The following is a 72089-nucleotide window of genomic DNA, read 5'->3' as shown; positions in this document are numbered from 1 at the left end:
CCTTTTGATTTATACTTTTTGGCTCTTCTTTAAGAAATCCTTTTGGACTCCAAAGCCATAAAATATTTTTCTATGTGTTTTTCTAAACGTTTTATTATTTGCCCTTTTCAGTTAGACCTTCGATCTATTCGGAATTTATTTTAGCACATGGTGGGAGGTAGGGGTCTAGCGTCATGAATTTAAATTGTATTAACACTTTGTTTTTAAAGTCCATTCTTTCTTCAACTGATCTGCAAAGCAAGCCTGTTACAAATCAATTTTCCATTTAGGCAGGGTTCTGGTTGGGTGTTCTATTCTGTTCCGTTGGTCATTTTTTCTACCCCTGAACCAGCATCACCTTTCCTTAATTACTACATATTTTAATAAGGTAACCTGTAGGGCAATTCTCCCCATCTTGTTCTTCTTCACAAGTGTATTTTTGGCTCTTACGTATCAATTATGGATACAGCTTGACAAGTCACACACATACAAACACACACACAAATTTCATTTGGATTTTGACTGAAATTGCATTGAATCTATAGATCAATTTGGGAAGAAATTATTTTAAAAATAATATTGAGTCTTATACTCAATAAACATGATACATCTCCTTACTTCCTTACATTGGGCCACAGTGTGGCAAAGTTCCAGGGGTATCTCTCATCCTGAGATCCATTTAGATCTTCTCTCCTTTATGCTACCGGCCTTGTTCCTGAGCTTAAAGAGAATGCTTTCAACATGACCAATTAAGAATAATGTTAGCTGCAGTATTTGGTAGGTAACTTTTATCTGGTTAGAAAGGTCCTTTTTATTCCTTGTTTGTTAAGAAGCATTTTTAAAAAATCGTGTGTTGAATTTTATCATACATGCTTTGCTTCTAATATTAAACTAGTCCTGGATTTGTGAAATATACCCGTCCTGGTGATGATGTGTTATCACTTTTACATACGTCAGATTCCATTTCCTAACTGAACTTATTTAAGACTTCCACTATTAAGATTTTCACTCTGGTCAGAACAGGTCCTTTACTGTCTTAGGTTACACTGACATATTGATATCAAAGTTATACCAATTTTATAAACAGAATTGGGGAGTTCATCTCTTTTTCTATTCTCCGATATAGTTTATATAATATTGGAACTGTTTGTTACTTGACTGGTAGAACTCTGGGTCTGAAGTTTGCTCTGCAGGAAGATTTTAATTGACTGACAATGTATTTCATGGCTATAGAACTACTTTTCAGAGATTCACTTTCTTCTTGAGATAGCTGGAGGAAGTTATATTTTCTAAGACTATCAATTTTCATCTAATTTTCGAAGTTGCTAGCATAAACTTGTTAATATCTTATCTTTTTAATGTTGGAAGCATTTCTAAGCCTCCTTTTTCATTCCTATTATTGTTTACTTATGCATTCTCTTTTTTTCTTGATGAATCTTGCTAGAAGTTTGCTGTTGTTATGACTCTTACATTGGCCTTGTATAAATTTGTTTACTATGTTATTACTTTCCTCTCTTATTATATTACTGTCTCCTTCCATACATTTTGTTTATTCTGCTGTTTCTTTTCTAATTTCCTAAGTTTTATGCTTTGAGCGTTAATTTCCAGCCTTTCTTCAATTCGAACAGAAGGAGTTAAGACAATAAATTTCCCCTGAAGCTCTGTTTAGCTGTCATTTTTCACTTTTAGAATTTCCACTTAGTTCTGTTTTTCTAGTTTCCATTTCTCTACTGAGATTCCCCATCTGTTCACTCACACTTTTCAAGGAAAATTTCATCTTTTGCTTTTAACCCTTGAACATATTTATAACAGCCGCTTTAAAATCCGTGTCTACTTATTCCATCATCCAGAGTCACTTATGTTTCTATTGACTATCTTGTCTCTTGATTAAGGGTCACATTCCCCTGCTTCTTGAGTTACGTTTCTAAGAGTTTCTTCCTGTATGTGGAACAATTTTGGCTGCCACACCGTGAGGAACTGTATGATACTGTCTTTCTTTAAAGTGTGTTGAGTTTTTTTTCTGGCAGGTTGTTGATTACACTGATTCACCTTGATCCTACGCCGGTTTTGTCCTTAATATAGGGCATGGACCTTACTGGAGTTTCAGTTGAATGTTCAAGGTATTCAGTAAGATCCCTCCAGTCTGAATGGATTGGATTCCACACTCTTTCAGCAGTGGTATTTCTGTTAACGTTCTTAGTCCCCTAACAGTCACTACTGGCAGGCCTCTCATGGTCTTGACTTGCATAGGGGCAGCCCACCACGTAGCCATAGTCCTGAAGATGACCTCCTGTGAGATTACCCTCTTCACAGCTCTGTCATTTTGGGTATACTGACCCACAAATTACAGCCACCTCGGCAGCCCAAATCTGACCTCTGCCTCTTCTACTCAGCAAGGCTGCTGCTCTGCACTTGGGCCCACCTCCCTGTACCACACATCAAAGAGCGCTCCCAGGGCTTCCCTGGTGGCGCAGTGGTTGAGAGTCCGCCTGCCGATGCAGGGGACACAGGTTCGTGTCCCGGTCCGGGAAGATCCCACGTGCCGCGGAGCAGCTGGGCCCGTGAGCCATGGCCGCTGAGCCTGCGCGTCTGGAGCCTGTGCTCCGCAGCGGGAGAGGCCGCAACAGTGAGAGGCCAGCGTACAGCCAAAAAAAAGCGCTCCCGTTCAGAAAGGCAAGGCAAACATGCAGGTCACCTCACATGTTTCCCTTATGTTAAGGATCATTGCCCTGTGCTGCTGTCCACTGCCTGAGAACACTTGCTTTGTATATTTTGCTACTTTCATAGTTGTTTGTGGCACAAAGCTAAGCCCAATATTAGTTACTCTAGCAGGTCTAGAAGCAGCAATCCCCATCATTTTTTAATATGCAATATTTTTATCATTCAGTTTAAAGATTTCCAAATTACCATTATTTTCTTAGTGGTTCATAAGTATGTTTCTTAGTCTCCAAACATGAACTTTTTATATTTTTTCAGTGCATATTTCTTTTTTAATCCCGATGTGCTCAAAGAAAGCAATATATATGATAGCATTCTCTGGAAATTTGTGCAGACTTCCAATATATGGTCACAAATATTCTGCTTGAAAAACATGTATTCTGCAATTTTGGGGTGGAATGTTCTATATGTGTCCATTGAATCAAGTATATTCATTGTTTTGTTCAAATTTTCTATATTCTTGTTGATTTTTTTTTTTGTCTGCTTGATCTTTCATTAAGAAATGGGTGTTAAAATCCTTCATTATGATTGTGGGATTTGTCTCCGATTCCTTATTGTTCCTGGTGATTCTTTTATCATATCTAGCAACTTCTTTATTTTTAGTAATGCTCTTTGCTTTAAATTCTTACTTTTTTCTGATATTAATAGATTTATACTAGCTTTTCTATTTGCTTGATATATCTTTTCCATGCTTTTGTTTTCAACCTTTCCATATTCTTACTTTTAGCTATAGCTTTTGTGAAGATTTGTAGACATTCAGTTCAATCCTGTTTCATTGCTGTGAAATAGGTGTCCCCCAGCAACATTTGGCAATAATAGTTTGTCATAAAGATATGCTTCTTCCTTCATAATAGTTTTCTCATTTTTTGTTCAGTTTTGGAAATTGGTAAAACATAGGGAAGATGAGCAGCTGGAGGGTAGAAAGTGACTGAGTATATTAGAATGCCACGGAGGAAAAAAAAGTATAATAAATGAAGAAAATTCAAACTGTGGGAGTGATCTTCAGATGAAATCAGACATCATGAGAGAATTAAGGATAAGAGAAAACAAGCAATTATGGTTTTAGAATCTGTAAGAAAGGGTAGGCTTTACATAGTGCAATTTCAAGCTAAAGCCAGTACAACACCCAATGCCTGGACTAAAAGGATGTGAAATGCCCACGAACAGGACTGTAAAAGACCACTAAAAGGATATAAATATCCAAAACTTATAAAGCAAGACTTGGAGATCAAGTAATAAGCATAATTTTGATGAGAATCTGTATTTGCATACCTATATGTAATCTGCACCTGAGATTTTTGTATTCTAAATGGCTTATTGTATATGCTATGTGCTGGTCAACTATGATTCACGACTCTCCTTCCCAAACCTTCTCTTCTTCCAGTATTCCTTATTTAAATAAATGACATCCCCCTGTTTGGTTAACCCAGAAGTCTGGAAGTAGCCTTGATTCATCTTTTCCTAGCAATAAAAGCCTATTGATTCTGTCTCTTAAGTATCTCTTGAATCAGTCCACTTTTTCCTCCTCTTCTCTTCCAACTTCCTAACTCATTTCCTCTAACTGCCTAACTGGTTTCTCCACATATCTTTGTACAGCATCCTCTCCTCCATTCTGTACATAGTGCCTAGAATGATCTTTTAAAAATGCAAGTGACTATGTCACTTCCCTGCTTAAACATATAAAACAAAAAAATAAACAAACAGAAAACTTCAATGGCTTCCCTCCTATTACTCTCAGAATAGAGACCAAACCTACAATAAGGCCTCAGAGATCTGGCTTCTGTCTCTCTCACTGCAGCCCTGCTGGCTTTCCTTTCAGTACTTCAAAATCAGTTCAGTGCTGTTTCCTCTGCCTAAACCACTTTCCCCTCTATTCTTCGCCCAGCCCACTCCTCCTCATTTTTTCTTGCTTTGGCTTTGATATCTCTAAAATCCATTCTGACCTCCCAAATAGGTTACATAATCCCCTGTTGAAAGCTCCCACAGGGAGTTTTCTGCTACTGCACAATCTCAGTGCACTTATAGATACTTGTATAATGTTGGTGTCCCTTGCTCTCTTAACAGTTCCATGAGGGCTGGACCTCGTCTATCTCATTCCTCTTTGGATCACCAGTCCTTAACATTACTTGGCACATGGTAGGATCTTAATATTTAGCAAATGATCAAAACACGAAAAGAAAGAAAGAAAGAATGATCATTGAATAGAGAATTTGTGATATGGTGAAGGAGTATAAAGCAAAGTTCTAGTCCTCAGGTAGAAATCTAAGGAAATTCTCCCTTCAGAGAAGGATTAGTAATTAACATAGGGAACAATCGTTTGGAGGGCCACAGGAATGGTTCTTTTATGATTCTTTATTTTTCCCTTTGTTCGGGTTTCTGCCTGGAAGAACCAGGCTCAGGATTTTGGTATACTCAAACCATACCAGTAAAATGCAGAAGGAAGGTAATCTGTATCCCTAGTTTTCAGATGAGGCAATTAAGTTCAGAGATCAAAATTACTGTTCATGGTCTCAAAGAAATTTTGTGACCTTTGAACTAAGATGATGCTATATGTTTTCTGCGTTTGACATTGAGGTATGGCCATTATTCTAAAACTGTTTTTATTATTAAATAAGGCCTGTGAGTAGACAGTCTGATACTGAAAAATTAATCATTCCAAATCCTAAAAATGTTTCCAACTGAATGTCAGTATAATGCAGTAATCCTTCCTTCCTGAGGTAACAACATTGTTCTCAAAACAGAGATCTTGCCTCACAAAATACATCATGACTAGGGTGAACTGAATAATGAAAACAAAACTTTTTATGCATCAGACTTCCAAGTTATCTGTGTCACCGAAGTGCAATTCTCTCTAAATTTGTAATTCTCTTTTCTTTGGCCCAGCTCTTCCAAAATAGCTTCCTAGCAGCGTCATGCATTTTCCTTTAAACATGATGTTCTGGTTGGATGACTAACACTGACCAAATTTGCCCTGACGAGAGTCTTCCTCACTGCTTGACCAAGCCTGTCATCAGTTCCCTTAAATGCAGGGGTGTTCAGTGATCTCTCAGACACTCCTCCTTGGGGTCTGGGTGTGGCCTCACATCTAGCCAAGTAAGTATGAGAGAGTCCAGTAAACTCTTTGGGCTGATTTCATTTTTTTGCGTCAATCATTATCATCTAATTGTTGAGACACTTGGTCATTTTAAGGAAAAACTGACAGAATTTACTCAAAATGTTTGTGCAATGTAGCCTAGTTCCATGGCAACGGAAAGTAAATCACTGGAAGAACAGAATTTTTAGTGGAAGAATCATGATAAGAATGTGACTAAGAAAAGTCTCTCTTCAAACTATACCTCACATCGGCCAATTACTTGAAAAAAGTACCTAAAGTATTTTTGAGCCAGCTCTCTAATCCTCAAAACTCTTAAATTGCTTGTGGATGTACTATTTTGTGTAGCTTACTTTTTTCTTTCTTTTACATTCTCAACACAGCAACATGCTGTAAGAATGATGAGGGACTGATGTTGTATTTAACAAGGTCATCACTAAGTTCTATTTCTCAAGCTATAATTTTCATAGAGAATGTATAATATGTCTAATCACATTAAAGGAATGATAGAAAGGGAGATAAAAAGGTCATGATTAAGAGTTTAACAAATAATAAGAAAAATAAGTCTAACATACACAAGTATGCAGGGGTAAACAGCAATATGTAATCAAATGCTAGATTGTTTAGTACCCAGATTTAGTGAGGACGCAGAGAAATAAACAAGTTAAAACATTGTTTCTGAGAAAGTAAATTGATAAAATCTTTCTTTTTTAATTGAGAAGGTCTATTAAATTTTCTGTCATGATTTTGTTTTTCCAAAATGCAGGTATAAAATTTGGATGTGGGTTTTACAACCAGGGCTACTTTTTCATTTTTAACTTTTATTCATGGAAAATTTTAAACACATACGAAAATAGAAAAATGCATTTTCACGTACACATCACCAAACCACACTAATCATTTTATATTCTTGAAACACTCATCCTCTAGAAATAATCACAAGGCTGACTTCTTCATGCCTTTCAGAATTTAAATCAAATCACCTCAAAGAGGCCTTCCATGATCATTCTATTTAAAAGTGTATCCTCAGAACACCCTCTACATTTCCCCTATTTCACACCATAATATTTATTACTTTCTAACATATTGTACTTTAAAAATATTATATTTCCTATCTGTTTGCAATGCAGTAAACTATATGAAAGTAGGGATTATCAAATGTTTTCTTCATTGGTATATCCCGTACCTAGAACAATGTCTGACACGTGGAAGGGCTTAATAATGAATGAATGAATGAATGAATGAATGAATATGTATTGATATGGAGAGATGTCCATGATAAGTTTAAAGAAACTGAAAAATTGCAACACAGTTTGAATAATATTATACCATGCTGAAGGGAAAGAAGTAGATTGTGACAGAGGTAGTAGCATTCACCAGATATTCTTCACTCCACATTTCCCAGTTTACTTACAGCTATGACCAATAAATTGTAACTGGATGTGGAGAATTATGGGCTGAGGCAGTAAAAAGTCCATGTGAGATTTTACAGTCTATTTTTACTGCTATGGTGACTCAAGGGGCCTTGTATTCCAGCGTGTGACCACAACATGGCAGAATCTCCCTACCCTGGGTCCCTGAGTGACTGCATGGAGAAACCACCCTGCCAATCTGTGTAAGACATGCAGCATTGGCAGGAAATAAACTTTTGTTGTGTTAAATCACTGAGACTTTGGGGGTTGTTTGTTATTGCAACATAATCTAGCCTATCGGGATGAACACATGTACAAAAAATTGTATTCATTGAGCACTTAATGAATAGTTAAGCAGGAACCATTACCTTACATATCATCTTATTAAACCCTCACAACCCCCTCACAAAGCCCTGTAAGCCAGTACTATTACAATGAGGAAATTGAGGCAGCATGAGGACAACTAACTGGTCCAAGGCTGCCAGCTAAATGAAAAAGCTGGAAATGGAACCCAGGCAGTTTGGAGTAAGAGCTACCAAGCTGTTAACAGTAGCTATCCCTTACAAAACGAAACAGACTCTCAGACATACAGAACAGACTTGTGGTTGCCAAGAGGGAGGGGGCAGGGGGTGGGATGGACTAGGAGTTTGAGATTAGCAGATGTAAACTATTATATCCAGGATAGATAAACAACAAGGTCCTACTCTATAGCACAGGGAAGTACATTCAAGATCCTGGGATAAACCATAATGGAAAAGAATATGAAAAAAAGAATGTGTGTATGTGCATAACTGAGTCACTCTGCTGTACAGCAGGGATTAGCACAACACTGTAAATCAACTACACGTCAATAAAAAACAAATAAACAACCAAAAAAATCCCAGTAGTTATCTCTGACGGCAGGGTTATGGGGACTTATCACTCTTTGTTCTTCATTTCTGCAATGTTGCAAATTTTTAATCATTCATTACCTTTGCAGTAGGCAATAAACAAATAGATAAATTATGTTTAGATACTTCAAGATTATGAATTCAGAGATGGAAGTCAAGTGACCACTGGAGCTTGGCATAATTAAGAAATGTCTAAAAATGGCCCTCTACCATCTACAGGCATACCTGGTTTTATAGGTGAATTTCAGCAAATAAAGTGAATCATATAATACTTCACAATAAAATTGGATTCGTTTTGCAGGAGAGAAATACCCCTATATATTTTAACTTTTGGGAAGGAAGGAATTAATAAAATGGCCACGCCCATAGCAGGATGAATGTTGTAGTTTTGGGGACGTTGTGTGGTTTTTCCCGTATTGCTGTCTGTCCCTCAGTACCTGCAGGGGATTGGTTCGAGCATCCCTTATGGACACCAAAATCTGCAGATGCCCAAGTCCCTTATATAAAATGGTATATTATTTGCATATAACCTATGCACATCCTCCCCATATACTTTAAATGATCTCTAGATTACTTATAATAAGTAATAAAATGCAAATGCTATGTAAACCGTTGCCAATGTATGGCAAATTCAAGTTTGGCTTTCTTGGAACTTTCTGGATTTTTTTTTTTAAGTTTTTGATCCACAGTTGGTTGAATCCATGGATGCAGAACCTGTAGATACGGAGGGCTAACTGTACTTAAGAGGGCTCTTTAAAAGAAGAGCAATAATAAAAAAATAATTCCTTATAGTTAAACATGGCTTTATGAAGTGTGTATTTTAAATGTTCTATTCAGCCGTATTTAAACAAAATATATATGGCATAATATACAATAATCCAGTATACATGTAGTTTTGCTGGCTGCCCAGGCTCTGAATCTCCATTTGGAGAATTGAACAACATATGACTTTTGACAGGAGGAAACTGAAAGGCCAAAATACTGGTCCTCCCAGACTCTGGGCAGCTAACCGGGTTCTTGGGTACCTGGACTCTCTTGGCCTCTATCATTGTCTGAGCCTGGTTTACGCCAGCCTTCGTACCGAATCCGTAAACTAACAACTCTTCCAGAATTGGTTTCTTTTGCATGGAAGCAAGAACCTGACTACCAACCAGGCAGTAGCTACTGACAGCTATAAAATCTGAAGGCACAGTATTAGGAGAAAATGAGCCACCTTTGAAGGATTCAAGAACAAGACAGAAATCTATAATATGATAATAAACGCCATAAAAGCACTTTGACCAGATTTGAGATACTTTCGTATCACCACATTTCTCCCAGGCTTGATCCTTTGCTTCCTGTCCAGGAATTTCTATCGTATCTGAGTATTCCCTGGCTCCACACATAAAACCCCGATACTTAACTCCCATCTTCCGTCTTCCATTTATAATATCCCAGTTTCAAAAAGGTGTCATTATGGATCATGATCTACTCAACAGTAAAAATGCTTTAAATTTGTGGTTGAATGTTACAGAAAACAAATCACTGAACTGTTTTTTTAGGTTAGGTTCAAGAGTATAAAATAAGACACCACCTCACCTATAAGAAAATGAAAATTACCTGAGTTTCATTTGTCTTATCTCACAGTATTCATAGGAGGATCAAATGAAACAATTTATGATCATTTTTAGAGAATTATTATTTTAAGATATGAACCACATTTCATTAAATCTTAAGATACACCTATTGTAAGATACACTGTTAGTTTATTATATACCACTAAGAAAGAAAAATATGGCCAATTAAAAACTGTAACACATACTTCCTTATCACTTGAACATTACCACTTAGTAAAAGAGCCCCTTATACTTAACTAGACACAGGTTGTAATATTTAGTTCTTGCGCACACACTGAGCGAAAAATATGAATGAAATAAATTGGTTAAGGTAGTCTTAAAACTTCTCATTGAGTCCAACATTCCTGAATCATTTCTCAATTCAATCACTGATATTCATGTGTTCCCACATAATAGCAATACCTATTCCATCAAGAATGCTGGCGATGCAGCATTTCTTGTAAGAATCTGTACAATGTTTTTCTGGTTCAAAATGGCAACACAGGAGAATCCTGAACTCACCTCTCACAGACACACTGAATCTACACTTACACACAGAACAACTTCCTTTGAAAGATATCCAGAAACTAGCTGAACAGCTCTTACACATTAGAGGAACCAAAAAACCCACATCAAGATGGGTAGGCGAGACGCCATCTCACCATAAACCTCACCCCCATGCAGTGACATAAAACCGGGAGAGAACTCAAAACTTTCAGCTTCTCCCTGAGGAGCGAAAGGCTTGGACCCCACAACTGGTGCTACAACTTTTAAGACTTCCACCTCAGAAATGGACCCCAAAACATCTAGCTCTGAAAGCCAACAGAGCTTGCATTCATGAGACCCACAAGGCTACAGTGAACTAATCGAATAGACAGTTCTTAGAGTGCGTGGATTCTCGGTGGCTAATCCTCCAGGGCCCAGTGCAGAGGCAGTAGACTGAAATGCACCCAGTCTTTCCATGAAAGAGGCTAGTCGCTTACCTGAAAAGGCTGAGGGACAGCCTTCTAATTTAAAACACTTCTAGGGGGCGACTGTAACGCTCTCCAGAAACCACAGAGGCTGGTGGGTGCCTCTTTCCGCTCTCCCTCTGCCTCGCTCCAGGTCACCAGTATCTCCCAGAAAGGAGCTCATGTACATCGCTGATGCCCCAATTTTAGTGGCTGCTACCCAGAAGATGCCACTTGATCTCCTGGCTCTGGTGGCCACTGACGCTTCTGTTCAAGGGTACCACAGGACTGTAACAAATAGAGCAACAGGTCTTCACCAGTTAGCCCTCCTTGGGCCCAGTGCAGAGGCAGCAGGCTGAAACGCCCAGTCTCTCCAGGAGAGAGGAATATCAGCTTGTTAATAGGTGCGGCCTGAGGGGCTGGCTGCACTCCTCTCCAGAGACCAGGGAGGCCCATGGGGGCCACCTTCATGCTCTCTCTCTGCCCCGCTCCAGACTGCTGGTGCCTGTGACAAAGGAGCTTATGCACACTTCTGCCACCCGGGGTTCTGGGACTGCAGCGGAGAGGACACACCTCCTGCTAGCCTGGCACTGGTGACCAGCGGGCCTTGTGTTCATGGGTTCAATGGGATGATAGCAAATAAAGAAACAGTTTTAAACGGGATATCCCTCCCAGGGCTCAGCGCAGAGGGCGCAGACAGATACATCTCCTAGACTTTCCCCGAAGAGGTATATTTACACCTTTAAAAGGTGCTGCCTCAGGGTCTGGCTTCCATTCGGTCTGCATCCAGGTGCTGACTGAGATCCTCCCCTTTGGGACGCTGACAGAGCTTGGCACACCCTCAGCTACCGGGAGCCTATAAGAACACGGAAGGCTGCCTGGATAACCACAAAGGTTTAAGAGAAAAGCATGATCTAGGGCAGGGCTGAATGCTAAAGTGCATCTCCTAAATGAGACCACTCCTTCAAGACTGAGAGAGGTGGCATTAGAGCCAACATAGAGAGTCAAAGAAAATGGAAGACACAGAGAAATACGTTCCAAACGAAGGAACAAGATAAACTCCCAGAAAAAGACCTTAATGAAATGCAGTTAAATTCAGAATAATCTAATGTTGTAATGGTGGTAGGTTAATCACTTATAAACCTAGAGAATAACTACAGCTACTATAATTTGTTAATGTGTACACAAGATAAAAAGATGTAAATTGTGAAATCAAAAATATAAAATGTGGGTGGGGGTAAAAATGTAGAGCTTTACAATGTGTTCAAACTTAAGTTATTATCAACTTAAAATAGACTTAAAATCAACTTAAAATAAACTTATATTTCATGTAAGCCTCATGATAATCACAAAACAAAAACCTATAGTAGCTACACAAAAGATAAAGACATTTAAGGTTACCACTATAGAAAATCATCCACTCACACAGAAGAGAGCAAGAGAAGAAGAAAGGAACAAAGGAATTACAGAACATCCAGAAAACAATCAACAAAATGGTAATAAGTTCATACCTATTGATAATTACTTTATATGTAAATGGACTTCAGAAAATTCTCCAATTGAAAGATATAGAATGGCTGATGGATTAAAAACAACAACAATGAAAAATAAGACCCAAATATATGCTGCCTACAAGAGACTCCCATCAGCTTTAAGGACACACACAGACAGAATGTGAAGATATGGGGAAAAAATAGGCTATGCAAACAGAAACCAAGAGAAAGCTGTGGTAGCTATACTTACATCAGACAAAACAGACTTAAATACAAACCTGTAATAGGAGATGAAGAAGTTCTTTATATAATGATAAAGGGGTCAATCCAACAAGAGGATATAGCATTTGTAGATTTACATGCACCCAACATAAGAACACCTAAATATATAAAGCAAATATTAATAGACTTAAAGGGAGAAACAGATAGTAATACAATAATAGTAGGGCACTTCAATACTCACTTTCATCAATGGATAGATCAACTAGACAGAAAATCAATACGGAAACATTGGACTTCAACAACACATTAGACCAGATGAACTTAACGCACATTTATAGAACATTCCATCCAAAAGTAGCAAAATACACATTTTTCTCAAGCACACCTAAAACATTCTCCAGGATAGATCATATGTTAGGTCACAAAACAAGTCTCAATAGATCTAAGAAGACTGAAATCATACCGAGCATTTTTCTCAACCATGGTATGAAACTAGAAGTCAATTACAAGAAGAAAACTGGAAAATCCACAAATACATGCAGATTAAACAACATGCTACCAAACAATCAATGTGCCAAAGAAGAAATAAAAAGAGAACTCAAAAAATATCTTGAGACAAATGAAAATGGATATACAACATACAAAAATTTATGGGCTATAGCAAAAGCAGTTCTAAGAGGGAAGTTCTTAGTGATAAATGCCTACGTCAAGAAAAAAGAATGATCTCAAATAAACAACCTAACTTTACATCTTAAGGAACTACATAAAGAAGAACAAACTAAGCCCTTAGTTAGTAGAAGGAAGGAAATAATAAAGATCAGAGTGGAAATGAATGAAATAGAGACTAAAAAGACAACAGAAAAGATTGATGAAACTAAGCTGGTTCTTTGAGAGGATAAACTAAATCAACAGCTTTAGCTAGACTAACCAAGAAAAAAAGGGGAGAGGGCTCAAATAAGGTCAGAAATGAAAGAGGAGAAATTATAACTGATACCACAGAAACACAAAGGTTTATAGGAGAATATGATGAACAATTATATGCCAACAAATTGGACAACCTAGAAGAAATGGACAAATTCCTAGAAACATACAATCTATTAAGATTGAATCATGAAGAAACAGAAAACCTGACTAGACCAATTACTAGTAAGGAGATTGAATCAGTAATCAAAAACCTCCCAACAACGAAAGTCCAGGACCAAGATGGCTTCACTGGTGAATTTTTCCAAATTCAACAATTTAATACCTATACTTCTCAAATGCTTCCAAAAAATTGAAGAAGATGGAATGCTTCCAAACAAATTTTACAAGGCCAGCATTACCATGATACCAAAACCAGACAAAGGACACCACAAAAAAAGAAAATTATAGGCCAATATCCTTGATAAATATAGACACAAAAATCCTCAACAAAATATTAATAAACTGAATTCAACAATACATTAAAAGGATCATACACCATGATCCAGTGGGATTCATTTCAGGATGCAAGTATGGTTCAAAATCTACAAGTCAATCAACTTGATACACAACATTAACAAAATTAAGGATAAGAATCATATGATCATCTAAGATGCAGAAAAAGCATTTGACAAAATTCAACATCCATTCTTGATAAAAACGCTCAACAAAGTGGGTATAGAGGGAACATACCTCAACATAAGAAAGGCCATATATGACAAGCCCACAGCAAACATCATTGTCAATGGTGAAAAACTGAAAGCTTTTCCTCTAAGATCAGGAACAAGACAAGGATGCCCACTCTTGTCATTTTTATTTAACATAGTCCTGGGAGTCCTAGCCAGAGCAATTAGGCAAGAAAAATAAAGGGTACCCAAATCAGAAAGGAAGAGTAAAACTGTCTTTATTTTCAAATGACATGGTATTATACATAGGAAATCCTAAAGTTTAAAGACTTCACAAAAAAAAACTGTTAGAACCAATAAATTCAGTAAAGTTCAGGATACAAAATCAATGTACAAGAATCAGTTGTGTTTTTCTACACTAACAACAAACTACAAGAGAAATTTTAAAAAGTCTTATTTACAATTGCATCAAAAGAACAAAATGCCTACAAATATATATATATATATATATATATATATATATATATATATATATATATCTCCAAGGATGTGAAAGACCTGTACACTGAATACTACAAGACACTGATGAAAGAAACTGAAGAAGTCACAAATAAATAGAAAGATATTCTGTGTTCATGGATCAGAAGAATTAATATTGCTAAAATGTTCATACTAACCAAAGCAATCTACAGATTAAATGCAATCCCTATCAAAATTCCAATGGCATTTTTCACAGACATAGAACAAATAATTCTAAAATCTGACCCTTAATAGACAAAGCAATGCTGAGAAAGAAGAACAAAGTTTCAGGCATCACACTTCCTGATTTCAAAATATATTACAAAGCAGTAGTATCAAAACAATATGGTAGTGACTTCCCTGGTGGCACAGTGGTTAGGAATCTGCCTGCCAACTCAGGAGACAGGGGTTTGATCCCTGGTCTGGGAAGATCCCATATGCTGTGGAGCGACTAAGCCCATGTGCTACAACTACTGAGCCTGTGCTCTAGAACCCACGAGCCACAACTACTGAGCCTGTGTGCCACAACTACTGAATCCTACATGCTCTAGGGCCCATGTGTGACAACTACTGAGCCCGCATGCTGCAACTACTGAAGCCCGCGTGCCTAGAGCCTGTGTTCCGCAACAAAAGAAGCCACCGCAATGAGAAGCCCACACACTGCAACGAAGAGTAGCCCCCGGGGCTTCCCTGGTGGCGCAGTGGTTGAGGGTCCGCCTGCCGATGTAGGGGACACGGGTTTGTGCCCTGGTCTGGGAAGATCCCACATGCCGTGGAGCGGCTGGGCCCGTAAGCCATGGCCGCTGAGCCTGCGCATCTGGAGCCTGTGCTCCGCAGGGGGGGAGGCCAAAAAAAGAGAGGGCCCCACGCCCCCCAAAAAAAAAAAAAAAAAAAGAGTAGCCTCCGCTCACTGCAACTAGAGAAAGCCCGCACGCAGCAACGAAGATCCAAGGCCACCACAAATAAATAAATAAATAAATTTATTAAAAAAACAGTACGGTATTGGCATTTAAAACAGACACATAGATCAATGGAACAAAGCAAAGTACCCAGAAATAAACCCATACATGTATGACAAATTAATTTACAACAAACAAACAAGAATATGCAATGGGTAAAGGATAGTCTCTTCAATAAACAGTGTTAGAAAAAGCGACAACTACATGCAAAAGAACGAAACTGGACCCCTATCTTACATCCTACACAAATATCAAATCAAACTGGAGTAAATACTCAAACATAAGACATGAAACCAGAAAACTCCTAGACGCAAACATGGGGTAAGCTCCCTGACATCAGTCTTGGCAGTGCTTGTTTAGATTTGATACCAAAAGCAAAACTAAACAAGTGGGACTACATCAAACTAAGAAGCTTCTGTACAGCAAAGGAAACCATAAACAAAATGAAAAGGCAACCTACCAAATGGCAGAAAACATTTGCAAACTATACATCTGACAAGAGGTTAATATCCAAAATATATAAAGAACTCATACAACTCAATAGCAATCCCCCCAAAAAAAACAAAACCCCAATTTGATTAAAAAATAGGCAGAGGAGCTGAATAGACAGCTTCCAGTGCAGACATATGTAAGGCCAACAGGTGTATGAAAAGGTGTTCAATTGTCACTAATTGTTAGGGAAATGCAAATCAACACCATAACGAGCTATCACCTCACACCTGTTAGAAGGGCATCATCAAAAAGACAGATAACAAGCATTGGCAAGGGTTTGGAGAAAGGGGAACCCTTGTGTTCTACAGGTGAGAATGTAAATTGGTGCAGCCACTATGGAAAACAGTATGGAGGTTCCTCAAAATATTAAAAATAGAACTACCATATGATCCAGCAATCCCACTGTGGGTACTTATCCGAAGGAAACAAAATCTCTATCTTATACATCAAAAGATATATGCACCCTCATGTTCATAGCAGCGTTACTGACAATAGCCAAGACATAGAAACAACCTGTGCATCCACTGACAGGTGAGTAGATAAAGAAGTTTAGGCATGCACGCACGTGGTGGAATATTACTCAGCAATAAAAAAGAAGAAAATCTTGCCATTTGTGAAAACATGGATGGACCCTGAAAGCATTATGCTAAGTGAAAAAATCAGACAGAGAAAGACAAATACTATATAATTTCATTTATATGTAGAATCTAAACAAAAGACTAATTCATACATACAGAGAACAAATTGGTGGTTGCCAGAGTAGGGGGATGGGGGGTGAAATGAGAGCAAGGTGTCAAAAGATACAAACTTCCACTTATAAGATAAATAAGGCCCAGGGATATAATGTGATATATGGTGACTATAGTTAACAGTAGTGTACTATATATCTGAAAGTTGCTAAGAGAATAAATCCTAAAAGTTCTCATCACAAGAAAAAAATCTGTAACTATATGTGGTGATAGATGTTAGCTAAACTGATTGTGGTGATCATTTCCCAATATATACATATATCAAATCATTGTGTTGTACACCTAAACCTAATATAATGTTATATGCCAATTATATCTCTATTAAAAAAAAGAATCCATAAAATAAATAAAAATCACCAGAGGACACACCAACGGTTCTATTAAACTAGAAGGTGACGTTGTCACCTGGCTACCTTGGGCTGCTCATTGCAACAGTCAAAGAAAAAGGGTCACTGTCTGGTCAGAGTGACTGACTTTGCTGAAGAGGAATTGGGTTCCTATGGCACAATGAGGGTAAGGAGTAGTATGTCTCAAATGCAGATCTTTGGGGGTACCTCTTAGAACTCCTGTGGTCTCTGATACATTTTATAATTAATTGTTTCACTCTGATAAATGATAAAATGTACAGGGTTCTTTTGCTCAGGAGGAGCTCATTGTAAACACAGGGCCAGAAGTCTGAAAGAAAACAAGGCTATATGTTTAAGATTAGTGGTGTTTATTTTTGTTTATGTCTTAATTCTTTTGTATGTTTAAGGGTAAAAACAAGGATAGATACAGAGATATTTGAAGTTATGAGAATATATCAATCAGCAAAAGTTATCTGAAATTTAAGTCTCACAAATAAGCAGAAAATATTATTTCTGGCAGACTATATATGGTGTTAATTCTTTGAACCGTATTAAGAACAATTTCAATCAGCTGAAATTTATGGTACAAGGCAAGGAATGGGAGCTACTAGCTACGTAACTTCGGCAAATTACTTAACATCTCTGAAACTCTTTCCCAATCTGTAAAATGAGGGCACGTGCTAGTTAGGTAAGACGCTTTGTAAGTGGGAGTTCAGAGAAAAGTCAGTTTTCTTCTCCTAACCCAGAGTTTCTCAACTTCAGCAATACTGACATTTCAGGCCAGGTAATTCTTTATTGTGGGGAGCTGTCCTTTGTATTGTAAAACATGTCGCAGCATGCCTGATCTCTACCCATATCTACCCTCTATCATCTGGAGAGATGCCAGTAACACCTCTCTCCCAGACTTGAGGTTGAAAATGACCACACATTGCCAACTGCCTCCTGGAAGGCAAAATCGCCGCAGCTGAGAATCATTGTCCTAACCCCCGTGTTCATCCAAAAAGGATCTGAGCGAGAAATAAAACGTAGTCTCAGAGTAGAATGCAGGGGTCCCACCTCACAGAGGCAGGATGTGTGACGCAGAAAACTGGGGATGAGGAGATTCGAGCCTCCAGCGAGTAGCTGAAGTCCTAATCAGTGAAAGAACTGACTACGAAGGGAAGGTGCAACGAGGGGCAAACGAAGAGGGAAGAGGCCGAGACTCTGGTCTCTGGGAACCAAAGATGCACACACTAGTCACCACTTACAGTGCTTAGCTGACTCCGAGGCAGAATTATGTCCAGTTAAACCGAGACGCTGAGGCCGTGGCGGAAGCCTTAGGGAGCGAGGAGCGGGTGCCGCGCGGTGCCAGGACTCATTGCCGGCACGCCTGCCTGGTGGAGTCCCTACGACGTCTCCGCCGCCGCCTCACGTGCGGACGCCGGCCGCAGGCCCCGCCCCCGCCCGGCCCCCAGGCTCTCGACCCCGCCTCCGCCCGCAGTTGCCTCCTCCGCCTGCAAGCGGCCTACGTAAGCAGGCAGGGGCGGGCTGGAGGTGTCGGTTCTGCCACGTCCTCGCGGCGGCTCGCGGAGCGGCGGCCTTGCGGGAGACTGTAGAGCCGGAGGTGGAGGACGTGGGGCTGCCGCTGAAGCCGGATGTGGATCTAGGGCTGTGTACCCGGGTGGGTGAGAATCCGACGGTCCTGGAGAGGAGCGCCGACTGCAGGTCTCTACGGGTGAGGGGGACCGGGGGTCGGGGAGAGAGAGCGGGGCCCGGCCGGATGCCCTGGGTGCCGGCTGGGGCCTGCCCTTCAGGTTTATCAAACAGGTGTGACTGCTACCCCCCGGGCGAGGCGGGCTAGGCCCGGTCCGGGGCGGGGGGAGGTTCCGTTCGGGGAGCCGGGCATTTATCTTCGCCAGCTGGGTGCGTATGAGGGCGTAGAGGGCAGTTTGGAGCAAGTTGAGCGGACACACGTGTGGAGCAGAGGTTAGGGATGATGGCCAGTGGTCCAGCCGTGCAGGAGGTGGCCCTAGCAGGCAGGAACAGAGACTGAGGTCGAAACTAATTTTTCGTTCGTCAGGCTTTAGCGTGGGGGATTGGACAGTTGTTCACAGTCTCTGCCGCCATCGGTTTTGAAACGGGCACGAACGCCTCTGGCCCTGTTTTCCACCGTTCCTTTCCGCGTAGCACCCCACGGCGGTCAGGAGCCACTTGAGGACATGATTCTGCTCCGAAGATCACCTGCACTGACTAAATCGGGGTTTTCACCACAGGAAAGACGGACATCCTTTGTCTCTTCCGGGGGCTTCTACCCCTAGAAACACTGAGTACTGTGATTTCTCTTATAGGAGCTGTTTATGTAAATCGAACTCTTAAAATTTCATAAAAAATTGAAGGGCGACTATAGTTTTGTTAGGATATACACTCGTGAATAAATCCTAGAATGGACCTCAAGAAATCATTTAGGTCAGTTTCATTAGGCAGGATTCACTGACATTTTTTAGAATAGGGGAGACACCTCCCTGTCTGGCACGATGATGTAAATATTGGCTTCTATTGAGTATGGTACTGTAGAGCTCAAGACGGGAGAACAACATCGGAGGATTTAGTCCCAATTCACTCATTGGCTGTGTTACCTTGGGGTCAAGTACTGAAAGCTCCACGTGCTCCAGCTTGCTCAGGGGTAGACTGGGAATAATGCCTAAATCACAGGGATCAAATAAACTATCAGGAAATTTAAAAATTCTCAACTGAAGTGTAATTGAATAATTTAATAAATATAGCTAGGCCTATTAAAATCATCACCGAATGAAGTGTTCTTTAGATTCACAATTCAGTCAAATTACTATTGAAATAGTTATAAAATGTATGTAGACGAACCCCAAAGTCTCAAACAGCACACGGGCCCCCTTCCTGCTTTAACCATGTACTGAAGTCATACAGTAATGCCCTGAAAGCTCTTGAGATATGTAAAGTCCATTTAGATTTGAACTTAGATTGTTTTTTTTAATTTTTATATCAACTTTTGAAATCTTCATTCCCAGTATCTTATTACTTGTTGCTCTCAGTTGCTTGATTCTAGCAGCAGCTCCTCCCCATGTATATTCTAGTGCACTATAGATGCTGAGAAACCTGTTGAAACTGTGTCCAAAGAATGGTCAACCGACTGAAAACCTGATGTGATCTTAGTAAAAATGAATTTGGTGTATGGTTTTTGTGATATCACTTGTAGCAGTTTGTTAATCTTTTTTTCTTCTAGATATTCTGAAATGTGATCTCCAGATAAGTCTTATACCATTCGTTATTCATTCACTAGGCATTTATTGGGCTAAGGTTAGGCATATATGGGCCTTTAAATGCTTGTTAACTTAGTAGTTAAACAGAAAAGGTACTTGAGAAATACTTAAGAAGGGTTAGGGTTTACTTTTTAAAATTAATCTAAAATCTTCAAAATAAGACCCCAATGAGGGAATTCCCTGGCGGTCCAGTGGTTAAGACTCGGCACTTTCACTGCTGTAGGCCCAGGTTAGATCCCTGGTTGGGGAACTAAGATCCCACAAGCAGCATGGCCAAAAAAAGCAAAACCAAAAGAAACAAAACAAAATAAGACCCCAATGATAATGGTGAAATTCAGCTTCAAACAACTGTGCGTTTCTGTTTACTGAAATTTCCTATATTGTGGTACCTGCGGGCACTTTAAGATGCTGAAAATTATTTCTTTTGTAAACCAAATAAATTTACCTGTTTTGCTCTTTTATAAATGCTTTTGAAATTTAGTATCAAGTCACATCTTACTTTAACTTGCCCAGCATATTAATTGGGCACCAGCAGAATTTACTGTATGGGGACAGAATAAGATAAAAGAAGGTAACCTTAAGTATGGCTCTGTTTTGTAAAATAGCTCATATAAACGTTTTGATATTAATTTTTTTAAAGATTTTTTTGATGTGGACCATTTTTAAAGTCTTTATTGAATTTGTTACAATATTGCTTCTGTTCTATGTTCTGGTTTTTTGGCCACGAGGCATGTGGGATCTTAGCTCCCCAACCAGGGATCAAACCTGCACCCCCTGCGATGGGAGGCTAAGTCTTAACCGCTGGACTGCCAGGGAAGTCCATTGATGTTAATTTTTGATTGCCATAAGAATATGGATTCTTATTTCTATCCAGAATGCATTAAGTACTTTAACTAGCCTGAAATTCTTACTTTCCAAATATAAGTGCTGCTTTGACTAAATTTTAAACTCTTGTGCAATAAAGTAGAGAATTCACCTTCACTAGTGCCTCTTCCGTACTACAGAGTATAGAGTCTGGAGTCATGCAGGAATCGTTGCATAATTTGTGGCAACATTAACAATTTTGACAGTGGCAGCAGAGAATTAAGTGTGGGGCCCTGTGTCCTTGAAGCTGGCCCTGCTACCTGGTTGCAAATCCTCACTGTTCCTTATTTGCTCTGTTACCTTGAGCTAGTTACTGTGCCTGCTTTCTAGTCTGATAGATTTTTCATTGTATTTTCATTTGTATATAAAGTACTCAATAAATATTAGCCAGTATCATTTATTTTTATCATTCATGGCATAAGACCATCGATTAAAGAAAAGCACAGGAAAATATTAGTATTTACTGTTTAAAATTCTTTAAAGGCTTCATAATCCTAATTCTTCTCCTGTGTACCTCTCCCCTCTCTCTCAGAAATTATTAACCCTATTTTGCGAGTTTTCTAGGCACATTTCATTGTAAACTCAGGCAACTTTATAGGAAGAAGAAATCTAGTTAACTTTAAATTATCTTAATGTCCATCCACATTTCCTTTTGAGCTTTCTTTAAACTTCATGCTTACAACTGTATGTTAAATAGCATGAACATCAAAATGTTTAAATGGTATGTTGTCTTGAAGAACTTAAATTTGTAATACTTTCTGACTTCTGCACTTAATGTACACATTTTACTTTATTGATAAATAGTTAGCCTGTTTATCTGTATACCTGAAAAACAATTTTGTTATCCATCTTTCAGATTAGAGTACTCTCAAAAGCCTCAGGGGTCAATTATCAGGGACAAATACTAAAGTGCATGCACTAAAATTAATCTACAAAAAAATCTGTTTCAAGTGGACCATAAGCTTGTTAAATTTTATGAATGATTGTTTTAATCATCACAATTTCCTTTCATTACTATTCTTAGATCCAGGCATAGTTTTTACAGCATAACATGATCTGAGTCCTTTTTGAGGGAAAGAAAACAAACCTCTCAGTATTCTACATAGTAACTATTATTTTTAAAGTTCTTTCCTTTCTAAGAATGCTAACTTTCAGTTTAACATAAACATAATAGATCATCTTTTTGTAGCTCCTGTACCCAGCACAGTGCCTGACTCACGAATTAATTTAAAGGTGAACAAAGTTAACAAGAACGTATAAAAATAAATTTTAAATTAGTTGCTAACTGAAGTATCAATGTATCTTGTTGAACACTTGCCCTGTGCCAGGCACTGCTAGGTACTTGTATACAGTAATTCATTTCTTCTAACAATTTCATCTCCATTTTACAAATGAGGAAACATTCTCAGTTTAACTTCCTTAGCCATCATCACACAGTTGATGTTTGAACACCAGGTCTGACTCCAGAGCTCATGCTCTTTCCATGTCTAGGTTTCAATTTCAGCTTTGCTAATTCTGTGACCTTGGGCAAGTTACTTAACTTGTCTACACCTGCATTTCCTCAGCTGTTGAAATGGAGATAATAATCATCCCTACCCTGTAGGATTGTTATAGTAAGTGAATTAGTAATGTGTAAAGTTCTTTGAACAATGCTGGCACATAAGTGCTGAACAAATGATAACTTCTATTATTACATCACAGTACCTTCCCAAAGCCTCTGCTATACTGCAGCAGAGTATATATATATATTACCTATATATAATAGTTACATAGGGTTATACAGTTCAGTCGACCTTTAAGGAAAACTTAAGAATAGTTGCCCTTAAGCATATTGTGACTTATGAAATAGGGAACATCTGGGAGTTGGGTTATTGGGGAAATTGATCTGTTATTAAATGGACTTTAATTTTTCTGGCATTGCTTTTTTGTTTTATGGTAGTATGTTATGGATATATATCTTTAAATTCTTTGTTTCAAAGAAGTACAGGCAGGTATCAAATAGAATACAGTTGACCCTTAACAACACGGGTTTGAACTGCAAGGATCCACTTACATACACATTTTTTTCAACAGTAAATATTACAGTACTACACATTCCAAGGTTGGTTAAATCCACGGATATGGAACTGCAGATACAGAGGGCTGACTATAAGTTATACATGATTTTTCGACTGCGCATTTTTGACTGTGTGGAGGATTGGCACCCTAAACCCATGTTGTTCAAGGGTCAACTATGGTTTCTTTAGCTGGGCATGGGCTTACAAATCAAAGTTCAGGGTTGCCTTACAATCTCCTAATAATTGTTAGAAAGACTTTCCTCCAGCAGCTCTGTTCCACAGAAGTGTGCCCCACCAGCCTTTTTTTTCTCTTTTTGGCTGCGTTGGGTCTTCATTGCTGCGTGCGGTCTTTCTCTAGTTGCGGCGAGCGTGGGCTACTCTTTGTTGTGGTGTGCAGGCTTCTCACTGCAGTGGCTTCTCTTGTTGCGGAGCACGGGCTCTAGGCGCACGGGCTTCAGTAGGTGTGGCTCGCGTGCTCTAGAGCGCAGACTCAGTAGTTGTGGCACATGGGCTTAGTTGCTTCGTGGCATGTGGAATCTTCCCGGACCAGGGCTTGAACCTGTGTCCCCTGCATTGGCAGGCAGATTCTTAACCACTGCGCCACCAGGGAAGCACCGCCCCCCCCCAGCCATTTTTATGCTTCATATGTTTTTCATTCTTTCTATCATTATATCTTATTTAAGTCTCAGTTGTTTTTTTTTTTTTAATATTTATTTATTTATTTATTTTTGGCTGTGTTGGGTCTTCATTTCTGTGCGAGAGCTTTCTCTAGTTGTGGCAAGTGGGGGCCACTCTTCATCGCGGTGCACGGGCCTCTCACTATCACGGCCTCTTGTTGCGGAGCACACGCTCCAGACGCGCAGGCTCAGCAGTTGTGGCTCACGGTCCTGGTTGCTCCACGGCATGTGGGATCTTCCCGGACCGGGGCACGAACCCGTGTCCCCTGCATCGGCAGGCGGACTCTCAACCACTGCGCCACCAGGGAAGCCCAAGTCTCAGTTTTATTAGACCACACCTAATAAGAACCTGACCATTTCTGAATGTTCAAAAGAGAGGAAAATACCGTAATTGATCATTTTTCAATAGTATGAAAAACACTGGCTATTTTTTTTAACATCTTTATTGGAGTATAATTGCTTTACAGTGGTGTGTTAGTTTCTGCATTATAACAAAGTGAATCAGTTATACATATACATATATCCCCATCTCTTCCCTCTTGCATCTCCCTTCCTCCCACCCTCCCTATCCCACCGCTCTAGGTGGTCGCAAAACACCGAGTGATCTCCCTGTGCTATGCACCTGCTTCCCACTAGCTATTTTACATTTGGTAGTGTATATATGTCCATGCCACTCTCTCACTTTGTCCCAGTTTACCCTTCCCCCTCCCCGTATCCTCAAGTCCATTCTCTAGTAGGTCTGCATCTTTATTCCCGTCTTGTCCCTAGGTTCATGACCTTTTTTTTGTTTGTTTTTTAGATTCCATATATATGTGTTAGCATACAGTATTTTTCTCTTTCTGACTTACCTCACTCTGTATGACAGACTCTAGGTCCATCCACCTCACTACAAATAACTCAATTTCGTTTCTTTTTATGGCTGAGTAATATTCCATTGTATGCATGTGCCACATCTTCTCTATCCATTTATCTGTTGATGGGCACTTAGTTTGCTTTCATGTATTGGCTATTGTAAATAGAGCTGCAGTGAACATTGTGGTACACGACTCTTTCTGAATTATGGTTTTAGCAGGGTATATGCCCCGTAGTAGGATTGCTGGGTCGTATGGTAGTTCTATTTTTAGTTTTTTAAGGAACCTCCATACTGTTCTCCATAGTGGCTGTATCAATTCACATTCCCACCAGCAGTGCAAGAGGGTTCCCTTTTCTCCACACCCTCTCCAGCATTTATTGTTTCTAGATTTTTTGATGATGGCCATTCTGACCAGTGTGAGATATCTCATTGTAGTTTTGATTTGCATTTCTCTAATGATTAATGATGTTGAGCATTCTTTCATGTGTTTGTTGGCAATCTGTATATCTATTTAGGGCTTCTGCCCATTTTTGGATTGGGTTATTTTTTTGATATTGAGCTGCATGAGCTGCTTGTAAATTTTGGAGATTAATCCTTTGTCAGTTGCTTCATTTGCAAGTATTTTCTCCCATTATGAGGGTTGTCTTTTCATCTTGTTTCTGGTTTCCTTTGCCGTGCAAAAGGTTTTAAGTTTCATTAGGTCCCATTTGTTTATTTTTGTTTTTATTTCCATTTCTCTTGGAGGTGGGTCAAAAAGGATCTTGCTGTGATTTATGTCAGAGTGTTCTGCCTGTGTTTTCCTCTAAGAGTTTGATAGCATCTGGCCTTACATTTAGGTCTTTAATCCATTTTGAGTTTATTTTTGTGTATGGTGTTAGGGAGTGTTCTAATTTCATTCTTTTACATGTAGCTCTCCAGTTTTCCCAGCACCACTTATTGAAGAGGCTATCTTTTCTCCATTGTATATTCTTGCCTCCTTTATCAAAGATAAGGTGACCATATGTGTGTGGGTTTATCTCTGGGCTTTCTATCCTGTTCCATTGATCTATATTTCTGTTTTTGTGACACTGGCTATTCTTAAGCTGCTTAGATGTAGCTGAGAAACTTACAGATTTTTAGAAAGACTGCTGTGAAAACAAAATCCAGTAGATAGTCTTGGTGTGAATCCGTCATAGCTGAGACCAAATATTCCAGTGAATGCAGAGAATTTTCTGTTCATGGTTAATAATTTTTAAAAAAAGTTACACGCCCAGTAAGTCTTCTTTAGTGTCAGGTAAAAAACTGATGAGTTACTCCTTAGCCCAATAATAAAATTAAATAATGTAAAAAAAAAAAAAAAACGAGCTCCTGAAAAGTCAGCTATTCACAGTGCTACACTAGTAGCACTGACCCAGAGGAAAAAATGCTTTAAAGGTCCTATTAGAAAATGGAGTTTTCAAGTGTAAAACTTCTAAATTTAGTTACTTGTTTACTGTCTGATAGAATCTGTGAGTTTTCTATAGAGCTCTAGCTGTGGCATTTGATGTTAGAGTCAGGATAGGCTAAAATAAAATATCTTGCATACCTGTTAAAGAATTTTTCTAATTGCATTAATTTTTATTAAGAAATTGACATTCTTGGGCTTCCCTGGTGGCGCAGTGGTTGAGAGTCCGCCTGCTGATGCAGGGGACACGGGTTCGTGCCCTGGTCCGGGAGGATCCCACGTGCTGCAGAGCGGCTGGGCCCGTGAGCCATGGCCGCTGGGTGCGCGTCCGGAGCCTGTGCTCCGCAACGGGAGAGGCCACAGGGGTGAGAGGCCCGCGTACCGCAAAAAAAAAAAAAAAAGAAAGAAATTGACATTCTTGACAATCAACAATCTTCTATTAAACAAAATGGCTTAACATTTAAAATTTTATTTTAGACCTCACTGCAAAGATGAAACCTGATGAAACGCCTATGTTTGACCCAAGTCTACTCAAAGAAGTGGACTGGAGTCAGAATACAGCTACATTTTCTCCAGCCATTTCCCCAACACATCCTGGAGAAGGTTTGGTTTTGAGGCCTCTTTGTACTGCTGATTTAAATAGAGGTATGGACTCAGTTTACAAATTCCGGTTAGACTTATAGTTAGCATTCTGTGTTCTCCACAAACACGATGATGATGCCTATAATTTTTAAAAATACTATTGGACTTTTATATTATTCTTTGTGCTTAAATTTCAAAGTGACTGAGAACTCAATTCCAATGTGTACAGACCAGATGTTACTGTATTACAGTACTGTATTACAGTATTTCAAATGACTTAAGTACAACAGTGTTCCTTCCTAATTAAGCAGCCAAAAAGGGGAAATTATCTTGTATAATGACACGTAAGGAAGAATCTTCTCTAAGAAGCTGGATGGGGAATGAGGATAAAGATAATTTGCCTTGGATAAGTTGCAAAAGGTTTTGTCTACATGTATTCCTTTTTTTAACATCTAAATTCTCCAAAATGATTTCCTTAAATTTCAGTAATCAAAAATCAACTTTTTACAGTTTTCTTCTTGGTAGGAAATCTTAAGAAACTATTATATTTTGGTCATATTAATTATTGGGTGTATAGAAGTTAAGATTCTCAACATTCTATGCTATTCACATTAATTTAAAGTAACATTAATGAAATTAATCAGGAATCTTTAAAAACTGTAGTCTCAACAATGTTATTTATATTTTATTTTATAAATAGTATCATATTTGGTCATAATGAGAATCTTGCATTTTTAAGTAAAACCAAAGCACATATTTGGGAAAATTCGGCATCCCTTGTGTTGAATGTAATGCAAATTACATTGAAAACTGTACATGCTGGTTCTGTAAATATTGAGTATTAAGGTCAGCACTATTCCAAAAATGTTATGCAGGCAAAAACATTGGTAAAACCTACTACTATTTGTTTTACGTAGTGATAATAGAAAGAATAATGGGTTTCAGTTTAATATTTTAAAATAGTTCATTACATAAAGTTTTGAAAAAATAATTGCTCACCAGCTTGACACATTACTTCTTTTGATATATATTTCATTTGCTGTTCTCATGACTTGAAATCTGTTTTTCAAAACTAGGTTTTTTTAAGGTACTAGGTCAGCTGACAGAGACTGGAGTTGTCAACCCGGAACAATTTATGAGTAAGTCCTACAGTCTCTTTTTCCTGAAGGAAAAGAAATAAAGGGAAACAAGATTTTATTTTTGTTTAGAGCTCTATTCAGTGTCTACTTGTGGTTTTGTTCAAATAGCTCAAAATTATTCAAATAACAAATTAGCTGTTTTCTTATTTAAATGTTTAATGTAGCTGAACTGTTTTAGAATCCAATTGTAGCAACTACCATGTTTTACAAAATACCTGGCTACTTTTAGATCATTACTGTAGCACAGAGCCTGTGTGGCAACCTTAGAGAGTGTTTTTTATTGTAGTGTTTACCTTCATGTGGTTAGGTCATTTCACAGAAATTTCATCACCCAATCAAAAATGTAAGAAAATATGTTCTAAATTTATTTTTTGGTTCATTTATATTGAATTTTAAGGTTGGCAGGTATCTTTTATATTGGCAGGTTGGCAGGTTCATTTATATTGAATTTTAAGGTTGGAGGTATCATCCCTCCCCCTTTTTAATACATATGAGAGGATGGAAATTAAAAGAGAGGTCAAATGACTTCCCAAGATCACAGGAAGTTATTGGTAAGAAAAGAACTACAACCTTCCTGACTCCATCCAATGCTCTTAACAGTGTCTTCCTATTTTCTTCATTTCCTTCAATAGGTAATTTTATTTTGTACTCTATATGACCTTCCTGAGATGAAGATTATTATTTCCTGATCCTCATTGTTTCTTTTCCTTCATTGAATTTATTTCTTCCCACTCCAGACCCATTACTAGAACAAGACTGTGGAAATAAACAGTATGTTGAGACTGTTAGGCTCAGTTTTTATTCTTGAATTCTTCTTTGCAGGCATATCAGATTAGATGAAAAATCATGTTATTTCATCAATATAAGTACTAAAAGTCAATTTGAGGGGAAGATATTTATTCCACTTTTGCTCCTGTTTGCTATGTGGCTTTGGGAAAAGCTGGGAAATGAAGACTTACTTTTTTATCTACTTCACAAGGTGCTTTCAAAGCAAACAAAAATGATGACTCTATTTCTAAAACAGGTCATGTAATCATGGAACACTTGAGAGCACAAAGGGAAAATTGAAAACTACTTTGTCAAGTTATTTTAAAATCAAAAGACTAAAAATTAAAGAATGGAGACACATAAACATTCTCTTATTAAAATTTGCAAAGAGTTTTGTTCTGTGTGAATATCTGTTAAGTGAAAACGTTAATCAATTTAAAGTTAACTAGTAATGAAGATATAAAAGTTTTCATACACTAATCACAGAAATGGCAACATGTACAATTTATTTGTATTTTAAGTGCTGTTCATCTAAAATAGCTATCTTAGTCTTACCTTATTTTGCTAGAAGAGTTTTTAAATGTATGGACTATGTCCCAGTTGATATTGATTGCTGATATTTCAACTACTTGGTCATTTTTAATAATTGATATTTTCTTTAAAATTACTGTGGTAAAATAGCTATAAATATTCAATAATATTTACTGAAGTAAGCTAATTCTAGTATTTTTCTGGCACCTAATAAAGTTTAATGTCTGCCACATAACACTATTTTCCAATTTCCACAGAATCTTTTGAGCACATGAAGAAATCTGGGGATTATTATGTTACAGTTGTGGAAGATGTAACTTTAGGACAGATAGTTGCTACAGCAACTCTGATAATAGAACATAAATTCATCCATTCCTGTGCTAAGGTATGTGTTCATATTAATGCTTATGAGTAAAATGGATATGTGTTTTCTAGCAAAATCGACTTTGAGTTACCATTAGACAAGTCTGTTTTCCCACTGCTTTTTATTGTAAAATGAGAGAGCTAAATATTGGCTAGAATAAAAGTTTTGCTTCTTAGAAATCACTTAGTAACAGTCAATTTCCCATTGTCTTCTAAGAGTTATGAGGAAGAAAATGTGTTAATAATATGAATTGTTTGCTAAAAATTGTTCTGTAAGGTGTAGAATTGGTATAGACAAAGAGAAATCGAGTCAGCATCGTGGAATTTGGCAGTAATGTTTGGAATCTCTAATGCTAATTTTTATTCAAAAACAATACTTTGAATATACTACACTAACACAAATTCCCATCAGTTTCCCAGTGGTAAAGGGTTCAGAATAATATATTCCGTTCTAATTGTGGCACTTCTAATGCCTGTAGATTTCCTTCACTCCTCATGACTCACATGAAATAGTAAAGAACACAAAACCTAGGTAATCCAATGAGAATATGATAGAAAACACTTGGAATTATTCTGTGAAGTATGAATTTTGGTGTGGTTTCTGTACTAGAAATTAATAAACTGTATTTGGATGTCTGAAATAAATTGCAATTAAGCAAGGAGTAGGATGATGGATGTAGTACATTCATGACAAGATTACATTTTGGTGATGTGGATTTTGAGACTTGCTTTAAAATAATGGGGTGGGAAGGTTTAAGATACAGACAAAGCAAAATTAGGCCACAAATTGATTGATTGTATTATCTCCTCTATAATAGTAAGTTAAAAAACTTTGCATTTTGCAGAGTTCAGGTTTACAAAACATTTATCAATTCTTACAGTCACTTGTTGATTTAACTAAAACAAAACTACATGCTTAGTCCTTTAAACATTGTAAATATTTTCAGAGAGGAAGAGTAGAAGATGTTGTTGTTAGTGATGAATGCAGAGGAAAGCAGCTTGGCAAATTGTAAGTAGGCAGAAACAAGGTAACCCTGGATAAATTAGATACTCTTTGTGTTTCAGTTTACAGTTTCTTGCAAGATACTTTTTTAAAAGTGTTTTACTGTTTGAAGTTTTTTAAGCATCATTAATTATGAACTCATTCTCACTCCATAGCTTAGACTGAATTTAATGAAGAAATAAGGTATTTTTATATAATTTTTACCATAAAGTTGGAAATTGGAAGTGTACTGTTAAAACAGCAACACCTTAGTTATTAACTTTTAATAGTAGTACTTTTTTTTTTTTTTTTGCGGTACGCGGGCCTCTCACTGTTGTGGCCTCTCCCGTTGCGGAAGCACAGGCTCCGGACGCGCAGGCTCAGTGGCCATGGCTCACGGGCCCAGCCGCTCCGTGGCAGGTGGGATCTTCCCGGACTGGGGCACGAACCCATGTCCCCTGCATTGGCAGGCGGACTCTCAACCACTGCGCCACCAGGGAAGCCCCAGTAGTACTCTTATAGTAGTAGGAAACAGAAACTTTTGGTGAGCCAAGTAATTTGTCCGTTTCTCTGTCATATTTAAAAACAAAGGAAATGTTCTCAGTTACAAAGTTTTAGAAGCATGTACTGAAACAGCCTTCACAGTGTAATCCTCTATACATTTATCTAAATCTTTTAAAGTAAGTTTCATAGGTTTATTGCTTATTTATAAAATAGAACTTGCTTTTTAATATTATCCCTTCTGAGTTTTAAGGAATTCACTCAGTAAATATTAAGCACCTGCTATATGCCAGATACTATTCAAGGTCTTTGGTATACATCAGTGAATGAAAGAGACCAATTTTTAGTATTTCTAGTCCATGTAACTTAGTCATGCCTTTTATAATTGTGTAACTTCAATCAAGAGGTTCTGTCTTCAGAATAAGATTTTTCAATCTATACAACGTGAGAAAACCCTTCAGGTAAATTTTTGTAGATCTTTCCTAGTTTTTATAAAGATGTATACATTTTTGCTTTGTTTACACTTGTTATACTTGTTTACACTTGTTACAACCAATCCAGAGTTAACCTAATACATTCTTTCACAAATATTTAAGTAACTTTAAAAATGATAAAGAACAAAGCAATTATTTACCCATTTTATGTTGGCTATTCCTAAATAGTTTGAATAGATCTAGAGAAAAAGATTAATTTTGGCCATATTTTTAAAAAGGTTTCTAGTCTTTGGTGTTAATATTAATGTTAAAACCTATTTTTAAAGAGGGTTTAGGGTGAGTTCAGGGTTTAGGATAATATTTGTTCTATTTATTAATGGGCTGGAGATTACTAAAGTATATTTGAAACAAAATCAAATGCTTTGGGTGATTTAAATGTTTAACCACTTACAATTTGAATGTTTAAATGAATATAGTGGGAAGGGCCATGATCTAATAAACCTATTTGTAATAAAAACTTGAAGTTTTATGTGATATTCACTCACATTGTTACTAAAATCCATTTTTATTAACAAATGCTCTATGCCTTGCCTACCTTTTTTTTCTTTAATTTCAGGTTATTATCAACCCTTACTTTGCTAAGCAAGAAATTGAACTGTTATAAGATTACCCTCGAATGTCTACCACAAAACGCTGGTTTCTATAAAAAGTTTGGATATACAGTATCTGAAGAAAACTACATGTGTCAGAGGTTTCTAAAGTAAAACCTTTTAAGAAAGACATCTGTCAAAGGAGCTGATGCAACAAGGCTACACTCTCTTCCTAGAGTTAAAGTATTTTGTTGCCGCAACCCAGTGACCTCCAATAAATACTGGATTGAAAAAAACACTGTAATACAAGTATAATGACATTTAGAAGATTACTTTGGGCTGGTGAGACATGCTGAGTTTAGATTACAGATGAAATTGTTAAGGGGATGATTTTTAACCAAAGGAGTATATTTTTAACTTGAATCTTTTCTTGCATTGTATTTTTCTAAAGTTCGGCTTTATTTCTTAGTAGTCAGTATAGGTAGTAAGAAGTTATATGTCTGCCATCTGTACTGCTCATTAAAAAAAAAAAAGCATACAGTGAATAAGGCTGTTTCTTATCACATTCATAAAATTAATATTTTTTTCAAAGAAATATATCTAAATACCACTTAGGGGTGTATCATTTCACATATATTACGTGAAATTGGATGTTAGACATATTATAACTAAATGTAGTTCAGTCCAACATTTGCTGATCCTAATACTATACTGGCAAACCTGGTGAGCCTTTAAAATAAGGAGAAATGAAAATTAACTTCTTATAAAATGTGACAATTTAAATGTAAATCTAAAAGTTGATATAATTCTAATGTAGCTGAAGTACCACCTGTCTTATATGTGAAATGTAATAATTATTCATTTGTTTAAAATATCTAAGAGAAATATAAGGTACTTTTTAACAGTGAATTAGTAAATCCTGGCATATTATGTATTTCTAAGCTGATTTCTCATTTTTCCAGGGGTGTCCGAGCCTCTCTTCTGAGTAACATTTTTATGAAAATGGATTACAAAATTGAGTGGAGTACTTTAAAATGTATCATACTGCATTTATTACATTCTTAAAATGTTGATGGAAGCTTTTCTATTTAATGTGATTATAATGGTACTATTCTGGTCACTATCCTATTTTGATTTTATTTATTTTAATTATTTTTTTTAAGTTGAAATAAGAATTAGATACTTCACTACTGGTTCGAATCTTTTACATTTCATGTTACATTAAACCTGTTCATATGAATAGTCTTTTGTTAGAATCTAAATGTTTTCTGTGCTTTTCTTGAGTTGTCTATTGAATTATTAGGTCAAGTCATGGTTCATAAAATCTTAGTTTTGTGTACCTTTTGTAAAAGGAGCTTAGAAAGTAAAGAGCACCTGTTTCTCATCCCTTTGATTCTCACCTACCTCAACTAGATTTCAGACTTCCCTCCATGCAGTAAAGCTAAAGTCGGCTTTCTAAAACAACAGAAATTCTTCACCAACACAGGGTGTACTACTCACCTGCTGATGATATAGGCAGATGAATTGATCTGTCCCTAGTGAAAGCAACAAAGCTAAGTTTTGCTTTTTTAGGAGTCCTATAACCTTGATAACACCAGCTGTACTAGGTACAGTCTGGTAATTTAAAACCTCTGTTAACAAATAAACCTAATAGGGACTTCCCTGGTGGTCCAGTGGTTAAGATTCTGCACTCCCACTGCAGGGGGCATGGGTTCGATCCCTGGTTGGGGAACTAAGATCCCGCATGCTGTGCTGCATGGCCAGGAAAAAAACACCACCAAAAAAAACCCTAATAAAAGGCAAAATTAAATGCTTTATTTCATTTCTTACCACTGAACAATTTGAAGTAAAACTATAAGGTGGCTATTTCAATAAATCCCTTTAAATAGTGTTCTTAAGGTCTTATCTTAAATCCCCCCCTACAGGAAATAGAGTTGTAGGTAAGGTGTAATACATAAAAATTGTGTCATTGAGGAAACTGATGATCTGTATTTAGCTTTAGTTAACCAGAGAAATTTGATTTTTCTAAGCCATTTTGTGGGTAAAATTGAGTATGAAAAAAACTGCATAGAACATTTCAATATATACACTTTTGAGCATTGTTTACTTTTGAAAAGGTATAACGAAGTGGCAATTGTGATTTTTATTTTGCTCCATGTATTTTATATATTTGTATTTCACGGACTCTCAAGCACTTTTTTTTTCTTTTTTACATGTAACATTTGGAAATGTGGATGTAGTTTATGATCAGTGGATTGTCTTAGTTTATTCAGCAATATTTTTTGCCTTTTAGTAGGATCAAAAAGATGGTGTAGAGATGCTAATGATGATGTCTTAGATTTGATGAAGAATATTATGTAGGTAGGCTAACAAGGGGAAAACTAAAAGCAAAAAGTATTTTTTTTAATGAGCTGGACGCTGTTCTATGGATGTGGCCTTACCCTTTCCTTCATTCACAAATTTCCTCACTTTCAACTCCAAACTTGTTCAACTAATTGTTTAAAATATACTTGAGCTGGGGCTCCCCTGGTGGCACAGTGGTTGAGAGTCTGCCTGCCGATGCAGGGGACATGGGTTCGTGCCCCGGTCCGGGAAGATCTCACATGCCACGGAGCGGCTAGGCCTGTGAGCCATGGGCGCTAAGCTTGCGCGTCCGGAGCCTGTGCTCCGCCACGGGAGAGGCCACAACAGTGAGAGGCCCGCGTACCACCCCCCAAAAAATATATATACTTGAGCTGAAACTTGGGCCTTCCCTGTACTGACCATAATTTTTATGTGTGATCACAATGTTTTAGAAAATACTCTTAAGTGCTTCTCAATATCCAATGTTCATTCATCCTTCTTAATCTGTGTGGGACTAAAATTGTGTTACTTTTACCTAGAAGACAACAATCTAAGTAAAGAGGTTCTGAGGCATAAGCAGTATAAATGAGCTTTTCAATCTTTTTGAGGTATAATGGCACACCAGTTTTAATACAACCACCAATCTTCACAAAATAATTTTAATACTTTGTGCCTGAGCTAGCAGCATCTTGCACTGTGACATTCCTATACATACATAAGCATTTGATCCAAGTACAGATGTTAAAAGCAGAGTAACTTAAGCAATTGTCTGTACAAAGGTAAATAGACACTGTAGGTTATTTTTCTTTGTGAATTATTTTTGCTGCATAGTAAATTGCAATTACATGTCAGTATAATGTTACTGATCTACAAAATACACTTTGAACTGTGAGGTATGGCAACTCCCTATGAGAGAGAGCTAGCATGTAAACCTGAATATTTTGAGTGATTTTTTTTTTTTTTAGCTGCCATGGATGGATAAGACAAAAAAAAATCCAGCATTCAAAGACCCTAGAAACTTATTTTTCTAATCAATAAAAAAAAAAAAAATCTTTTAGTAATTTTCAGCTATTTCCTATCATTTACCTATTGGAGCACTGATGAATGGACAAAATAAATATTGAAGTGAAGCTAAGTTTGTTATGGAATTATGGATTAAACAGTTATCTGAAAAAAAAAAGTCTGCCAGGTAACTGCTCATTTACTTTACATCAAGTTGAGATTTTGATATATATCTCTATATATGTATCCCAACTTTATAATTCAAGATTGCAGTTAAATACTTCTAATTCATTTAAATTACCATGGTAATAAGACAATTATAAACCTTATATTTTCTTTAAAAGGACATGCTTAACATTTTCTGACATTACTTCTAAACTCAGATGAAGCACAAAATCCTCCCAAAACAAATAGTCTGCTCTGAAAGTTAGATGGTTGAGAGTTGGTAGCAAAGGGTATCATGGTTTAATACTTCCACCACAGAGTAGATACAAATAAACAAAGGTAACTGCTGTTTAAACATCTGGTAAGAAATTAACAGGAACCAATGGACTGAAATTACAAGGTAAGAATACTGCCCTTCCAGTTTGAATATTTTCAATATTGAAGTTTCATACTTTCAAAATGGAAAATAAAGCAGTTCTCCTATGTTTTGATGCAATATCATTTTAAATTCTGTGCCCAGGTTAATATTTAATGTTTAAAATTGGGTGCTGGGTCACTCATACATTACCCAAATATTCTAGAAAATAAATTATGATTGGTTAAATGTACTGTAGTTAGCTATCACAAAACATCAGTGGAAACAGAGGAATTATAGAAATGGAACAAAACAGAAGAATAGGAAGAGCTACCAGAAGAACTAGTTGAACACTGGGTGGAAGAATGAAATCAAGATAAAACAAACTTGCAGTATTCTTACAGAAAGAATAAACTTTTTGTCCATATTAATTTGTACTCAAGAAGATGACAGTCCTTTTTTCTAGTGTTTGTGAGAGTCTTTAATATACAGTGCTGGGCAGGCACTTTAGTGCCAACATAAAAATTTCAGTGGTTAGAAAAAGTGGAAAATTACCAACTGTAAATTAATAACCAAACCTGTACTCTTGGCCAGACTACTAGAGAGGATATGTGTATTTAAGAAATTAATTTAGAAAATGTTAACTGCCTCATTTTTAAAACCTAAATGGACTATTACGAAGATTCTTTTAAGCCGTTTTTGTGGAATGAAGCATCACAGATTATTAAGTTTGCAAAAGAGATCTTTGCTGACCTAACCAATAATGATCTATATACAGGAAAGCTGTATTATCTGGCACTTCACCAGCTGGAATTTCTGAACACTCAATGCAAATCTTGACTATACTAGACCACCACACCCAATGACCTAATCACAACAGAATACAAGACTACAATGGGATTGACAATAATGCTGTTATTTTACGGTGGTAAAATAAGGAAGGGAAGGGAAATAAGAAGAGGAATACCACCTGGGGCAGCAGAATTAACGCTTAATTAACAAAGCAGTTTTGATTCACTGCCACTCTCCTGCTCTGCTGGATAAAAAAGCTTTTACTGTATTATTACACGTTAGGGAGGAAAGCGAAGTAGGTAACTTGCTACCTTACAAGTCCCATCAGTAAAGCACCTCAAGAGAGGACTGAGAAAAGTGAGATACAAAGGAGTTTTGTTTGTGCTACCCTAAATCACCAACTATAAAAAGTTAAAAACACTCCTCTCCTCCCCAACATCATACTTAAAATAGCAAAAATGTTTTTCTTAGAACAATTTTTATATGTATAAATAAAAACATGGAGAACCTAGGATCCCTAAAGTGACTTTGCTAATGCAAATTATGGGGGAAATTTGGATTAATGCAATGCCAAGAACTGATTACAACACTAATGTATAATACACTGAAGTCTCCCACAATCACTTTTCCCCAATAAATGCATCCTCAAAGAAAAGCATTTCTCTGAGCCAGAACAATCTCACAGAATCATTAAGAAAACGTAAGAATGGAGTAAATGCTCCATATTCCAAATAATTTACTAAGGTTTCTTCAAGCCTTAAGACTTTCAGTTTGAACTAATTTATGGTTTAAAAAAAATTACAGAAAAACGTTCAAAACTTTTCACTGTTCTACATACTAATTTAGAGGACGTGAGGATTTATTTTTTATATTTTCTAATGAGGCAAGGCACTTTTCTTTTTTGGGCTTTGTTTAGGAAAAAAATAGTGCTACACTGGTTTATTATATTCTATTTAGAACCATTTTGGACAAAGAAAAAACAGGCTACACAACTCAAAAGAACAAACACAACATTTGGCTTTTAAGAATGCTAAAGGAAAGTCACTTGAGTTTAAAACTCTCCTTGTTTTTGAGCATCTGGTATTATAAAGCGAAACATTTTCCTTTGTTCATTAAACTTTTTTTTCTATAGGATAAAATTAGGAAGGTAGTAGGAAAAGAAGCAATACTTGGATCATGTTAAAGTAAGGACAGATGGCTAATGTCATGATTTAAAGATTATTAAGATGGGATCAAGAAGTTTAAAAAAACTAAAAGATAATTAAGCTATTGAATTATATTAAAAAGAAATGTGGCAGATTCCTGCATTTGTTAATGTTTCTGTAAGAGGCTCCATCATAAAATTGAACTGTAAAATTATTTTTAAAATGTAATACGTAAAACAAAATGAATTTTTAGCAAACTTTAGGAAATTCTTTTGTTATAAATTACCCAGATTTTATAAACAAGTCCCCCCTAACTTGCATTTTGTTTAAAGTAACAACTTTATATCATACAAATAAATTTCAAGTATGAAAAGTGCATTATTGCAATAATACCTCTTTGCAAGTCCAAAATTCTTTGTTTATAATAAAACTGTAAAGAATTAAAAAAAAAAAAAAGGAATAAAACCATCAGTGCCATCTATTGCAGAAGTCCGACATCTTAAAATGTTGCTCAACAAGTTGCAGAGAAACATGTCTGGAAGCAACATATAAGTGAAAAGAAACTACTTGTGTTTTTACCATTTTACATTATTACTGTCTGTAGTATTTTCTCCTTCCCAAATAGAAATTCACATCCTCTATACTGTTGCTCTTCAATCAGCCATTCTGTGCAGTCGCCACTTGCATGTTTCCAAAATCATCTTCTTCTTCATGTGTTCTCTTCAAACTGCCTAAAAGTTATTGCATGAACATAACATAATGGGAACTTAAATAAATAAATTCATTCATTAGAATGTTACAACTAGCAAAAGCTTCATTTTTCATGAAGTGTTACCATATATATGACTATGAAAATTCTATGACTGAATTTTTAGTAAACTGTTGTAAATCCTTTTGTTGTAAACAACCCAAAGAACTTTATATCTTCATGACATTTTCCCTCTTAAGGTATTTTATATAATGAACATTAATTTTTAAAATAGTTTGAAAATAGAAATTTTAAAGGGATAATGGTCCACAATTGTTTGGTTACTGAATTTGTTTTTTAGGCTCCATAAACATGTGACTTAGGACACTGTACATTTGTACAATTTTATTTTGTAGATATAATTATCCTTTTGCTTCCACAGATGCTGCCAAAAATATTTTTTCCACTGAAAATATGATTTTATTACCAACAAGTCTAGAGTTGGGAGAAAGGAAGCATGTAGCAGATAAGAGATTTTCTTTTATCTACTCTTCACATCAGAGTCTGCTAGTACAGAAATTTCCCACACAGAATCAGAGCTATCCCCGTATGCCCAACAGTTATAATCAAGAAATTTGAGTCTCAATGGAGGAAAACTTTAGGGAACAACTGAACTGGTAGAGGGTTTGCTGTGTTATCTGCCTAACAATCGCATGACCTTAAACTTATGCCCTAAAGGTTGTGCTAAATCATGGTAATAATGTTAATACAGAGGGTGGGTTCCAACAGAAAACTAATGTTTCACTGTAAGATTAAAATTAAGGATAGAAATATAGTATTGATGGAATAGAGAAGAAAATATGCTAGCCATAAGTCTAAATACAGTGGTTGTAACAGTTTCAGATGCAGTGTTGCACCTGCATTCTACGAAGGGAGGTAAGAGACATAGGTAACTAATACAAGGCAGAAAGTGAGGAGGTACAGATAAAGCTCTATGGCAGTTTTGAATAACTAGAGATTAGAGGAACAGTAAGTTAATCATCATGTTTTCTTGAGGTGATGACATCTGAACCAAGTTTTTATGGAGAGAGAGACTGAAGGTGATGCTTTCTAGGTGGAGAACAGAAGACACGCACAGGAAACCATTAGTAGTCCCATTTTCTGGAGTACATATATAGAGGTACAGTGAGAGATACAAATAAAGATCAAAAGGGCCTTTAATTACTACCTATGATGTGTTTTCTTCAGTAGAAATTATGCCAGTGGGGACTTCCCTGGTGGTCCAGTGGTTAAGACTCCGCACTCCCAATGCAGGGGGCCCGGGTTCGATCCCTGGTCAGGGAACTAGATCCCACATGCATGCCATAACTAAGAGCTCGCACGCCACAACTAAGGAGCCCGTGAGCCGCAACTAAGGAGCCCACCTGCTGCAACTACAACCTGGGGCAACCAAATAAATAAACAAATATGAAAAAAAAATATGCCAATGAAGACTTTTATACAGGAAGAATATCACTATTAGAACTATCTTTCATGAAAATAAGTCTGGCCACAATGTATAGAACAGACTAAATAACAAGAGTTGGAATAGGAGGCCAATATGGACCTGAACTTGACCGAAATTAAGGGTACTATAAAAGAGGGAGGGAATTCTAGGTACTGAGGAAACAGACCATCCCATTTTGGAAAATGATTAGATAGAAGTTGCAAAGAGTCAATGACAACTGGGAAGTTGAGCCTGAAGGATGGGTATATAGTATTATCACTAAGGAAGTGCAATATAGTGCTGGACTTGTGGAGCAGCCAGTGTTAAATTTCCAGGTCCAACACTAACCAGGTATGTAAACTGTTTCTCCTAACTTACAAGGTTGTAGGTTCAAATAAGACTGAAAGGAACTCTGGGAGAGAAAAACCATAAACTAAAAAAATTCCACGAATGCTCTAATAAAAAGAAAGGAGACAAAAAAGGGTAGCAAGATCTTGGAGAGGATGCCAAAGTTAGGATTTTGTGAGCATGCCTGGATCATTAACTTTTAAAATGGGGGAGGGGACACTGCAATAGGGAAAGGAGAAAGGATTCAAATACTTACGGCAAGAGAAAAACTGAGGAAGCTTACATTTAGTCACCCTGCTTTTACTTACTAACCACCTTTCATTTTTAATAAGATCACCTAAGTGTACTTAGGGGCTCATCTCCAGACCCCTCTTATTATTTTAATCTTTGCAACACAGTTATACTGCTTAAAGATTTAAAACTCAACAAAGTAGAAATCTGATCTTCCAACCAACACGTTCTAATTAACTAGTGGTGTACACACAGAAGCTCAATATAATACATATTTAATTATAAATTTAAAATTTGAAATTATCTTATTTTAATTAAATAGTCCATCCAAAAATTTTCTAAACAATTTAAATTGTTCAGTGTAACTTGTTAATGAGCAAAAGATGCTTCTTCTCTTCTATTTTTCACTACCATCATCTTTCTTCCCAAATTTCTCCAAAATGAAAAAATCCTTACCTGTGGTGCCAGAATGAACAGATAACGACCTTTCTATCTGAAGTGGCGACATCATCTGTATTGTTAATTTCGCTAGGTAGATGGCTTCATATTCCTAGAAAAGATTTTAATTAACTTGAATATACATTTAAATTCTTAGATACCCAAAACAAAACAAAATTTTAAAAGTGTTTAATACATACATTATTGGTATTCTTAGTTTATACTGAAAACTCTGGTGCCATATTGCTGTAAGAGAAAGGCTTAAAATTCCTATCTTATAATTTCACGTTTATTGATGAGACTATAAATCAAGTCAAGTAAATAGCTTGCACTAAGGCACTGTACATTGAACTGCCAGTCAGTATGTATTCTCTACCACCGGGCATAAGCTATATGATCTCTGACTTCATCTGTTAAAACACGTACATACCCCCAAAACCCAAACTGGCAATCTCATAGAATGATTATAAGAATAAAAAGAAATAAAATATTTTTAAAAATCAGATTAATATATGGCATTTAATTGATTCAAGTATATATTTGGTTCTAATTCCTTAAAATCAATAGTCCTCTACTTCCAGTTAAAGATGGAGTAATAAAGCCATTCCTAACTCTCTCCCCTTTCTGAAAACAAGAAATAGAGAACTCCTTATTCAAAGAAGCTAGGAAACATCCATAACCCTGAATATGAGAAGAATGAAGAGAAAAGTAAGGAATTAATTATCAAATAAGTCAGGATACTGGCTACCTTTACGATGGCAGAAAGAGAATTATGATTAGAAAGAGGCCTCAAGAGGGCTTCTGGGATTCTGGCAAACGTTCAATTTCTTTACCTGGATGGCAGTTACATGGATGTTTATTCGCACTTTATGCATTTTTATATATGTGTATTATATTTCACAATAACATTAAAAAAAAATGGAACCAGACTAAGCTATGCACAAAAGATGCCTGACTGCGGATATCAGACAGAGTGGGTACAGCTGACAAACTAACAAGCCCTTGCCTAGTATGATACAGCCAGGAAGTGTGCATGGGCTGTGGGAGGAGGAAGGGCATATTAAGGAAAATGTGAACACCCACACCTGGCATTTCTGCAAGACGCAAGCAACGTGGAAGAGAAACTGGGTTGCATGTTGCCAAGCATCTGCTGATCTTGGTCAGCTGAAAGTAAAGGCTAAACTATTGATTCTCAAGCCTGGCTATACCTGAGAATCACCTGAGGAGCCTTAAAACCTGTAGGTATATAGTCAACTCCTCTCCTCTCCCCCCAGAGATTCTCATTTAACTGGTACGGGTAACATTCCCCAGGTGATTCTAATGTGCATGCACTGTTTATCAATCTAAACAAGAAGAACCTGTGACAAAAGGGGCTCTTTTTTTTCCCACTAAGTAGAGTCATACCACTGGAGAAAAGTGTTGGTGAGAAAGTCTTCCAAGACAACTGGGAAAATTTAAGCTGCCTACCTTTCCCCACCACTCCCCTGGTCCCTTTCCCACAACCTTATTGTTGGGCAAATAGCTTATCTAAGAAGAATGTCTCCAGTTCAAAGATGACCAATATCAAAAAAGGAACCAATGTATGTCTTATGTAAAGATGTTTGCAAGGGAAAGAAAAGCAACATTATAACCAAAAGTCTATATATAAAGAACACTGCATGAAAACTACACCACGGAGCAGGTCAAAATTACAATTCTCCATGAAATCAATGAGAATACGGCATTTCTGAAACGAGTTCAAAGAAGAGATAAAAGCATTCATGGAAGAAATAGGACAATAAAAGAGATGACTATGCCATTTCCTACCATTTCAGAAAACAAACAGAACACCCCTCTTAATCCTAGTTTCCCCTCCAACTACTGTTTCATTTCTGTTTTCCCCTTCTAAGCGTAATTCCTGGAATTATCTATTCTTGCTGTTCACATTCCTCTCTTCCCATTTTCCTTTCAACTCTGAGCAATTATGCTTATCTTCCCCCTTCCACAAAAATTGTCAAGGGCACTAATGACATCATGTTCCTAACCTAATGTCAATTCTCAGCCCTTATCTTATTTAACCTGTTATCAACCTTTGAAACAGAGGGTCATTCCCCACTCTTCTAACACCTTCTTCACTTGACTTCCCAAACACCAGACCATCCTGATTTTCTTCCTAACTCACTGGCCACTCTTTTCAGCCTCCTCTGCTGATTCCCCATCTCCACAATCTCTACATGCTGGGAATACATTAAGGTTCTGTTTTTGAAATCCTTCTCTATCCACACTCACTTCTCTAGTGATCCCATCCAGTTTCAAAGCTTTCAATAGCATCTATATATTGATAACCCCTAGAAATACAGTTCTTCCTCATGAAATCCAGGCTTATATGTATACCTGCCCACTATCTAATAGCTCTCTCAACCTTAACATGACCAAAACCGACTCTTGATTTTACTCCCTTCAAATTTCATGCAGTTTCTCCCATACAAGCAAGTAGCAGTTCCTCTTCCAGTGTTCAGGCTACAAGGCTTAAATTCATCCCAATCTCTCTTCACATCCAATCCATCAGCAAATTCCGTCAGCTCTACTGTCAAATAAATCCAGCATCTGATCTCTTCTCACCTCTCCCCCTGCAACCACTTTGATTCAAACCAACACTCTCTTGACTCCATCACTGCAACAGCCTCTTAACTCAAGCACCTGCTTCTGCCCAAACCCCAACAAACCCCTACAGTATATACACAGTATACTATATTGAGCACAGCAGCAGGCAATCTGAAGTTGTTCCTTCACTTAAAATAAAAGCCAAAGGCCTTACTTATAATGGCCTACAAACGCCTGTCATGTGGCCCCTTACCTCCCAGCTTTAATCTCCTACCATTATTTGCTTACTCTGTTGCAGCCACACTGACCTTCTTGCACTTCTCGAAAATACTACGCTTACTCCCATTTCAAGGCACTTGCTCGTATATTCCTGCTACCTAGAATGCCTTCCCCCCAATATCAGCACAGCTTGTTCTCCTAATTTCTCCAGGTCTCTGCTCAAATATCATTTTTGCAATAAGGCCTTTTCTGATCACCGTTTAAAAATGCAATTCATGTCGCATCTCCTTATATGGCCTTATTTCTCCCTCCCTTATTTTTCTCTGTGACCCATTACTATCTGACCTTCTACATTTTACTTTGTTTACTGTTTAATTCTCTCATTAGAATAGGTTTCATGAGGTCAGAGATTTCTATTTTTTTCTCTGCTTTACTGCCATTGCCTAGAACAATGCCAAATAAACATGTGATGAAACAATGACATATGGGAAAGGGAGGAAAAGCTTGAGAAAAATCAAGCCAAGAGAAAAGAACAAAGTTGAAAATAATTACAGAGAAAATGGAAGATATGGAAGAAAAAGGGAACCAACATAAAATATGTCTCTGGGAGAAAAAACCAGGCAAATGAAACAGAACAACAAAAACAGAAGCCAAATACATAGTAGAAGAAAACTTTCTGAAATAAGGGAAGGTGTGACTCTGTAAGTGCTAAGGGCATACTAAGACTGAGAAGTTAATATGGAACAATCAACAAGATATACCTTGACAAATCATCCTATGTTCATCCAGACAACACCTCCTCCTCCCAATCAAGTCTTTTAAGGGGGAAAAATTTTAAATTAGGCTCCCCTCAGCCTTCTCTGGAGCAATATTCAATGTCAGGTCTGTGTACAAACCCATAAGGGAAAAAGTATTAAACAAAAAATTTTTATCTAGCCAATTGTCATTCAAACATAACAGCAACAGAAAAATATTTTCCAAAATGCCAGGACTTAGGGAATATAGTTTCCAAGAACTCTTCTTGAAAATAATGCTCAAAGACAAACTCCATTAGTTGAATACAGAAGCTAGAATCCTATTTAAATGTAGAACTAAGGATGAACAACTAGAAAATGTGGTTATAGGATAGAATATAAATATTATAATCTGTAACAATGTAGAAAAAGTATAATCTTTTTTTTAAAAAAAGGAGGTGACAGGACATATAACAGGAGGTAGTTTAAGTAGATGATCTTACATTGCTAAGTAACAAGAGGTATAATATTTAAATATTTTTAAAGGTATAAGAGGTAACTCCTAGAAGAACTAAGACTAATAACAAAACAGGTAGTGGAGGGGAAGGAGGAAAGAAGTAGAGGTATATAAATTTTTATCTTTTATAGTGGAAATCAACTGATAGTTATTTAAAAGTGATAACTCAAGAAACATATGTATATACTATAAAGTTACAACTGTGCCCATTAGAACTAAAAACAATAACCTTAAAAATTATCAAAAGAATACAAACATACAAAAAATTCATAAACTATAGTGAAAAGTTTTAAAAAGATTTAAAGAGAAAGCGTGACATGAAATAAAATGACAGACAAAAGTATATATCATTTTTAGTGCAAGAAAGTGGGATAAATTCACCTATTAAAGAAAAATACTGATAACAAATCAAATAGCAAAATCCAGCCATAGACCATATATAGGAAATGCATCTAAAACAAAGTGATTTAGAAAGGTGGAAAGAAAAGTAATGCAGAAACTCACAAGGCAAATGCAAACAATATTACACAAGGTTAATTTCAAAGTAAAATAATTGAATGGAGGAATAATGAATATATAACTACAATGAAGATCTAACTTGAATTTTATCTACCAAATAACGCAGTACCAAAATTGGCAAAGACACTAGAAGAACTAAAGAAAAAATAAACAGAAATATAATAAAGTAAAGGAGTTTCAATTCACCTCTCAGCCCAAGACAGACGAATCAAACAAATACTATCAGCCCTCTATGCACGGATGCAGAACCCACAGATACAGAGGACTGACTGTACTATGCCATTTTATATAAGATTTGGAATTCACGGGGCGGTGGGGGTGGGGGGTGGGTGTCCTGAAACCAATCTCCCACGGATACTGAGGGACGACTGTATATTGAGCTTTATGCCCTGAAAACAAAGAATACATCTTCTTTTCAAGTGCCCAGGAGACAGTCGTAATAACAACTGTATATTAGGCCATGAAGAAAACATTAAAAAATTCAAGAAGTAAATAGTATTAGAAATGAACAAAAATAGAAAATAAACCTTGTCACCTATATAGTTTTTTTTTAAAAAAACCTCTCAAACAAATGTTAAGTAAAAAATAAAATCAAAAGTGAAATCACAGAATATCAAGCTATAACAGTAATAAAAATATTGCATAGCAGAATCTATGTACGATATGTAGAATATGGCTAAAGCAATGCTAAGAGGATAATTCATAGTCTTGAATTCTTGAAAGAATGAAAAACTAAGCTTTCAACTCAGGAAATTCACTAAAGAATAACAGCAGCAGCAGCACGAACAACAAAAACCTAAGGAAAGCAGAAAGCAAGGAGAAATTCAAATACAAAGAAGTTATATAAACTAACCAGATCAAGGAAAAAAGAAAGCACAGATACACAAAACTGAAAAAAGAATGGAAAAATATTTTCCTCAATTTTATCTCAAATCCTATGAAATGAATGATTATATAGGAGATTATGAAACCATCCAAAGTGACCTGAGGAGTATATGAAAATCAGACTTAACCCACCAAATGAAGAAAAGCTGTCCAAGAATTGGTCCACCCTCAAAATACACAAATGAATGAAATAATGAATAACTGAATTAAATTAAAAAATCAAGGTCCAATGATTTCACAGGTACCATATATCAGAACACCAAGAAGCCCATAACTCCAATCTAATTTACATTGTTCTAGAGCACATAAAGAGAAAGCAAGTTTCCATTTTAAAAATGAGAATCACATGATAAACACCCAAACCAGAAGAGGGTAGTATAGAAGAAAATTACAAACCAATATCACTTATTCAACTAATTCCAAAATCTTAAAAAAAAATACTGACAAATAGAATCTAGCAACACATTCATGGAACATAGTGTACCATAACCAAGTGAGATCCATTTGTGAACCAAAATGATGATTCAAAATTAAGAAATCTAGCATAATGTGATCCAATAATTCAACTCACCATATTAATGGCTTAAAGGAGTAAAACTACAGTCATTCCATTAAAAAAAATTTTTTTAAGCTAAAACTCAACATCTATTCCTGGTAAAAACTCTTTACATAGGCACAGATGAATACATACACACACACACACACACACACACACACACACAGACACACACACACAGTGCAATACTAGAAGCACTGACACTGAAATCAAGAATAAAGTACAAGTACTATACCACTATTACTTATCATGGTTCTGATACAATGACCATCCAATGAGAAAAAAAAAATTAGAAAAGTTGCAAAATTATTATGATTTGGAGATGAAAATCTAAGACAATTAGAAAAATTTTCAGAATTGTTTAGAGTTTAATGCCAACTTAAAACAATAAAAATCAATAGCTTTCCTATATATAAGTAACTAATTAGAAAACATACTGAAGGAAAAAAACATTTTATTTATAATGGGAATAAAAGAAAATAGGAATAAATTTCATAAGAAATGCATATATTCTATATAAAGAAAACTTTAAAACACTAAAAGACATAGAAATTGACTTGAATAAATGGAACATACTCTTAGAGAGGAACATACTGAGAAAAATTTAAAGGTGTCAATTCCTTCTGAACTGTGAATGTAGAGATAATGTTATTAAAAACAACTACAGGACTCTTTCCAGTAAAGTTCACACCAAAAAATAAGTGTTAAGAACATATCAGGAAAATTCCAGAAAAAACATTAATGAGGGGATCTTGATTAAATTACTTGATATAAGTAATATAAATTACTTACATAATATTATAGTATTTAAAATTGTTTGATACAAGTGCGGCAATAAGCAGATCAATGGAACAAAATACAAGGTCAGAAACAGACTCAAGTATAGATCAGAATTTGGTATATAATAAAAATGGCATTTCAAATCAGTTGGATAAAGACAGATTTTCTTAATATACAGAGTCCTTACAAGCCAATGAGAAAAAGACCAACAACCTGATAGAAAAATAAGCAAATCATAAGGAGTTGCCACTTTTACCACCATGATAACAATGATCAAGAAGTTTCATAAAACACTTTCACTATTGGTATTGATTAGGTATGGGTAAACAGGTACCCCTTGTTTCCTGAAGCCTTTTTAGAGGCAATTTGGCAACATCAAATTTCAAATGCCCTCTGACCCAGCAATTCTACTCTGATCAGTTATCATACAGGTGCATTCACACATGTAAACAAAGATGTACCTACCAGGATATTCTTTCCAATGTTGTTTAAAATCATGAAAGGCTGGAAACAATCTAAAGGTCCGTGTATAAGCAATTGATCATATAAAACTGCAATACACACATACATCTATGTACATATACACATAAAAATATTATGCAGGTAGAGCTATATGTGATCTTCAAGATATACTATTAAGGAGACTTACTTTTCAAGTATTCTTCTTAGGCATTATTGAATTTTTATTTTTTTAACCGTATTTTTTTCTCTTTTAAATGAAGTAAAAACTAAAAGTGAATTAAAAATAAAAAGGAAGCAAAATTTAAAGTTTGGTAACTGAGACAACCCATTTTGTAGTGCTCTTGATGTCTCAATGTAAGATTTATTCCTGCATAACTGGATAGAATCAGCCAGAGCACATTCTTCAACCTATGATTTTCCTTCTTGGAAAAAAATCAAATAAATTAATCAGATAAATTCACAAGTTTACTTTACTGTCTTTTTAGTGCATCTTCTAGGCATCATCAAAATGTGAAAGAATATGGAAAAGATAAAGCATACAAAACAGAAAAAGCAGCTATACATAATACATTTAGAATCAAAACTCTTATGCTCTGTATGTGTGATTAAAATAAAGAAGTAATTGAAGACATTTCTAACACCAATTATTTTACTTTAGGTTGAAAAATGTGCCTTTAACTCTTTTTTTCTTGTTAACGGTAGCTTTTAAGAAAATATTGATAATTTTAAATACAGATGTAAACTTGAACAAAGAATCAAATTAATCAGGTTATGGCAATTTTTAAGTATTTACAAAGTAAATACTACAACTAAATTACATGAACATAAGATTTTAATTATCCTACTTTCTGACTGCCTTAAAGAGGAAGAAGAGAGAAGTTACCTGAAGCTGATGGACAAATCCAGCATTAGGATTAATACAAAATCTTCTTTCTTGAACGTAAGCAAATGCATCTCTGAAAACAAAAAAAGAAAACTAAAGCGATAATATTATTTCATGAATTAATCTCAATTTTTCCAGAATTTATCTAAAATATGAACTTACCTAACAATTTACCTAAAATAGAAAATCATAATCATACAGCTTATACTACAGAGAAGTAGTGAATTGTAGTGGAAAAACCGAAAGCATGGTCAGACTAAGTATCACAATTCGTTTGCTTCCCAGCTGTGTGTCCTAGAAGGGGACACTTCTCAGCTTCTCTAAGCTTTATTTTTCTCAACTGTAAATTAGGCATTATAATAATTCCTATCTTGGAGCACTACTGTAAAGATGGAAGATAATAACACATCGTGTACAGCATCTGTCACACAGTTCATGCTCAGATATTATTACTGGTTAATAAATGAGAAGTATAGGGACTTCCGTGTGTTGTTGAGATAAAAGTGCCTAGAATAGTATCTGGCACATGGCAGAAACCCAATAAATGGAAGTTATTTTCATTATTAATATTATTACTGATACATCACCAAATAATAAAGAGAATATATAAAACAAAATCTACCAGGCATTAATCATTTTCAGTTAAATAAAAGCACTTGTATTCAAATAATATTTAAGAATTAACACTTTTAAGCAAACTTTTCCATTATAATTTTTAGATAAAAAATACCAAATAAACTAAAGCATTTGGGACTTCCCTGGTGGCACAGTGGTTAAGAATCTGCCTGTAGGGCTTCCCTGGTGGCACAGTGGTTGAGAGTCCGCCTGCTGATGCAGGGGACACGGGTTTGTGCCCCGGTTTGGGAAGATCCCACATGCCGCTCCGCGGCTAGGCCCGTGAGCCATGGCCGCTGAGTCTGCGCGTCTGGAGCCTCTGCTCCGCAACGGGAGAGGCCACAACAGTGAGAGGCCCGCGTACCGCAAAAAAAAAAAAAAGAATCTGTCTGCCAATGCAGGGGACACGGGTTCCATCCCTGGTCCGGGAAGATCCCACATGCTGTGGAACAACTAAGTTCATGCACCACAACTACTGAGCCTGCACTCTAGAGCCCGCAAGCCACAACTACTGAAGCCCACGCACCTAGAGTCCGTGTTCCGCAACAAGAGAAGCCACAGCAATGAGAAGCCCACGCACTGCAATGAAGAGTAGCCCCCGCTCGCCCCAACTAGAGAAAGCCCACATGCAGCAAAGAAGACCCAACGCAGCCAAAAATAAATAAATTAAAGATAACTTGGCAAAAAAAAAAACACTAAAGTATCTGAATGTCTACTGTATGTGAGACATGTGGATCCAATGCTGAACATAGCTCAAATGGAGAGGGTTAATGGGGAACACAGCATTAGAATGGAGAGATTGATAGGGGCATGTCATGTGAAGTTTCATTGGCCACGTTAAGAATTATTAAGGATCAGAAACCTTTGAAAGCTTTTTAGGGTAAGGTAACATATGATCAGATTTATCTTTTGAGAAAATCATTCTCACTGTGGTGTGGAGAACAGAACAGACTAGAGAAGGAAAGAAAACATGAGACCACTAAGAAGGTGACTACTGGAAGAGTCCAAAGAAAACATGACTAGAGCTTGGATTAGGGAAATTAAATAATGATAAAGAGAAAGAGCCAGATTCAAGGAGTATTTTAGGACAAAAAACAGACAGGATTTGGTAAAGGATCAGTTTCGGACATGGGGAGTGAAGAGAAGGAGGTATCAATGATTACAACAGATCTCTAACTTGTACAAGACACACTAAGAAAGGAAATACTGTACATTGGCCAGTTTTCTTGGTTTGTTTTAGGGTGAAAAGTTCATCAGCCTGTCTCTCTCTCTCTCTCTCTCTCTCTCTCTCTCGTCTATGCAATATGCTTGGAACAGATGATTTTGGATAAGACAAACAATGAGTTGTGAACAGACACTAAAACAATTCTTAGGTAATTTTTCATCCAACTACTGTTAAAGGAAAACATAATAAATTAATCTTTTTTTTTTTTTTTTAACATCTTTATTGGAGTATAATTGCTTTACAATGGTATGTTAGTTTCAGCTTCACAACAAAATGAATCAGTTATATATATACATATATTCCCATATCTCTTCCCGCTTGCGTCTCCCTCCCTCCCACCCTCCCTATCCCACCCCTCCAGGCGGTCACAAAGCACCGAGCTGATCTCCCTGTGCTATGCGGCTGTTTCCCACTAGCTATCTACCTTACATTTGGTAGTGTATATATGTCCATGCCTCTTTATCGCTTTGTCACCGTTTACACTTCCCCCTCCCCATAGCCTCAAGTCCATTCTCTAGTAAGTCTGTGTCTTTATTCCTGTTTCACCCCTAGGTTTTTCATGACATTTTTTTTTTTAAATAATAAATTAATCTTAAACAAAGAAGCAATTACATCTTTGTCTAAGAGTTTTTAAACTCAGATTAACCAATTCCCTAGTAGTAAGCAAGCAGTTTTCCATGGGTTATTCCAACTATAATTATCTTTGGTTAAAATAACAAGAGTTAGCACTAGCTCCATAAAATAACAAACATTAGCCTAAGTGGATCTATACAAGGTAGACAAGCTACAAGGATTAAGAGACTTAACCATGGGATAAAAGGGCCTGCCTAATCAAACATGACAAGATGACAAAATCAGGAGATTATTAACTTAAATCTTCTAAACCGTCTCCATTAAGCTTTATTTTAATGAGAATCTAAATTGTGGCTAAGTTTCAGAGTACTTTCTTACCTGTACTTCATTCCAAATGTTTCCATAATGTATGCAATAACAAAGGCAGCACTGAAGAGGGGGAAAAAATTTTTAGAAAAAAACAGAAAACACAACTCATTAATTAAATGCAAGAGAAAGAAAGATTATCTCTAACTTCATACCTCCTGGAGATCCCTGCATTCCCATGGACAAGAACTTTTCCTGAAAAACAAGAAATAGTTATTCTGATAGAAAGATACCTGATTCAGCAGCTAAAATATATTGAAACTATGGATCATACTACAATAAATCTTTTCTTAAACGTTTTATGTATTTTATACATACAACTTGGATACTTATTAATTTTCAAATCCTTGAATTTATTTATATTAACTGTGTGGAGATTACAGTAGACTTTTAGGTTAAAGAGATTTAAAGCTGACCCAGAACATGAAAAATAGTTCTATAGAGATATTTAAGAAAGCCTATCCAAATGAAACAAGAAGTTAGGAAAATACAAATTTGGGAAGTCTATTATACATAAATGCAGGATATGAAAGTTGTAATTAAGACAAATACTAACTAAAAAATTAACTATCATAAATAATCTCCTAAAAATAAATGTAAGCTAAGTAAAGGAATATTATTTACCTCCACTTTGTAAGCTCCCATCAATAAATTCTTTAGTCTGAAGGCAAAAGACAATGTGTTATAATAAAACATGTGGAGTAACATAAGCATAAAATACATACATACATACATACAGTGAAACAAAATATACTGAAAGTAATTTCCTGATTATTTATATGAATAAAAATTACTTTATGTCAAAAATCTCCAAAATGCTACAAATACAACTATTACAAGTTTAAATATTAGTTTGAATTTAAGAAATCTGAAGTGTGATTTCTCAAATATTTGGAGATCATAAAAAGGTTTTAAAAATAATAAATATTTAAAAAAATATAATCCCACAATTTTCAGACATAACAAAGTAAAAGTAGTATAGGAGAAAATCATGTTTCATTAAGTTTTAGAACCACAATTAAGCAGGTCAAATCATAAATAAATTTTAAATGATATTAAAATATTGATACCTACCATGGGGAAAAAACGTATTATATTTTCAACTGGATTATCTGCAATATCCAAGACTAAATATCTGAAAATAGAATATTTTGTGATAAGCACATTTTCAGATAAAACTCTCTTCATATATAAAAAATATGAAAATTTCTTGGCAACCATGAAAATAATGCAAAACAACTTTCAAAATATCATATTCCCAAGAACCGAGCCATAGATTTTATACTGCTTGAAGGCATAGATAGCATTTAAAGCCTTAAATAACACGTTAACATTTCTCTGATATCTTATTATTTAAAAAAATCTATCTGCTTAAAATAGAAAAATCACAAGTAGGAAGAAACCTTCCTCTAGATCAGAGTGGACCTGGAAAATAAAGACAAGAATTGCCTGTTTTCCTTATTGTTATTCTTCTATTTCTACCAACTTCCCTAGGACTAAAAGACTTTTCTCTGGATGGCCCTGCCACCTTTCCTCACAACCCTAGAGAGGACAATTCAGAGGAAGCCCAAAGTCTGAGAGAGAAGAAACTAACCAAAACAGAAGGCAGCAGTCTGACAGAGCCGTGAGTCAAACATTCATTGTTTGAACTAACCTTCAGTAGAGCAACAAGCAACAAAAGACCACCTGTCCTGGAATTTTACACCTTCAAAAACATTTAAAATAAGTCATTTTAATATACTAGCCTTAATTTGTGAAAAACTTCTATTTCTGGAAATTCCCTAGCGGTTCAGTGGTTAGGACTTGGTGCTTTCACTCCTGGGACCCTGGGTTCGAACCCTGGTTAGGAAACTAAGATCCCGCAAGCCGCGTGGTACGGCCAAAAATAAAAAATAAAAACTTCCATTTCTAACCTATCCAACACCACCTGTTTATTAACACAACTTAGTTAAGTAATTAAGTTCTAAAATTTAAAGTCAATATTGCTTTAATGATCATTTTGGTGGCAGCAACTTCAATAAATGCAGGGCTTATCACACAGAAGCTGTGTCCAGGACATTTTGGCACTAAAAACAAAAATTCTATACAAATTAGAAAGCTATGTAGTATGGCATTTTAAAATATAACATTTTCATTTTCTTTAATATACACAAGTCTATATGTGTGTATACATAATACACATATACAGTAGAAAAAGTTTAGAAGGAAATATACCAAAATGTTAAAGTTATGTTTCTCTGGGTTGTGTATTTATGGATGACTTTTAAAATATTTTTCTTGGTGTCATTCTGTATTTTCCAACATATCTATAAAGAACAAGTATTTCTTTTGCAATTAGAAAAAGTTAGATCTATTTTATTTTAGATTACAGATATTCCCTTTTTAAAACTAGTTTTTTGTTTGTTTTTTTTTTGCGGTACGCGGGTCTCTCACTGTTGTGGCCTCTCCCGTTGTGGAGCACAGGCTCAGCAGCCATGGCTCACGGGCCCAGCTGCTCCGCGGCATGTGGGAACCTCCCGGACCGGGGCACGAACCCATGTCCCCTGAATCGGCAGGCGGACTCTCAACCACTGCGCCACCAGGGAAGTCCCTAAAACTAGTTTTTATTAACTGAAAAATGTGTACACACAATAAAAAATTCTAACGGTATAAAGACATCTGCAATGAAACCTAATGTCTCTCTACCATCCCAGACCCTAAATTTCCCTTCTCAGAAGTAACTACTATCAAGTTTCTAGTCTGTCAGTCCAGAAATTTTCTATGCATATACAAGAATATATGCCTAATGTACTGCATATATTTTTAAACACATGGCTCTGCACCTTGCTGTTTTCATTTAATAAATCTTGAAGATTAGTCCATATCAGCACACACAGAAATACTTCATTCTTTTTCATGGTTACAGTATTCTACTGTGTATTCACACAGTATATTTTATAGTCTCTTATACTGATGGACATTCAGGTTGCTTTCATTTTTACAAACAATAAAGCAGAACATTAAAACAGTTTTAACATATATGCTTTTATACAAATATTTCTAGAATGATATCAAAAAAGTTAATAGTAGCTGCCTCCTAGCTAGAGATAGACTAGGTAGCTGGGTTTAGGGGAGGAAAGAGACATTTTCCTTATATACCTTTTTGACCCTTTGGCCTTTGTATCATGTATAATATATGCTTTATTTTTTTAAATGAAGCTAAAACAAAGAACATTAAAAACCATCAGATGCTCAACCTCATCATTTTAAGATAAATGAGAAAGGCAAATTAAAACTACAACAAGACACCTTTTTTACTCTAGGAGATTGGGAAAAATTTTAAATGCTTTATAATTTTGTTGTAGAGAGATACCAAGGAAAGAGTACCTCTCATTTACTTCACAGTGGGAATGTAAACTGATACAACTCACTGGAGGGCAATTTGTAACATCTATTAAAATTTAAATGCTCACGTTCTTTAATCCAGCAATTCCACCTCTACAAATTTATCCTATTGATGTATTCACGTATGAATTAAATGATATATACAGGAATACTCACTACATTAGCAAAAGTCTGGAAACAATCTAAATGTCCAACAAGAGGAGATGGGTTGAATAAATTTTAGTACAGTAATACAATGGATTACTGTGCAACTTAAAAAGAATAATGCGGGAGTTCCCTGGTAGCCTTGTGGTTAGGATTCTGGGCTTTCACTGGTCGGGGAACTGAGATCCCACAAGCTGTGCAGTGTGGGGGGAAAAAAAAGAAGAATGCAGCTAAGAAATAATATGAAGCCATCTCCAAAATACATAATTTTTAAAAAAGGCTAACTTGATCTGTAAGAATATGTTTATATATGTAACATACCTCTGGAAACATACTCAAAAACAATGGATACCTGCAGGGAGGAGAATTGAGTATCTAGGGGACAGGAATAGGGAAACCTACTTTTCAGTATACATGTTTTTGAACATTTAGAATTCCACATTCTGTGCATGAATTACTTTTTAAAAATATTTTAAAGGAAGTTTATTCTTTAAATGATGTACTGTATGACCCATCTTTATAAAACATATATATACAGGAGAAAAATCCGATATAATAAAATCAACTTGAAATAAAAACATTACATGTTTGCTACCCTTAACATTTTTATAAATTATAGCAACAATTCTTACCTAAATAATTGTTGAAAGTTGGGTTTAATAAAGTTTGCTTCAATATTTTGTCTTATACATATTATATGAGTTATTCCATGTTTCTGTAGTATAGGTAGCTATAAAAAAAAAAGGTAGAGAAATAGTTTAAAATACAAAACATCATCTTATTGTAAAACAGATATTTGAAAATACACAGGACTCAACTTTAGAACTAATGTAGCCACATCTGAGCTTTAAGTACAGGGGATCAAAGCTAATTTCATAATAACATACCTAAAGTGATCAGCAAAATATTTCAATGATTCAAGGTTAATACACTACATGTCCTCAAAAGGCTAACAGGATTATTTTATATCTATAATTTCAGAGCTTGATATGACCTTAAAGATAATTTATTTGGGAAACAATACTATACCTTCATTATATACCTTATTGTACACTTTGACCTTTGTATCATGTGTAATATACTTTATTACTTATTTATAATTTACATTTATATACTCTTTATTATTTATTTATAATACTATGTAGTGGTTAAAAGCATGGGCTTTGGAGTCATGAGAGCCCAAGCTCTAGATCCTAGCTCTGCTAATGATCTGAGCACTGTGGCTCAATTTTCTCACACGAAAATAAGGAAAACCCTACCTATTCACTTGAGTGGTTGTGAGAATTATATAAGAAAATATGTTTGGCATACTGCCTGGGACACATAGCAAGGGTTTTCAGTAAATGGCAGTTACATATATTGACTACAATTTTTATTTTTTAGAGAGGACTACTATGACATAAACAGTTGTTCAACATCACTGATCTCTAGACTACTCCCTGCCTCTCCCAGTACACTTTTTCTACTATAAGCCAGAATTAAGTTATAAAATTCACAAAATCTAATTAAACTTTTAGGGTTTAAAAATTCTTCTAAAGTTAAAACTGGCAACTCCAAAGTATATTATATTCTGTGGTGCCTTTGGGCTCTACATTTAAAACAATTTAACATGACAACTCTAAGAACTATCAAATAATTTTTATTTGCAAGTGACTATAGGTTTCAGTGAAATTTACAGGTGACTTTTTTTTTTTTTCTTTCCTGTACGCGGGCCTCTCACTGTTGTGGCCTCTCCAGTTGCGGAGCATAGGCTCTGGACATGCAGGCTCAGCAGCCATGGCTCATGGGCCTAGCCGCTCCGCGGCATGTGGGATCTTCCCGGACCGGGGCATGAACCCGTGTCCCCTGTATCGGCAGGCGGACTCTCAGCCACTGCACCACCAGGGAAGCCCGAAAATGTGGTTTTTAAATGTTAATTTTTGCAGCTAGGTTTCCTATGTCTGGCATAGATTAGAGTTAAATTATCTTTGTATTTTCTGAGTATATCCTGAGACAGGGGAAAGGAGGTAATAAGCATTTGGTAGGATTAACAATGAATCAATGGTGACTTCCCTGGTGGTCCAATGGTTAAGACTTCACCTTCCGATTCAGGGGGTGCAGGTTCAATCTCTGGTCGGGGAGCTAAGATCCCACATGCCTCGTGGCCAAAAAGCCAAAAAACATTAAAGAAGAAGTAACTGTACTGTAACAAATTCAATAAAAACTTTAAAAAAAATGGCCCACATTAAAAAAAAAAATCTTAAAAAAAAAATCAATGTTCTGTATTCGCATTTACGGAAACTCCAAAGTAAATTCAATATTCATTCCTTTGTTTATGATTGATCTATGATATGTGAAGTTTTCATATCTACTCTATTAATGTGGGAAACTACAAGAAGACATATATAAAATTAGGGATAAAAACATGTTTTAACAAGCCTGGAAGGCACATTAGATTACTAAGTGAAAAACAAACCTTAAGATAGACCCCAAAAGTAATAGCACACAAAATAGTTTTTACTTTTCAACAGAATTTCATTTATACAAAGCAAATTATGACCTTATCTCATACCTAGAAACAACAGAAAAATTTTAGAAAAAGAAATGGTTCACTACTTACAAGGAGTCTAAATATGTCCCTTTTATTAAAACTGTATTTGAATGTAATAAAAGATAGGCTAAACTAAGTGAGTTTATTAGAACAGGAGTTTATTCCCTAAGGTTTCTTTATCTCCGTTATTCTTTTGTTACTTTTTTGGATGATGAAATGAAAAGAAATATGGGCTGTACTATAATGACTCATGGAGGGAAATAATCAAATTTTGCCATAGAAGCTTTTCTTCAGTCCAATGCAACTTATGGTGAAATTAGGGGGGAGAGATTTTGAGACGATAGATCTGTAAACAAACACTTATAAATTAATGTGAGAAAGAGTATAACAGGAATATTTATAAAGTGCAGTGAGAATACAAAAAGCAAATAGTCTAAAATCATCCTGAAGGCCAGTATTTGTGAATATTACATTATTTGGGCATAACTTTGTTTTTACAAAGTAAGTCACAGTTAATTCTATAGTTATCTACCATATTCTTTCCTTAGTATTTATTTACATAGATTTTTTTTTATCAACGTCCCATCTTTCCAACTTAGCTGTAAGCCATCAAAATGACTAGGGTTACTCTTAGATAGTCCTTAACAGTCAAAAAGCCTTCCAGTACCAAAAGGAATGACATTAACTTTAAAAAACTCCCAATCACCTAAAATTCGTAAATACATCAAATTATTTCATAAAAGCTTTAAATTCTACAGTTTTTATAAAACCTACTGCAGGTAAGTATCATACACAAGAACACTGACTTCTAAATAGGCAGGTTATTAGGGAAAACATTTGTGACACAATGTTTCACATTATAATTCAAAGAGAATTAGCACTGCCATAATTCATAGGGCTGAATCCTCTAGAAGTGACAATAACACTGTTACATATATTTGAATGAGATCTACCCTTTTAACTGTGTAACTGAAGAAATACATTTCAGGTTAACTATATAGGACATCTAGATATATAGTACAATACTTTACAACCTGGAACATCCAGACCTCTATAGTCTGGAAGAACAGAAGATTTGAGTCACTTCAATTAAAATGTGTGGGTGTGTATGAGTGCATTCGTATACACTTGTGCACGCACACTCTCTTACCCTTTAACTAAAATGTTAAATAACCTTATTTTAGGATTTAATTGTATCTCATATTTTTCAGAAACTATGATTAGCAATTACAGATGTCTAGTATCTTAGAGGGTAAATAAATTATTAAAGGTCAGTTTTCAGTAAGTCTTTTAAATACATGGATTTCATGAGGAAAAAAAATACAAAAACTCATTTGTGATTTGTGGTTAAACATGAGAATCACTGGTCTAGTAAAATTTGGAAAGAACTAGGTGCTCCAGAGTGACAACTACTGTTAATATGCAATATCGGTGCACCCTTCCTCAAATTATACTCTTTCTACCAAAAAATTTTACTCCAAATAGTTGGTTAATAAGGTCTCTTGATGAATCTAATCTAAAGTTCTTACCTTGCTTTTCATGGCAGAAGAATATGGGCCTAAAAACAATCCAGGCAAAATTTCCTAGGAAAAAAAATTGAGCTATTTACCATCAGCAATTTAAATCTATACAAAATATGTACCACATAAGTAGATTAGCTGAGTGTTTTCATAGCTGTTATAATAATTTGCTAAAAAGCTTGTTATTTAGGGAGTATTTTCTAGCCACACTGAGCAAATGACTGGGAAGAGAAATGCAGATGTGCTTTACATAATCAAATGACATATTTAAAGTTGAAATGTAGTTCTGAAAAGTCAGATATTTGAACTTCCATAGAGCTTTTTTTGTTGCGGAGCACGGGCTCCGGACGCGCAGGCTCAGCGGCCATGGCTCACGGGCCCAGCCGCTCCACGGCATGTGGGATCTTCCTGGACCGGGGCACGAACCCCTGTCCCCTGCATCAGCAGGCGGACTCTCAACCACTGCGCCACCAGGGAAGCCCTCCATTGTGCTTTTTATAAGCAGTTTGAGTAGAATTACTATATTGTATTGTTGTCTTTTAGATTACTAAAACACCTGTAATTTTATTTCTATTCTCTATTATAGTTTAGAAATAAAATAGGTATAAAGAAAATCATCCCTTTGGAATTACACAAAACCTTATTCAGTCAAATCAAAAGTAGTACAAGATAAAACAATTACAACTTTTACCTATGTAAAGTATTTTTGCAAAGCTTAAAAAGAAAAACTATTGACAGTTTCAGCAATTTAAATAAGTAACTTCTGAATGGTGAATTAAAATTTATTCTATGTGAATTCAATATAGAAAGCTTTCAGTGTGAATTCTATGTGAATTCAATATAGAAAGTTTTTAGTATATAGAGTATATATCATACTCTATATGCTAATATAATTTTGTAGTTCAGTTCTATGGGACATCAGAATTATTTGTGTATAGGTGTGATTTCTTCTAATAGCTTCTTGTGGACAGAAACTAAATTTTACTCATATTTGCATTCCCCATAGCACCAAGTAAAATGCCCCATGGGTAATCACAGATTTTTAAAAAGTGAATTTTCACAAAAAGAGAAAGGAAACAGATTTTTAGAAGTCAAGGGATTCCTGAGAAGGGGAGACATTGCTTGATCTTGGGAGTAGCAAAGTTGAAATGCAAAACAAAAAAAGTACTGCTATGTGGGTTAGCTATCACTAATTCATTCATTCCATACTGTGAGTATTCAACTCAATCTTCTGGAGAACTTCGCTATGAAAGTTGACTGGGAATCAGACACGAAGATGAGCAATTAGTCAAAAGGGTGATGTGCTTTACAGTCAACTCTCCTGAGTTTATCTAAGCTAGACAAACACAGAAAGTAAACTGCTTTCAGAAATAATACAAATATTGTACCCAATTTTTCAGATGAAGAAAGACAAAGTGACTCATTAAGTACAAACATATATTACTATGTCCATGGTTCTAATCTAAGAAAGAAATTTCATCTCCCATCTTTTTAAGAGCCATGATCAACCTTAAATATGTTAATATTTAAAATACTCAGTGATGAACCTACAGATCATGAGTCAACAAGACTCAAATCCTTTGTGAAATTAGGTTAAATTATTTAACAATGATAGTAACAGTAACACGGGCTGGCTGGAATAAATGAGAAGGTTGTCATACCTGCATCTCTCGTCTCATAGGGTAGGTCCACTCCTTAAAAATGGAAGGAAAACAAAAGAAAAGTAAATAACGTTATGAAAAAGTCACCCAATTAAAGGTTAAAGATGTGATATACAAGTGTATGGATTTTTTAAAAAATACATTATACTTATAGAATGTTCTATAAAAACAGCTGATTCAATTGGCTTCACAAGCACCTAAAAATTTAAGTGACAAGAAACAACGATTAAGGTAATTCTTTAAATAACTGGGCTTCCAAAATTATGATTATGTTACTTTATAATGGATGGAATAGTTCAATAATTATAAGGATAGGTATTCCAGAAGTTTCTCTCAAAAATGATCCTCTAAATCAGAGATGTCAAATACACTTTTTGTCATTCGTGCCAACTCTAATCAACTGGCAGTAGATAGCTAAAACCCTGTGTGGAGAAAGACTCAAGGAAGGAAAGAGTGCTGTGGTCATTGAGCAATATCTGCAATGATGAAAGAAGAACAGAATGTGATAAGTATTTATTTGCCATTCCTGATCTAAACTGCCAGATGCTCATCAAACAGCCTTTCCCATATCTCACTTGGGCTTAAGATTCTGTCTAGTTCAAGTTCCTTTACAGATACACTTCACCAAAGTACAGAGTTCATTCTTGGAATGCAGACCAAGATAAAGAAGTTGGAAAATAATACAAAATGGCAAAAGACAGAAAATATTTTAAAAGAAAAAGAAAAAAGCAATACAGTGAATTGAAATGAAGAATCAAATATAGTACAGATAGTCCTCATTTGTAAATGGACTACATTCCAAAAGTTTCTAGCTTGGTTGCTTAAAACTCAGAATTATAAACAGTAATTAGGTTTCTAAAGTTAAAACTGCAAAAAGTTTTAAAAAAAAACTTTCTATTTTGAAATAATTTTAGAATTACAGAAAAGTTGAAAAAATAGTACAAGGAATTCCCTTTACCCTCCATCCAGATTCCCCAAGTCAGAAAAGTATCTTTAATATCTAAGGTAGAAATGTATCTCTGTAATGGAAAGAGAGAATAGTACTCCTACAAAGACAGCATTTTTTTTAAAATAGAGAAACAAAATACATTTTTCATTTTTAATCTTGAAAAATGGTCTCGGCAATGTAGTAGAAGCAGACTATAAAGCCTGAGAAACCATCTATGAAATGACTGTTAAAAAAATATAATATATATATATATATTATATTTTTGTGTGTGTGTGGTACACGGGCCTCTCACTGTTGCGGCCTCTCCCGCTGCGGAGCACAGGCTCCGGAGGCGCAGGCTCAGCGGCCATGGCTCACAGGCCCAGCCGCTACGCGGCATATGGGATCCTCCCGGACCAGGGCACGAACCCGTGTCCCCTGCATCGGCAGGCAGACTCTCAACCACTGCGCCACCAGGGAAGCCCTGTTAAAATATATTTTTAAAGGTATCTTTAAATGCATAGCTGAACTAAGAAGTGAGGGAAATCCCCAGAGAGACACACACTCATAAACACAAGAAAGCACAAAACCAGCAAGGGTAGTAAGCACTGAAACACAGCATACTGAGAAGATCTGCTAGTCTTTTCATGGCCTTATATTTCTTTCTGTTCTTTTAAAATGTAGGTATAAAAGAACTTATAATGAGGTGCTAAAATGCCCAAATCTCAATGTAGAGCTCAATCAATTTTTACAAACATACATACCCATATGATCACCACTCAGATGAAGATTTCCATCATCCCAGAAAGTTCCCTCATTCTTCTTCTCAGTCAATATCTCCTGTTTTCAGAGGTGACCACTGACTTCCATCACTATAGATTTTGGTTTTGTCTGTTCTGGAACTTCATGTAAATGGAATCATACAGCAGTACTATTTTATGTCTGGTTTATCTCACTCAACTTAATGTCTGTGAGATTCATCCATGTTGTTGTGTATGTCAGTAGTTTGTTCCTTTTCACTGCTGTGCAGTATACTATTGTATAAATATTCCACAATTTACTCATTCTCCTGTTGGTGAAGATTTAAGTAGCTTCCAGGTTTTGGCAATTATGAATAAAGGTGCAATGAAAACTCTTTTATATGCTCTTTGGTGGACATATGCATTTATTGCTCTTGGATATATAAGTGGCAATGGAATGACTAAATCACAGAGTAGGCCTATATTTGGCTTTACTAGACACTGTCAAAAGTTTTAGAAGAGCAATTTACACTCCCACCAGGAATGTATGGGAGTTCTAGTTGTTCCACATCCTCATGATGGACTTAATTTTTTTCTTTTTTTAACATCTTTATTGGAGTATAATTGCTTTACAATGGTATGTTAGTTTCAGCTTCACAACAAAATGAATCAGTTATATATATATACATATATTCCCGTATCTCTTCCCGCTTGCGTCTCCCTCCCTCCCACCCTCCCTATCCCACCCCTCCAGGCGGACTTAATTTTAAATGGCACGGCACATGAGACAAAGCCTAGGTCCTGCTCACAGTCAGATCATGATCAAAAAGCTGGGACCCCCAAAGGGCAACACCCTAAGTGAAAGATAAAGTGGTGGGAGTGGGGCCTCACTTCATCCCCATAAAAATGAGTACTCTTGCCTTTCCTAGCTTTGGTTCTGAGTAGGTGGTGGTGGTGGTAGTAGTGGGGTGGGGTCTTCCTAACCAATCTGGTCTTCACTAAGGTTTGGCATTAGAATGCAATTATCTTTGTGAGGCCAAGTGAAAATTTAATGTCAAGTGGTCTTGGGTAAAAAGTGTCCATGGGTTCCTGGGAGAAGCAAATGCATTTTCTCTCCGGTGGAACATACCTTAAACCTAGATCAGAAATAATTCAAACAGATAGGTTCCAATGAACTCTCAATATAAAATTCATTTTAAAAAAAAAAGAGGAAATGAATAACCATGAAAAGCGATACAACTGAATCACAGCCACAAAGATGGCAGATATTAATTACAAAATAGCTAGCTAGTGGGAAGCAGCTGCACAGCACAGGGAGATCAGCTCGGTACTTTGTGACCACCTAGAGGAGTGGGATAGGGAGGGTGGGAGGGAGATGCAAGAGGGAGGAGATATGCGGATATATGTATATGTATAGCTGATTCACTTTGTTATAAAGCAGAAACTAACACACCATTGTAAAGCAATTATACTCCAATAAAGATGTTTAAAAAAAAAAACAATGGGAAATCACAGCAGTTTTAAAGGAATGATGATCTTTTTGGAAACCCATCTAAACACAGCTAAATTTCTGCTAACAACTATCCTGTAAAGAGTGCTCTAACCAGTATTTCACGAAACTTGGAAGTAATATTTTTATAGAAGTGACAGGATCATCAGGCTACCATAGCCTGATCACAACAATCATTAAGAGCCTTCACTGAAATCTCTGTACTTGAATTTTTTTTTACTTAAGCAAGATTTGGATTGTGATTGGTAGTGCTTTCTATGTGGAAGAACTATGCTGGCTGGTCACCATAACCATGAAAAACTGACTAATAAAACAATGTAATTTTCTAATTTCCAGTGAGATACATAAAATGGCAAACAGTTTTTCATGAGTAACTATATGCCCTATTTAATGGTTATTTACAGTTTAGTCTGTCCAGAAAGCATCCTCCATCTTTTATGAAATGCTCCTATGGTTTTGGTGGGAGGGCTACTAATGATAAGCTTCACTCCCCTAGCCCAGAGTGAGTATCTGACCTAGGCTGGACCCCTCACTGTATTCACCCCTTCCTGGCTCTCTTGACTGATCCAAAGGATGGGCATATGACCTAAATTGGGCCAATCTTCTAGATTTTAAACACTGAAGCTTAGAGAAAGGCACTTTTGTTCCTCAGTGTGTATGCTGTAAGCATATGACCCTCGAGCAACTGATGGCCAAACTCCATACCTGTGCAGAAGCCCAAGAAAAAGAACAGACACTGACAGAAAGTAGAGACAAGCACTAATGAAAGGCAGAGGCAGCTCTGATGCATTATAATACTATCTAGTCAAGTCCCTGAGACCAGCTGCACTCCAAACTTTCTGGATTTAGTTACTTCTTTTCTTTTTTGCTTAAGCTCCTCTGGTTTTTGTCACTTGTAACCAAGAGATAACAAACATCCAGTGCTATGAAATAAGGAATGAACTGGCTTTCAGCAGATAATATCATTATGTACTAGGTTTAAGCATTACTTCTGTCCAACACAGAAAAGAAGCTATATTCCTCGTAAGATTTTATAATCTTTGCAAAGATAATATATATTATTTACACAATAAAAGATTAAATACAAAGTCTGTAAACATTTTAAACTAGAACTATTAAGATTAGAACAGGGAAGAATTGAGGTGTAGTAAAAAGGACAATGAATTAAGAATGAGGAGACCAAGGTCCTCACTTGTGTCTTGTGCTAGGCATATCATTTATTCTTAGTAAGCTACAATTTCTTCACTTTAAAAGTAGGAATGCTCTACATTATTTCTAAGGTTGCTTCCAGTGATGAAATTTCTGAATCATTTTGAGGATATAAAAGCATGCTCCTCATTCACATTATTCCATATGAAACAAAGAAAGAAGTGTAAATTCATTTTTAACCTAACCTAAATTCTACTTTTTTTTCCTATTTAAGAGTCTACTCTTAAAACATGAAATTCTCAAGGATTATTATCACAAGCAAAAGATCCGCCCCCAATAAAAAACGTGAACCACAAATGAAGACATTCAATAGAATGAATATTTGGTATAAACTGAATGATCTCTTAAAAATAGAGATTTTAGGTTTCTTTCTTTCTGGATCCTACTAAAGCATATCTGAATATCATTGTTCTGTTATAACTGAGTCTTCAGAAAAATTCTGATTTAGTATTCTGCAATACCATAAAGTATTCCAAACTAGGAACAGATGGAAAAAACTCAGTACAAACGTTAGGGAAGGAAGAAGTAAGGTGGGGTAAAAAGAACCCCAAATTATAAATCAGGAGAACAAGTTATAAAGAATTTTATTCCCCATATTAACTTCTCTCCAAAGGGCAAGGTTTTGGATTGAAGTTTTCAGATTCGAACGAGCTAGCTTTGTGACATTTACTCTGCTGGTCACGGCTTGCCTCAAAAACACCAAAAACCAAACCAAACCAAAACAAACCAACTACTTCGGGGAAACTTTTTGAAGGCACACTTAGCAAGTTCAGGGCCCACGTCTATTCCACACGTGGGGCCGTGTGTCCCACAAGTGAATCGACGACACCAAAGATTACCCCTCAAAAGATTAAAAACATTACCCTCGCATTGTTTTGGCAATAAAAGGGGAACCTTACTCCAAGTAAGGCCTCGACGCCAAACCTGGGGGGAAAGGGCTGTTTTTGCTCATCTCATTGAATTCAGTTGACCAGACCCGGCTCCGGCGCCGGAGACTCAGGAGGAGAAGAGGAACTCAGTGACCGGGGTCTGGGCTGACAGCCCCGGAGTGCGAGGCTCCGCCCCTGGGTCCCGGGACGCCCTCAAGAGGCAACAGGACTCCGGGGAGCCGGAGGCTTCGACGGTTGGGGCCTGGGGTCGCCCCTCGGCTGAGGAGCCACAGGGGGAGGCCTTTGCGTGGCAGTCACTGACAGACTCACCTCGGCGTCTTCTTTGCACTGTGGGAGCGAGGGGAACTCCAGCTTCACGTCCTCCATGGTCCCGGCCCGCGGGCTTGTGGGTGGGGTGGGGTGGGAGTGGGAGTTGCCCGCCGGCCCGACACTCGGGCTGGCAGTGGCGGTGAAAGGGAGGGAGGGTAGACCGGAGGACTGACGGGGAGGCAGCGGGCTTACAACTAACACACGCAGACTAAAGGGTCCCAGCGACTCCGGCGGCGGCGGTGGCGGCGACGACAGCCGGGAAAAGGAGGGCTGGGCGGCTCGTGCCCGGCCGCCATGCTGCTGCCGCCTCCCTCCCCCGCCGAGTCTCCGCGCCCCTAAGGCCGCCCAGGCTCCCGCACCAACACGAGCCCTACAACCATCTCCCCTCTTTCCACCCCGCCCTCCCCGCGCCGCCCCAGCCAATCCCAGCCCACGCTCGCCTTCAGCCCGCCCCCCGCGGCCGCCAGGTGTCAGAGCGCCGCCGCCCCACCCCTTCGCGAGAGCGCAGACGCGGGGGGGCGGGGCCCTGGAGGCGCAGCGGCGGGAGCTCACCGGGTGTGGAGGAGGTGAGACTGCGGTAGGAGGGAAAGCACGAAGGACTGGGAAAAGGAGCGGGATAATACGACTCAGCTCTGCCCTTTCCGGATTGGACGCAAATCCCTTCTTTGGTGTAAGAACGGGGAAGACATCCTAGCCACCATAAACTGGCATACGAAAGGAAACTATAGTTTTCTCCCCTCTCAGAATCCTGCGGAATCTGGTGAGGTTATAACCCAGAGTAATGAATTCACCTGAAAATTACGTTATGCCACAGAATGAAACACCATCACTTTTAAGCAAATCGAAACGGTGTACTTTTAAGAATACTTGGGAATATAACAACTAGAAAATATCAAGAAAAAATGGCAAACAGAAAAAATCCTAATACAAACAATTGATAGCCCACTAATTTGTACATAATACTGAAGGTGTCTTCCTTTAATTCTAAGCTTATTAACACTTCAACGTATTATTAAACTATATGGCTTTCAATATCTTTAAAAGGAGTTTGCGTCAGTTAATACTATATTGTTAATAAAGTTCAGGTATATAATACTTTCTCTGGGTTTAGGGAGATAATGTTATCTTTTTTGTTTTTAAACAGATGAGGAAAATCAAGCTTAGAAGTGGAAGAACCCACACATAAACTTTCAAGATTTGTACACCAACCTGATTCTTTAAAAAAAACACCACCACCACCAAAGTAAAAAAGTGAGATAGTCTTTCATTAACTGAATTGCAGATTACAAGTAAAAAGGACCACATGGTTATCTGACCTTTTTAAAGTAAAAAGGACCACATGGATATCTGACCTAGACCTGACATACTATTACTTTTTATAGTCATGTTTATGAAATACACTACTAAACATATATAGAAATAGAACTGTTCAATAATTTGAGTATTAGATGGCTAGTTTGAGGGCTCCATTTTCTCTACCTCTATGTAAACAGTTCTCTCCCTTTTAGTTACAAAAAGGCACACATTACTCTGCTAGCAAGTTTTTAATTTGAAGAATGATTGTATTATTACCTGAGTCATATATCATTCATTCTTCAGTGTTTATGAAACTGAAGTTTCTTTTGTTTAACAGCACCTTTAATAATAACATAATCTTAATTGATGCCCAATGATGATTTCCTATTGTAATTTGTTAAAGCTTTAACTACCACATGAGAAAGAATCGTGTATAGGTAACGGAACTTTTGTTCTGAACATTTCTGACATCAACATCCCCTACATCAGATCCTTAGCCTGGTATCCATAGATACCTAGTGTCCATGGGTGAGCTTGGGAAATAATAAATCTCCTAAGTTTTAATATATGCAAAATTGTGTGTATGTATGTGTGAATCTTTCTGAGAAGAGTGTACAAACCTCCTCAAAAGGGAACTATCATTTCACATAAATCAAGAAAACCAAGTCACATTTAAATAGCAAATGTTACTTTTAATCATAATCTAAAAAATGGTTATGGATGTGCATGTACTATTTCAATTAACTATCACACGGATTAATCATAGTAGGTGGAGAATAAAGGCTTTCTTGAAGGAGGAATATATACAGACACACATCTATGTTACATATAACAAGATGCTCTCATGAACACTGAGTATAGGTACTGTTTTAAAATAAAATTCAAAAGTCTAAGATCTAAACCCAACTTCATCTTGGTTATTAAATAGTTTAGACCATAGTAAATGTAGTCTCATAAAAGACAAGAATATATGTAGGAGAACTGAATCAAACAGATTTTATTAAACTTTTTAGGATGAGGAAAACAAATGATATAAAATAAGTCATAAGAAATACTATCTGGTACTACCGTCTCAAACCATTTTCAAGGTTTTACAAAATACACACCAAATACAAAAAGCTTCAACATACTCTTCTTTTATAACTTCTGCTGCAATAAATGCAACATTAACAAACATACAAATTTCTTCCATACTTCTTAAAAGTAGAATTACTGAATTACTAATCTTTACAATGTTATTCATATACATTTTTATTCATACTCTTTTAATGAGATCATTTTTGCCAATACATAATTTTCCTTAACTTTATTTTTACATTAAGCCAATATCTGTCATGCAGCCATCAAAAATCTTACAGTAAATTACACAGGTTTGTAGTCCAATTTAGATTCTAGCTTCTTAGAATCAGCCACTTTTCTGACTGCTTTCATGAAGTCTTCCTGTACTACAAAATCATGATCAGCACGAATTGCAAACATACCTGTGGAGAATAAAACAACATGACTGCTATATTTAATATGTGAATTATTTATTATAAGAAAACTAAGGGAGAGGGTAGGTGAAATGGGTAAAGGTGGTCAAAAGGTACAAACTCCCACTTAAAAAAATAAATAAGTCCTGGGGATGTAATGTACAGCATGGTGACTATACTTATTAATACTGCACTGTGTATTTGAAAGATGCTGAGTAGATCACAAGAAAAAAATACTTTTCTATGTGTGATGATGGAATGTTAACTAGACTCATTATGGTGATCATTTCATAATATATACAAATACTGAATCATTATGTTGTATACATGAAACTAATATGTCAATTATATCTCAAAAAACTTTAAAGAAAACTAAATAATGTAATATTATTCTACGGAATAAATGTGAAGGAGCTTAGATGTATTACTTCTCAGCCAACAGTTCTAATTTCCTAAAAACCACTATTATTGTTCAATTAATTTCCGTAACTATAGTGAGCACTATTTTCCAAACCAAAAGCTAGAAAACAGTGAGACAATTATCTGTATACTTAAATTCCACCTCACACAGTCCCTGTATCCAATGTCATTTTGAAAAAAACAAAACAAAACCCAACTATCAATAACACATACACATTTTAGGCAGAAGTTTCCTAACTCTACAGGCAGCAATCCCCTGGAAGCAGGGGGCACATGTATGGTTTGGGAAAACACAAAACACCTCAGTAATTTTCATAGCTTTTCCTTGTTAATAATCAAAAGCATAGAGAATAGGAATTAAAGAAAGTCAACAAAAATCAGTGTCATTATTCATGTGAGAAAATTTACCTTTTTTATGTACAAATTGGTATTTTATAAGACTTTCATATTCAAATATCACCATTCAGTTTTTGCTTTCAAGTTTTTGACAAGTTACTTGTCAAATACTACTTGGCAAGGAGGTAAAAGGTTTGTGGGGTTTTTTTAAACATTAGTTGTGTCATAGATATGGGTCCCAGATTTTGAGACAATCCTAATTGCATAAGCTAAAGCTGGTAAGTTATCACTATCTACTAATTAAGTGAATCCTACTACTATTTTCATTGAGGATCTGCTTATACTGAATTTTCACTAACATAAAATGAGTGGGTTGCAATAGAAAATTCCAAGGGTTACTTCCTGTCTTCCCTTTCCTTTCAAGATTTCTACATAAGGAATATTGGCAATAGTCATTCTATGCTGTCCTCAGAAATCAGGTGAATGGAAATGACTGGTTTTTTTAATAGTGAAGTTTTAAAACCTGTTTAGAAGGCTGTAACTAAATTAGGCAAGTTATTTTTCCAAACCTTGTGCATATTACTGTTTCCAAATCATTATTTAGTGAATGAGTGAATGTGAGATACATTCTAATCCAAAAAGGATGACAATCTCAGGATTTGAATGGAAAAAGACAACTATAATTGAATCAAGTATATTTTAACTCACAGAAAGATATGTTAACAAAAAAGGCTTGAAGACTAATAAAAAGAAAACTCAAGAATTTCAGTATGTCTCTAGATGAGAAGTTTAAAAAGCTTAAATTTTAATCCACACAGAAGTTATAGTTCTTTATTGGAAATAGCTAAAAATAAACTTTTAAAAAATATGTGGAAAAAGAGAGAATATAATTTAATGGTATCAGCCTTTAAGATTTAGATACTGCTTTTGTTTGGATTCCATCTTCACCAAAGCAAGCTTCTAATAATAATTTGGTCTAGTGTAGATTTTGAAAGGAGAATGTCATAAGTTACCCCTAGTAGTTCAGGCTACTGACTGCTTACCTTTTAATATTTTTGTTTACTAGTAAGTCTTTGTGAGCATGATTTATGTGATTTGTACTGAGAGTTTCTGGACCTGCAGATCTTTGATCCAGATACTGAGTCACAGTATACCCATGAAGATACTCCTATGGAGAAGCCATGTCTGAGCAGCCTCTTTAAACACTGTCTGTTGAATTTACAAGAAATGTTAAAATAAGGCTAATGGTGATATGAAAACAAGAAGAAATCACATATTGTAATACTTAAAAAGTGTTCATATGCAACCTATGAAAGTCAGTGACTATAAAATCTACTGTAGATATTTTTTTAATTTTAAGATTCTGTGTGGAGGACAAAAACTAAATGACCGTATGTATGGTTTTAAAGCCACTTGGTACCAGAAATAAAAATAAAATCACACAATCCACAGAAAAAATTATACTAAAAAACTACTACATTTCCACAAGTTGAATGAACACAAAATTCATAAATCAATCTTTCAAAGGTTAACTACTGACAGGCTAGTATCAGAAGGCATGTCATCCATTTTGTAGCAGATACCCCCAGTGCTGGCCCAGTCGGATTTCAGCCACAGGTGTGGCAGATAGCTCTGTACAGTCTCAGACTTACTCCAGGGGGACAGCATGCTATCACTATGCATGTCTTTCCACATTCTACCCTAAGGCATCCATAAGTGCAAAGAAGTTAACATCCCCAAGGGCAAATCTCATCCCACGGAGGAATGGAGGATGACAGCTGGTAAATGT

The 72089-nt window shown here is 36.3% G+C and overlaps 3 protein-coding genes across 12 annotated transcripts in view; 1 reads left to right on the top strand and 2 right to left on the bottom strand.

Moving 5' to 3' along the window:
* The first annotated feature begins 18539 nt into the window (after positions 1-18539).
* On the top strand, positions 18540-33425 carry GNPNAT1 (glucosamine-phosphate N-acetyltransferase 1). Of its 4 annotated transcripts, none has more exons than XM_027111257.1 (7): positions 18540-18716; positions 20092-20186; positions 26629-26796; positions 27810-27872; positions 29429-29556; positions 30482-30543; positions 32068-33425. In XM_027111257.1, the coding sequence occupies exons 3-7, from the start codon at positions 26643-26645 to the stop codon at positions 32213-32215; spliced, it is 555 nt and encodes a 184-aa protein (XP_026967058.1). In that variant the 5' UTR covers positions 18540-18716; positions 20092-20186; positions 26629-26642; the 3' UTR covers positions 32216-33425. The 4 variants fall into 4 exon arrangements, with proteins under 4 accessions (XP_026967058.1, XP_026967057.1, XP_026967056.1 ...); XM_027111256.1 differs by having other exon boundaries at positions 20092-20220; XM_027111255.1 differs by lacking the exon at positions 20092-20186 and having other exon boundaries at positions 18541-18706.
* Positions 26672-67142, bottom strand: STYX (serine/threonine/tyrosine interacting protein). Of its 4 annotated transcripts, XR_003433644.1 has the most exons (13): positions 66777-67140; positions 61191-61223; positions 59539-59592; positions 56112-56209; positions 53026-53086; positions 52576-52612; positions 52107-52146; positions 51964-52014; positions 49173-49245; positions 41053-41146; positions 38423-38574; positions 27733-27895; positions 26672-26781 (listed from the first exon to the last, which is right to left on the bottom strand). XR_003433644.1 is itself a non-coding variant. In XM_027111252.1 (11 exons), exons 1-11 carry the CDS (start codon positions 66831-66833, stop codon positions 38501-38503), a joined length of 672 nt encoding a protein of 223 aa, XP_026967053.1. In that variant the 5' UTR covers positions 66834-67140; the 3' UTR covers positions 35028-38500. The 4 variants fall into 4 exon arrangements, 2 of the variants coding, with proteins under 2 accessions (XP_026967053.1, XP_026967054.1); XR_003433643.1 differs by lacking the exons at positions 26672-26781; positions 27733-27895 and adding an exon at positions 30929-31086; XM_027111252.1 differs by lacking the exons at positions 26672-26781; positions 27733-27895 and having other exon boundaries at positions 35028-38574.
* A 1901-nt stretch (positions 67143-69043) lies between these two features.
* PSMC6 (proteasome 26S subunit, ATPase 6) overlaps positions 69044-72089 on the bottom strand; it is an 18482-nt gene continuing 15436 nt past the window's right edge. For 2 of the 4 annotated variants that reach the window (XR_003433641.1, XR_003433642.1), the window contains 2 exons: positions 71344-71509; positions 69445-69553 (listed from right to left, as the gene is read on the bottom strand). Coding sequence is in view for 2 of the 4 variants with exons in the window: in XM_027111249.1 (XP_026967050.1) it covers positions 69435-69553 (119 nt within the window). In the remaining 2 variants the exon portion in view is untranslated. Of the gene's footprint in view, positions 69554-71343; positions 71510-72089 lie in introns of all 4 variants that reach the window. The other 2 variants (XM_027111249.1, XM_027111250.1) reach the window with 1 other exon arrangement.

This window comes from Aethalodelphis obliquidens, unplaced genomic scaffold (genome assembly GCF_003676395.1).
Source record: "Aethalodelphis obliquidens isolate GAN/ISIS:26980383/991018 unplaced genomic scaffold, ASM367639v1 scaffold10, whole genome shotgun sequence".
NCBI classification, from domain to species: domain Eukaryota; kingdom Metazoa; phylum Chordata; class Mammalia; order Artiodactyla; family Delphinidae; genus Aethalodelphis; species Aethalodelphis obliquidens.
Note: the sequence above shows the minus strand (reverse complement) of the source record. Positions and strands in the feature narration are given on the sequence as shown.

Coding starts and splice junctions, on each gene's coding strand:
- GNPNAT1 (XM_027111257.1), top strand. CDS start 26,643: ATGAAACCTGATGAAACGCCTATGTTTGACCCAAGTCTACTCAAAGAA. Junction 26,797..27,809: donor TACTGCTGATTTAAATAGAG/GTATGGACTCAG, acceptor TTTCAAAACTAG/GTTTTTTTAAGGTACTAGGT. Junction 29,557..30,481: donor TCATCCATTCCTGTGCTAAG/GTATGTGTTCAT, acceptor AAATATTTTCAG/AGAGGAAGAGTAGAAGATGT.
- STYX (XM_027111252.1), bottom strand. CDS start 66,833: ATGGAGGACGTGAAGCTGGAGTTCCCCTCGCTCCCACAGTGCAAAGAA. Junction 56,210..59,538: donor CTTCTGCCATGAAAAGCAAG/GTAAGAACTTTA, acceptor TTTTTTTTATAG/CTACCTATACTACAGAAACA. Junction 38,575..41,052: donor TGTTCATTCTGGCACCACAG/GTAAGGATTTTT, acceptor AATAACTTTTAG/GCAGTTTGAAGAGAACACAT.